Raw genomic sequence first — 61,892 nt, 5'->3', positions numbered from 1 at the left:
GCCACATGCAGCCTCTGCTAATTTTTAACTTTGTATTGAGAAGACATACTGAAGGAAATATATGATTAATTTTAGTGGATATGATGGGCACTGATCCCTCCCCAGTGTTAAGCAGCTCCAGTTACTGCCACACAAGAGAGAGAATGCCGATCCCTAGTAACGTCACTGACGTAGGCCAGACAGGCATCATCAGACCTGGTCACCCTTGGGAAAACACCGGGGTGCAGCAGTGATTTTCCTGTTTGGCTGCAGGGAGATGTTAACTTGCTCAGTTTCCCAGAAGTTAAGACACTCTCTCTAGCTTTTTGTGCTCATGACAATATGCAGGACATGCAACCTCAGGATGCCTCCCTTTCCCTGTGGTGACAATAACGCTAAAAACAGCTTAGTTAGAACTCGACCACTGTTCTTGCTCATGTGCAGCAAAGGCAAGTAACAGAAAATTTGTATTCTGAGTCTAAAGCAGTACTTAAGGTTGCTTCTAAACAGACAGTTCCTAACACTACCAGTAAAGAATACATTGTGCAGTTATCCTGACTTTTCTGATCTTTCTTTCTGTCTTTTTTGTGGGAAGAAAGAAGATGGAAGCAGCAGTGGGAAAACACAAGGGATGACAAGTGGAAGATGATGTCATTGTCTAGACTGTCTCACTCCCCATGCCATCATTAAAATTCTGAGAATTAAGCAGGGTGATTGCACTATAAAAGCCTTGTCTGGAAGCACCCTAAGTATACCTTCAAGTGCCAAAAAACAAGGTTTTACAATCTTTGCTCAATCAGAATCCAATTGAGGTTCATAGGAATATGATGCTTAATTCAATCTTTCAGCGCTAGCCCTTATTCAGATAAGGAATCTTTCTGGGAAGTTGGCTGTATGACAGAAATATTCATTTGAACTGGAAGATGCTCAGATTAAATGAAATTTACCAACAACTTAAATCAATAAGCAGATATTGACTTCTGCCAGCTCTTAGACCGATTAAATTGTCCCATATGAAGAGAAAAAATCTAGAGGAACATCTATTAACAGTCTTTCTATATGAAAGGGTAGATATTTATTGAATGATAAAATTATTCAAAAGCCAAGGCTTGATCTTTAATGTTGCAGCTCATTTCAAACATTCCTTTTAATGAATTCCACATACAACAATTTCCTAGAGGTATGAACACCCCAAATCTCCTCTCTAAATATAGGGAAGTTTGTAACAGGTTCAATTGGAGACATCAAAAACATTTTAAATAGACACCACAAGATGCATGAGTAGTTTAAAGGTCAAATTTATTAGGAGATTAAGAGATGTATTATACATGGACTATAAATACAGCACAGCTGACTTTATTCACAGTCAGACACAGCGACAGCCAATGCCAACCTATTTTGTGGACACCCTTGTTCTTTTGTTCCAAGAAAAGTTTGCGCCATAAGACTTGGATTTAGGTTTTGGAATCCTCTGCTCTTGAACATCATAGCTCCAGCCTAGGAAAAAACATGTCGAGAATTCTAAACAACACACATACAGTCGATAATACAGAGCAAATGCAACACAAACAAATGTAACTTCAAGCTTTTAAGAGCTAACAAAAAAGAAATAACCAACATATTTGATATATAATATGTAATTACTAGCTTATTCTTTTGTAAAAGGCAGTGAACAATAATCCTTTAAGACAGATACGCCTTAAATGTGACCTACACCTGTTCCCAGGTTTGTCAGATCTCTGGCATTGCATGTTCCAACTTTCACCGCTTCTGCTGATGGACCAGCACTGACAGTTGACACATGAAGTCCTGTAATCTTATGCATCTACACCTCTCTATTTGATGTCTGGCCAAGTTCTGAAAATATGCATGGTAGCAGAGAACCACAATGCCACAAGAAAAGCAAGAAGGACAAAGAGGTGAACTTAGGAGAATTTATTAAGTGGCCTTCAAATCGGAATCAGCTGCTTCGTAGATGAGAAGCATTGCCAATTCTTCCACAGCTTTAAATAAAAATCAGATGGAATCAAAAGGCACTAATCTCTTGAAGGGGTTTTCCCCTCTGTAAGCCTTTTTCCAGCTATATCTCTTATTCAGATCCAGCAGCTGGAGTTGCATGATGACGACGACGATGATGATGATGATGAAGTGGTTGAAATGCTAAGCAGAGACGAGAAAGGGGAGCCTCTGACTGACAGATGGGATTAATGAAGATAAAAGATCTTGATTAAGAGACTATTCAACCACTCAGTCAAAGTGCCATGAGGCCAATCTCGATCTGTGATTAAGTTCTGAGGGCTACTATTGAGTAGGAGAGAGTAAGAAGGAGAGATTGTCACACAGGTAAGCCAAGATCTAAAGGGTTACATGACTATTTTCATGTGTCCAAATAGGATTTGGACTTGTGCTTCTGGAACAAGTCATCTGCCATTCTACCCCTCCCCCCCCACACACCCATCCATGGTAAAAAAAATGTTTAAGGTGGAGGGCAACTGCAGAAGCAGTTTATAATGAGGGATGGAAGTTGGTTTTCTGTTCTAATAATGTAAATGATCAATTCTTGTAGTCAACACTTAAGAGTCATCCTTAGAAGTCCAGTATTATTATTTTACACAAGACATAGCACATATGCCATGACCAAGACACAGGCACAGTATACAATTCTGTAAGAATAAAAATAAAATATATGGGAAGATCTACATAGACTTTTCAATGGGATGATCTTAATTTGATTGTTTCTTTTAAGAAGCATTCAAATTGTTACACAGTGAGCAAAACACATGGAAGAGCATTCTCTAGATCAGCCTTCTCCAAGCTTGGATCCATTAGAGATTAGAACTGCAACACCCACCAGTCCCAACCAGTATGGCCAATGGTCAGACATATTGGGAGCTCTTCGAATCATAGATATGTAGAGTTGGAAGGGGGCAAGAAGGCTACTGGTTCCAACCCCTTGCTCAATGCAGGACTCCAAGTTAAGTATCCCTAACAGATGGCTGTTCAGCATCTTAAACATGTCCAGTGTGGGAGAACCCATGATCTCCCCAAGTAACTGGTTCCATTGTCATATTGTCCTTAACAGTCCAGAAGTATTTTCTGATGTTCAGCCAGAATGTGAACATCCTGTAACTCGAGTCCATTATTCCATGTTCTGCACTCTGGGATGACTGAGACGATTTCCCAGCCTTCCTCTGAATGGCAATCTTTTAAGTACTTGAAGAGTGTTCCCCTCAGTTTTGTCTCCTCAAAGTTAAACATGCCTGGCTCTTTCAGTCTCTACTCATAGGGCTTTGTTTTCAGTCTCTTGATCATCTTTGTTGCTTTCCTTTGAAACTTTTGCAGTTTGCCTGCATCTTAATTAAACTGTGGTGCCCAGAACTGGATGTGGTACTCTAGATGAGGCCTAGCCAACACTGAGCAGAGGAAAAAAAACAAATAGTTTTTCTCAGGATTTGGCAGTGACACTTCCACATTTGCCTTTTTTGCAGCCATATCACATTGTTGATTCATACTCAGCTTGTGATCTACAGCAATTTCAAGATCCTTCGCTCCTGTAATATCAATGAACCAAGTATTCCCCATCTTCTAACTATGCATTTGGGCTCCCCACCCCCTTGGAAAAAAATCCTTCTTAAATTTCATTCTGCTCTCCAAGTTCACTGATTCTGTCTTCCAGGGCAGTAGCTATACCAAACAATGTTGTGCCCTCTGCAAGTTTAATAAGCATTCCTTGCACTTTCTCATCTAAATCATTAATAAAAATAGTGAAGAGCACTGGGGCCAGGATTGAATTCTGAGGTATCCCACTTTTTATGTCTACCCAGTCTGAGAAGTCACTAGTGAGAAGAACTCTCCAAGTCTGACTGTATAGCCAGTTGTGGGTCCACCTGATGTTTGTGCCATCTAGTCCACTTTTAGCTAATTTTCTAATCAGGATATCATGGGGAACTTTGTCAAAAGCTTTGCTGAAGTCAATATAATAGAAGTAATGGACTATTATGTCCATTCCCACAGTCCACAAGGAAGGTTTCTCCATCAAAAATGGTATCAGATTAGTGCAAAGCATCTGGAATGACCTTGGCTGGGGAAGGCTGCTCTAGATCTTGGTTGTTTTAAGAGGCCTGTTTGGTAATGCAGCCTTCCAAAATAAGCTTCCCATCATTCTAACAACAGGGACATGTTTGTCAATTAAGGGCACAGTGCTGGCTGAGGAATGTTGGGAGTTGTAAGACTGTTTTCTTCTAACTCTCTTTTTCTTCCAACAAAAAGCAAACTCAAGCAAACTTAAGTGCACTATCCAGCAAGAGAACCAGATGACAATCCCACTGCAAGATGGCCACAATAAAACTCAGAAGCCTAATCATTCATCAGCTTTGCAAATTTCTTCCTCTCAGACTGATTTCCATGTCTGATTTCTGAATCACACTGAGAAGGAGTGGCACTATAACAATTTTATATGTGACAAACCACTCCCCCTTCATAAATCCAGAATCTCTTTGAAACTGGTTTGAATAATAACTATCTACGTTTTTAATGTTCACACCATATCATATAGGTGATTGCTTCCTTTCCCCTCCCAATATATACCAGAATGGCACAAACCAATCCCTTAAATGTCTTCGATCGCATAAGGGTGCTGCCACTGTCAAGCAGGCAGGCATGAGCTTCCAACTGCCCTTAGGAGCCCATGAGACCAAACTAAGTGTGCTCAATTGTTCTGCCTATGCACCCAAAAGTCAAGTTTTATGGGGGGAAGGAAGGATGCTGTGACTTCCAGTACAAGGGAGACCTTATGAAAACATAAGGTATTTAAAAATACCTTCAGCATAATTCATTATTGGGAATAGGTTAAAAAAAACCTGCAGAAAAATACCCTAAGCAGTAAGATGTTAGACTGACCCGGGTTCTACGCACTAGGCTTCATTCCCCTAGGGGTAACTTCAACTTTTGACTCTAGTGTTCACGAATCAAAATGAGTTTAATGGCCCCATGTTCCTGAGTTTTATAAAGTAGATAATAAACTAATAATAACAACATAACTTGGCATCACTGAATCTGCCTGGCAAGCTCTGTATTCAGGAGGCCTAGTCATGAAATTAGTGAGACTTGTAGGCCAAGATGCCCTGGCACAGGCAAATGGGAAAACAAGCCTCACATCCACATTACGCTAGGCTTTAGGCCAACATTTTTGGTTCCTCAACTCAGTGAGTACAATGTTTCCTGTCAAATATTTGCAGAACATGAGATAAAGAAAAAGGCAGAGGTTTTTTTGTGCCAACACTTAGTGGGCTCTGAATGCTTACAAAAACTCTTCCTTGAAAATCATCAGGCTATAAGACTCTAAGGAAGAATTCAAATGTGTTTTAGTTCAGATAGGAAGATTGCTAAACACCCTTAATCCTGTATAAACAGAGTTCAATGATCGAAAAATGCACTTTATGCAACTAGACTACAGCATCAGAGCATCAAAGAATACTAAAGAATATTTATTGCAAACATTCATTATATGCAAGTGCTAACCCAGGTGTTAAGAAGTGATTCCTTGCTGAGGAATGCATTTCCCTGAAGTAATATCCACTGGATTTTAATGAGATTTGCTTCTGAGTGTCCAGTATCATAGTGCCAACTTCCCAATGGACAAAACAAGAATATATGCATGCTCTACTGACTTCAAACCATGATGAGCTATTATTGTGCTTAACTGACCAGATTCCAGACAAGCATTTTTAGACAAGTGCTCTAGACTTCTCCATCCTAGCGCTTCGTAGTTATATTGTACAACTACCTCATTCCCAGACAGCATGCTGGCTCAGAATGATGGAGACTGTGGTACAATACATTTAAGTGATACTAAACTAGTGAAGCCTGGCTTAATCCATGAGTCAATTTGCAAATGTGCAGTTGAATAAAGTTTTTCAAACTATTAATTTATTACAGTAACAAAGAATTAAGACACATGGACTCTGCATGGTCTCTCTCTTTGTTCACTTCTGAAGACAATGTACAATCAAGCTAGTCAAGGCTATGTAGCAAAACAAAGGAGATAGTACCCGGTATTCCCTTTCCAAATCCTAAATGCCTCTTGCAGTAGCCAATTCAGGTCTACAACAGGTAACTCTAATACATACGTTTGCTCCTACTAGTTGTCTATATTAACAAAGTTACATTGGCAACATCTTCTTGCTCTGCCATGGACAGACTCTCCCACTGGGGAAGAAGTAGTAAGGAAGAGGAAAGCTACATGGCTCTGCATCATTCTAAGTTACAGACAGGCATTCCAGGTTAGACTATGCATTATAGAAAAAGCTTGCAATACACAGTACAAGGTACAAATCCCTCAGTGGGGCAGAGGAACAAGGTAGGGAAAAGCCTAAGAATGGGGTAAGTTAGACAGAAAATGAACATTTCCAGTGGAAAAACTGATGGAAAGTTTTCATTATGAGCTGAATCAGGGGATAAGGCAGGCTCCAACTTTACGCTGCGTGCGTGAGAGATGATGTTTGAACCCTCTGATTTCAGCATCATGTGACCACAACAGGGCTAATGAGTGGGTAGCTGCTGGCCTAGGTCACCCTCTCAGCAGCTGCACATCTGCAGAGCTGAAACACCAGACCCATGCCACTGCCTTGTGATAAGGGCACTGGATACCTGCCTCCCCACCCCCAGTCCATCTTTCTCAGCAGATGAAACTGGTGGTCTGTCACAAAAGGCTACATATATTGCTGCTCCACGTACCGTTTTTTTCAGCAAAGGCAATAGCTGCTTCCTTTGAAGAAAAGGTTAGAAGCATATTGGACAGAGGATCCGCCCTGTAAGAAAGGTAGGGATTCATTTACTCATTTTAAAGCTACAGGGCTGATTTCAAGGTAGAGCACAGCATAAATGCAACATACAAAAACAAGACAGCTGCAAACTTTAAAGCAGACCCAAACTTCTGCAGTTAAGTAAGTACAATCTATTTAGGTACCCAGTGAAGTATTTTCTATGGGCACTTAAATGATAGCAGCACTGGCATGAGCTAACACCCATCCTCCTTGGGCAACTGGCTCGCTACTATTGTGTATGGAGAGCTGGACTAGCTGGACTGTTGGTCTGATCCAGCATGGCTTTTCTGACATTCTTAAGAAAGCCCTCTCCCTTGTAGATTATCCTTGTGCTTCTGCTGGAAGAGACACGCGGAAAAGAAATCTTAACAGAATGGGCACGTTGCTATGGGAGTAAGTGCTCTTTCAAGTATTTAGATCTCAAGCCATTTAGAGCCAGGTATTTAGATCTCAGGGATGCGGTGGCACAGTGGGTTAAACCGCTGAACCACTGGGCTGGTTGATCGAAAGGTTGACAGTTCGAAACCGCAGACAGGGTGAGCTCCCTTACTCTGTCCCAGCTCCTGCCAACCTTGCAGTTCAAAAGCAGTTTTTATCTATTCAAGTAGATAAAAAGGTACCACTTCAGTGGGAAGGTAACAGCACCTCGGTGTTTAGTCATGCCGGCCACATCACCACAGAAACTGTGAGGACAAATGCTGGCTCCCTCGACCAGGAAACGGAGTTGAGCACTGCCCCCAAGAGTCAAACATGACTGGACTTTAATGCCATGGGGAAACCTTTTACCTTTATTTAGATCTCAAGTAAATAAAAACCAGCACTTTGAACTGAAGCTGGATGTTAGCAGGCCGTCGGTGAACTCTCTTTAAGTACAATGCATTGCACATATAACACACAGAAGTAATCCAACTGGAAAGTTATTAGAGCATTAATCATCATGGCCAGACACACTGTGACAAGAAATGGCAGCAGCTGGTGAAACAGCTGTTGGTGGTAACAAGGTCCTGATACCAGTGATAGGACTGGATGACCCTGCTTAGAGAGTACAACTCTGTCCATCCTCCCAGTCACAAACACCTTGTCAGGATTCAATTTCATTTTTAGGACATCATCCTTTGTTGCATTTAGGCACAAATTCACAGCCTTATTCAGCTTAGGTAACAGGGAAAAACAGAGCTGAGCATTCAAATCCCCCAACCTCATCCAGCAGCTTCATACAGATGTTAAAAAGTATGGCAGGTAGAATGGAAACTTTCAGGTTCTCAATGCCTCAGTGCCATGAGGTCAAGTACAAGTTCCACAGAATTTTCAAAATACAAATTGTCTGATGCAAGTCAAGTATATTTTAAATAACGTTTTACAACTCAAGCAATTCACACTCTGTTCAAGTGTTTTTCTACCTGAGAGATGATATAAGTTCTCTTCATCCAACAAAAAATTTTACATGTCAAGATGAGCTGGTAATGATTTTTTTCCTATTTGCATTCTGATTTCATATTTTAAAAGAGAAGGCTGAACCACAAAAAGGCCAAGAATTCTTAGCCTTCCACTTTCCCAGTGAGTCAAGCATCCAGCCCACAGCTCAACCCAAAATGCTAAGCATGTGCAGTACTAACTTTTTCTGAATGCCTCTTTCATGAATAACACTACCACAATAACTAAAATAGAACTTTCAGTGCCACCAAGGGAAGCTTTATGAATTCTCAGAATTTATGAGAATACATATCTCCATTATGGTGTCTCTGAAATTATATAAAACTCATCTCAATGTCACAAAAGGGAAACAAGATTCTTTTGCTAAAGATACTGGACATTCCTGAGATGCCCTTTTGATATGCAATAAGAAAAGATTCTTACAGAACACAATATTTGTACCAGCTTTAGAGAAATACTGAACTAACTTTAGCAAGCAAGGAGATAAAACAATATGCAAAGGCTGACTGTGAGCTGGGATTCATTTTATTGTACCTTTAACATAGCCATTTAACAAGTGACCACTATGGACATGGTACCACATACTAATTGAATTACAAATATAATATGAACCTTCGTTTTGGAGGTCATTCAGTATTAAATTAGGTGGACAAGGAAATCGAAGGTATTTTCCACCCTCTTGTATCCTGCCTTGGGCGACAGCCATCTAAATATATTACTAAACATATTTAGGACAGCAGAATGAACACTGACTCTACCAGCTTTGCTCTTTATATATTGTTGGGGGTCAGTGAAACCCACATTTATTATTACTGTTCCTAAAACCTATGTTTACTGAAATGCCAAGATCCCTTCTAAAATGGGCAGTGAAAGACCCACTGAAATCTCATTTCAGAATAAATCTACCATCATAATAATACTTAGCATTTATATAACACTTTGTTTAGGTTTAAAGAACAACATATATATTTAGTAATCCTTTCAAACATGCTATAGGGTTGGTCAACATTATTTCTATATTACAGATAGATGACTGAGGCTAAAAGCTAGTGGTTTACCTGTATACCTTAGCATAAATTAGTTTTTGGGCTCCTTTTTAAACTAATCTAAATCAGCAAGCAATTTAAAGAAGGAACATGAAGCACAGATAATTGTGTGTGATAGGAAAAGTTCATGATGGATCCTTGGATTTTAAAAGAGAAGGTTAAACCACAAAAGAGCCAAGATTCTTTAGCCTTCTGCTTTCCCAGAGACTCAGACATTTTCAAACATTTCCTTAACACTCAAACTGCCCAGCCCATGGCATTCAAGTTCCTCTGATCCAAGCAGTTACACTAATGGCAAACAGAAGGTCTACCAAGCTGCCCTGCAATATTAGAATAGATAAACCAATGGGATCTACATAGGCAGAGGACAGGAAATATATTCTGGAGGGAACTGCTGGATAAAATACGTCAGAGAACGAAGTTCAACAATCCAAGCACTATCAACATACTATTTTATTTTATACTTACGTGGATGCCCAACCCATCAGTGGATTTTCCCAGCGCTCCCTTGTGTCAAATTCCATCTTCCATTTTTTGGTGTTGTTGAGCCCAGCTTGCATTGCATTACGGGCTGGAACAAAAATGTGAACTTTTCTGGTTTTAATATGCTCCTCTGGTACACCAGTTAGGGGTGAAATGTCCTACAAAAATAAGAAATAACAGAAATATGACCTCTTTAAGAATGCACATGTGACTTTACACTTATGGCAAGAGGTCGCTTTGATTGAGGGACATAAAATACACAATCCAGAAGATGTTTAATTTTCATGAACCACATACAGAATCTTCAGAACTAACCTACAGGAAAACCTACCCATGAGTCTTGCTTGAATTGTCACTTAACTGAAGTGGATGAAGGGTTCAGACCTCATTGTTGCACATACAAATTTGAATGGGCTATTGTAGACATTTCTCCTGTGGTCCACAATACTGAACAACTGGTTCTGGATAGTTATATTGACCTCAGACCTATTGCTTTGTAAAAGTAAATGCTGTATGAAGGAATATGATTTCAACCTGACAAGTCAGATGTTTTGAATTAGCATTTGGGTTAATTACTTGAAAGGCTCGGTTTCCAAAGTTTCTGGAGCCTTAAAATCAAAACCATTTCCAAATTGTTACTCAATCTGGTCAAGAACTAAACATCTTTTGCATGCATCTTCAAGAGCTTCCACATATATAATTATCAATGCAGGCTGAGATTGCTTCAAGGGTCTCCAACTTTCATAAGAGACATTTGGGGTGGTGAATGAGAAACACCTTGCAACGAACACTAAAATCTTCACTGTTCTGGTCTTACTTTAAGAGGTTGTCCAAGTTTAAATACAGTCTGCTCTGTTGCTGCTATAAAGCAGCACAGCAAAAAGGAGAGTACCTCCTTCATGGAAGACAAATTTTGCTTTGCAAAGAACTAAGTTGTACAGTCACACAGTATTATCGTTCATGTTTGAACAGTGAAACATAATGGGGGCCTGAAAAACCAACATCGTTGCAATATGCTGCTGGCAATGCTGCTGTCTGTGTGAATTCTGTGCACAGTAAGAGGGGAAAGACAGGGAGAGGACTGAATTAGATTGGTAGAATGAAGATGCAGGAACAGGTTCTTTGGCTGTCAAATTTAAGTGATGGGTTAAATCTAACAAACAAGGAGGAGTTTTATGTCTTCTTTGTGCTATCTTCACCCTACCCAGCCTCGGGATTGGGCAGTTTCTGGAAAGTGCCAACAATTTTCTATCATTTGCAGTTCACTCCTAGTTCACTCCTCTTAATATCTGTTGACCAAGTACATGTGGATCATTTTATTTATTTATTTTTCCATTTATATCCTGCCTTTTTCCTACAAAGGGCTCAAGGCAGCTTACATCATTCTCCTCCTCCATCTTATCCCCACAGCAACAACCCTGTGAGGTAGGTTGGGCTGAGAGTCTGTGACTGGCCCAAAGTCACCCAGTTGGCTCCATGGCTGAGCGGGGACTAGAACCCAGATCGTCTGAGTCCCAGTCCCATGCTCTTAACCACTACACAACACTGGCTCTCTACTTCCTCTCTACTTCATCATCAACTACTTCCTCCAGAAGCTACCACAATAAGCTAGCAGAAGTAACTCAAAACTGCCGCCTAGTTAGATTCTTCCATGTACAGTGCCAGCAAGAGAGGCTTGGACTCTCTTCCATTGCCTCTCTCCAGGAACAAAGGCTGATCTGGTGTGGGTCCAACTACAGGCAGACGGAACTAATCCAACCAGTGATGACATGACTTAAGTTTGAGGAGGAAAACAAGTTTAAATAGCACATTGGGATATTAAGAATAAGCCTCAAGCTACCAACTTATGAGTTGCTTCTGTCACAGAATTTAAAAGCTCTTCATACTCTCACCAGACCATCCTTAAAAAAAATGGGGAAGGCATGTCTTCCACTCCTCCCTCCTCTTTTTTTTCACTTCATAAAATAAACTCCGAGATCAGTCACAACTGCCAAGTGTGAAATGTTTGTCTTGCATTTAGAACTAAGAAAAAAACCCACAGGAAATTACAACAATGCATAAAAGCAAAGCTCAGACTACCTAAAGCAAACTGTCAAAATATTTTAACAATTTAATCATAAATGTTTTCTTTGAGACCAAGTAGTGTTTATGTTGAATTCTAGTCTAGTCAAAATATGAAGACACACCAATTATTAGTCAAAATGTTGCAACACACAAAACTACATTCTCTTGGCATTGATTGCTAAAAAAGAAGTATCTGAAAGGTTGTTTGATTGAGCAACCAATTGTCATGCTTTACACAATGTGTTTCACTTGCAGTAAAAAAATAAGGCGAGGCTCACTCAATTGTCCCAGCTTGTCCGTTTATAGAAGTCAACTGACAATATATCACAAACATACCCTAGGGCTTAGGACACATAAAGCAAGGTGTGGGGGAGCATTTCATATGGCTATCAAACCGATTCTTATTATTTTCCAAAAAGATATATCAGAAAAATACGTTAACAAACATTCAGAAAAAATAAAGAAGGAAAAACAAACAAAAATATTAAGGAAAAATTAAAAAAAAAGATTTAGGTTTATCACAGATACTGAAATCAATAGTGTACCACATATGCTGAGTTAAGACAATCTGATCCAAGTTAGAACACATTAAAAGAAGTTTCCTTTTCCACTCCTACATAAAACAAAAACCAAAAACCAAACCCCAAAAGCTTTGAAACCTCTGCCACTATTTGGTAATCACAACCACTATTTGCTCATCAAGTACGCTTCTGCAGGTGCCATGTACCAATCCGCAATGGATGATAGGAATGAACCTATGACATCATCTAGTACAGCACCCAGACAATTTCCCAGGGGCCAAACCCATGACATGAATGCCATGGTTCTACAAGACGCAACATACAGTCCAGTGGGAAGAGCACACAATGAGAGTGCCCACACAGTAAGAGCACACACGTAACACAAGTCTTGGCTTGTATTTCCTCTGCTTTCATTTTTCACCCAAGCAACTCACCCAGATCAAGTGCAAGCTGTGACAACTAAGGAACTAACTTTTCCTTATATCTCAACCTAATTTCCTACTGAAAGTCATCCTTCAATCTACTTCATCAGGCAAAACAATGTGGTCATTGCCTATATTGTGAGCTTACAGGGCTTGCTTTATTGCAGTACGCATACTATTTATCTTGTATCCACTGGAAGGGAAGGGTTGTTTTCCTAATTTACAGTTACCCCATTTGCATTGGTAGAAGTGGAAGGAAAGTGCTCTGTTGTCATGTGTTCCTCTGTTCTGCACACCTACATCTTTTCTGGGGATGGTGGGGTTATAGTGCTGGAAGGGTGTGATGGCTAGTGTTAAGGTATCCCATTAGAAGTCTTCTGCAGCTCGTCCCACCCCCAGTTCCTATGCTTACCTGTGTGAGGAGTCTTCCCTTTGCAGCTCCTACTGCAGGAGAAGAATTGTGCCTCTTGGTTGGTGTCCCTGTCTGGAATCCTGGAGTCAAATACTTCTAAGAACTTTAAAAGCATTTGTTCTATGGCCATGAATTGTTGTCCCTGGGCTTTGTTGGATGCTTGTTGTTCACATACAGAGCCTGGCTGTGCCAGGTCTCCACACACAGCATGGATCCAGTCCTAACAGTGTGGCAATAGATATCTCAAGATTTGCCCTGCTTTGAGTTATACCACCATCAAAACTAGTCTGTTGGTCTCAAGACAGGTTCTTTTCAGCTGAAATGCTCAAAATCTAGATCAGCTTTCTATGAAGTGTTCAGTTCTGGCTCCTTTGCTACTTGCTTTTAGACGGGTGGCAGTAACTGATAGTTTCAGCTGTTGTTCTATGCTGCTACTGTGTAAAGTCCCTTATGAGTGTTGGAGATTTTGGGGTTGTTCATAGATTCATAGACGAGTAGGGTCGGAAGGGGCCAAGGAGGCCATCAAGTCCAACCCCCTGCTGGTGCAAGATGCCAAGCCACACATTATTACTGTGTATTATTTTGACTGGAAACCACTTTTATTAACATCTGTTCACTGTTCATGAGAAGGGGTTCAACAGTGCACCAATGCACATGTAGAGTCTTCACATGAGGAGCTATCCTGACTGGACCAGGATGTCTTTCTTCCACCATCTCCTGATACATGTGGAGTGCTAGTTTTCAAACAGACTCCTTCTTCCTGACAGTAAAAAAAGCCAATAGTGAAGATACAGGCAATGAGGAAGATTGTCTAACTCTCAAACTAAAGACAAACTCTTTAGTTTGTCTAAACAGAAACCTTGGGATAATTAGCTTTAATGGGCTTTATACCTACATAAGTGGTAAAAGGATCACAGTCTTATTTTGAATATCAGTAAAACTCTGAAGCTTACTGCTTTTTAAAATGTCAATATATGATATTTTCAACACTAATGCTTCAGATTTGCTAGCTTTTCCCTCTATTTCTTTTATTAATTTGGCCTCTCTTACATTTTCTATTCTTTCCTATAAGCATGCATTTCTTTTATCAGTCCAAGATTCTGTTTTATGTACATAAACCATAATGCATTTTGCTGTAAAACTGATCTCTGGTTCTGTCTGAAACTGCCTCTCTTACAGAGTCTGAATAGCTACATTTTTTCACAATGTATACGCCTGTAACATTAACTGTTTACCTTCCCAACTAGCTAATCTCTGTGCAAACATCCTTGCTATTTTTTCTACACCCACTGTCATATTCCACTCTATTTCCTGTCCTCTATTTCCTCTATTTCCATCTCATTCATGTGCATGTTCTGAAACAGAGACATGTTCAATTCCAGACATCTCATGCATTTTTTTCTTAAGTAAATTATTACTAGGTAACCATCTGGACTCAAATAGAATATAACTTTAGGGATAATCTGAGTGGAATGCTCACTTCTGGTGCACATTCCACTTGTGCATTATCTTCCATCATTACTCCAACCTACACCAATGCTGAGTGGAATACTCAGTTTATTACTTCTTGTTTTCAGCTTCTTCCAAACTTTCAAGGCCAAGCCAAGTGTTCACTTTGTTTCATTTCCCTTGTTACTCCTACTCTCTCCCATACCAGCTCTGTCTTCTCTCTATACCTGCACATAGCTTCAAAACTGCTGGTGCTCACACTCAGAAATGTTCCATTGTACATGCATAGCTCTGATTTTTCCCACTTGGGGTTTAACTTCTCCTTTAATTAAACACAGATGCTTTCCTTTTTCCAAGAACAAAGACACCATATTATATAAGTCAGTGGTCCCACCCTGACCAGAAACCCACTGCTGCTCAGTCTCTCTGCTTATTTTTCTATACAACATCACTGTGCATGAAACTAGAAAGCATAAAATATAGAATGCTTCTACCTTGTCTCTCCAAGGTAGATTTTATCTACCAGATTTTATGTTACACCTATTGTAATAGTTTGTGTGAACACATGCTGACCTAAGGCTCCTGAAACCTGTGGTACATATTGTTAGCTACAATTCATAAGATAAAACTATTCACAGCCTACTATCTCTTTGATGGGGAAAGCATAGCACCAAGATTTCCTATTTAGAAAAGCAGCTGGGGTTGGGAAACCAACTTGCAACTGAATTTAGAGTAAGCAACTACTAGCTTGCCTTTCATGAGCTGAAAGTGAACACACTGTCCTCTACACTTGTGTAGTGTATAGTAATGCCCTTGTTTCCTCTTGTGCTGCAGAGCAATAGGAATCATCTTTCCTCCCGGCTAGGTCCTGAGTTTATGGAAGCATGTGATCTAAACAAAGAGAAATGGATGTTTGCCAGAACAACAGCATTAGTCTTTGAAGAAACCAAAGGAGCTCTGGAGAGAAGTCTCCTTTGTGACTCAAGGAAAGGTAGAGTTCAGTCCCTTCTTTTTCCCAAGAACGGATGGGCCATTAGTAGAAAACTAGGTCACAGGAAGGGGATCTTCCTACTGAAAGAAACAGATTAGACATGTAGTATTATTTACTGCTGGAAGTTAAATGCTGAAGAAAATTAGAAGTTTTTGCCGTTTTCTATCATGCTGTTGAATGACCACTACAGATAGTTACAGCTGACAGACTACTGCTGCTACACTAGTTATTTAAAACTAGTGTAGAGTTTTACAATAGGGTTGTGCTGCCCTTGGAAGATCTGTTATGCTTGCAAATTACCTCTCACAAAGGAAAAAAATGCTCATCTAATGTGAAAAAGACAAAACACAAGTATCACATATTTGATTAGCTGCAACCAACCAACAAAATTTAGTAGTAGCATGGGATTTATCCTCTGAAAGCCTTTTTGAAGGCAAGAAGAAAAACAGGGCCTGCTTTAATAATTTACAATAGCTACATGATGCTGCTAGCTTGTACTTTTGATTCATTACAGCCAAAGTTTCCATGCCTTCTGGGAATGCAGCAATTGTTTATTGATATCTCTCCCCCTCCCCCCACATACACACAGTCCTCCTTTCCCAAGTTTAAAGCTGGAAATTGAACAGACAGAACAATGAGTTTCTGGCCTGTGAAGCCCAAGTTGTCCCGACACAGAATTGCTGTTTCTGCTTGTGATAGACATGTAAGGTACTGTAGCATTGCTGAGCCGTTGCCAAAGATATGGAATAAAGGCTTGGCATCTCTCACATACTTGACACCTAAAGAACACAGAAGCTCTAAAATTCCTATTCCCTGTAGGCGCACTTTCAGTCTAGACAAACTGATTTCTCACACTTTGAAAATGCATTACAACACTCTATTGTGATCATTTCATCCACACAGCTTCAGCTACTGACAGAAGAACCTGTCCTTTTAGCAACATTTCAATGGGCTAAAGCTCCCGCTTCAAGACACCATTAAAAACAATATAATATTTGAAAAGAACTAAGTCCAACTCTCTACTCTGTCTCCAATGCTTTGTTCTGAGTTCAAGTTCTTAGTGAAATTACCTGTGAACCAACTTTCTGAAAGAAAGATGTTAGGAGATGATTGTTTTATCTACATTTTGAAATAAAACCTTTTTGTATCCTTTGGAGTAGTGGGCTTAATGATTTCAACCTTTTAGAGTTCAGTCACTTTAAACTGCAGGCAAGTAACACCTGTAGGATTTCATTGATATTATGTTGATGTTTATTTATGTTTGAAGAAGAGATTGCTAACAGATCAATTACTACATTTTATATATAAAACTCTACTGGAACCTTGCTTGACATGACACATAACCTTTTCCATTTTGAGACATGCTTTCAGATGCAGCAATATGAGGGACTTTAAAGGAATAAAATAGGAATTTTAAGAATTAAAGAATATCTCATAAAACAATTGCAGCAGAATTTAGGGAACCAGTGTCTGGAGCTGAACCTTCAACTCCTTCAAAAAAGCAAAGAAGCAGGATGCACATAAAATCCTAGCCTCAGATATTAATGAAGGAGAGTTTCAATCACTCATGTCCTTCTTCATTTCTGAGACCAATTATTTCCTTTAATCCTGCTATGGCAGAAATTGCCACTGTAAGCTTTTAGATAACTAGATGGCCAAAATAACCCAAATGCTTCTACCCCACCTTATTTACAGCTGAGTATCAATACTTTGTGTTTCATGAACTGGGAATACACAGTCATTTTACATCTGCACTATGACATATCACACTATTTGCCCAGAAGAGATTGTACAGAGCCTCTGAGAGCAAATATCTACTGTTTAACATTTTCCTCCTCTCTAAATAAAGGAAGCTGGGAACAAGCAATGGGAAGTTGATGTCAAAATGCAGAAAACCTCCCAGCAAGCTCCCAGCAGCCACCCAAGATTCAGAGCCTTGCTAGTTGCCCTCTTTTCAATGCCAGAATTTCACACATTTCAATGACCATTATGACTTCAAAGAATCAAATTTTCATCATTGTCCATCATCTGCCGGTTGATTTGTATAAAGGAGTTCTTCTGCATGCACTCCAGACAAAAGACTCCTTACTTCCATGCCTATATATCAAGTTTAAAAGTTCCGTTTGTGACACTTGTGTCTGTGGTAAATTAGGGTAACACTGAAGGAGTGCAGCTGCTCTGCAGGAGCCTCCTTTTTGGCACCATTTCACTTAAATAAAAACCGAATAATTAGCCTCAGCCTTTATTAAACCACAAAAATGCCACTAGCCTCAGTAATTACTCTGGGTTGCCCAGCTTACTTAACCTTCATAGTTTATATTTTTTAATATAAAATCAGAGGTCTAAAAATGCTTTCACCACTATAAGTAAATTTGCTGCCAGGTCCCATATATTTTGATGGAGGAAGGTAGGGTAAAATTACTCTATCGTAAAATAAGCTGATATTTTAAATTGGGCCACTGAAGGTGCAATCCAATCCAGATGCCTGTAACCTTCCAAAGTTGGAGGATTACAGGCATCCTATGCAGTGTGGGAGGAGCTTGGAGGCACAGGAGATCACCCAAAGCAATAAGCAATCTTAAACAGACCCTCACTTCGACTTACTTTCAAAGCAGCCATCAATGTAAAATTACTATGTCATTATTGCTGTATCTTTTAAAGGGTGAGAGATCATTTGGACACTACTTTGCTACCTGCACACACACAGTCCTCCTCCAGCTCCAGCTTGTGTCACCTAACTGATCAATGAAGAAGCTATACTGTTTGCTTTGACCTCCTTACCCAGTTCTCCCTTGCCCTGCAATAATTAACAAATACAAAGAAAAACAAGTCTAGTATCTTCTGAAATGTTTGACCGAGGCCCTATAGCAGCATTGAGCTTGGTGAAATCTTTTTAAAACAATTCACTGCTGATGTATTTGTATATAAACCTGAATTGGACTACAACTCTATATTACCTCTGCCCATCCTATCTCACCAAGAGAATGCTGCACCTGGAAACTGTAGAGGGGGTGTATATTTACACAGAACAGAGGGCAAAGTAGAAAGTAAGAACATGACTTGTTCTGCAGGTAAACTTCCAAGGACACCATCATAGACTTGCATTATGTGTTTATGTGCATGTCTGGATGCACCTGGCAACTATTTTGTTTGGTTTGGTTTATAGACAGGACAAGGAATCTATAGAAAACATTATGTAAAAATGGAAAAACTGAGATGAGGATGATGATGGTGGTCCAATCTGCATCTTTATTTTCCTAGAAATAAGCATTGCATAACACAAACTTGGCAGAGGGCAAATATGAGCACTTTCCCATTAAAATGGTCAACTGCCATTTCTGGCAACATGCCTTTGATAGGTGTCTTTGCTAGACTGTGCACTAAGCCTGGCATAACATTGGAAAAGAATAGTTAAAACAAATAAACTATGACTCCACAGCAGCAAAAAGTTATATAAGCTTTATTGACTTGTCTGAATAGCAAATGATCTATCAAGAGATGAATTCCATATTGTTGATACATAATGTTGTTTTCTATTGCTCTTAACATTTATATAGGATCACAGTAGGGGTGTCATGAACACAGCTCCAGTTTTGTGACACTCTTAAACAGCGTATTTTAATGTTTGTTGCTCAGATTGTATGAAATAGGTTGAAGATTGATAGCAAACAAAGTGGTTGCTCTATGTTAGTATCATTTCATGATCCTGTTATCACTGTGGGAATAAAGCTTGTACAAAGAGTAAAGGATGAGCATCTTAACAGGTTCCTGTATATAGGTGAAGAGTCAGAGAATCTACTGGGCTTACTTCTTGGACATGGAATTAATTTTGTAAGATGGACAAGGTTTTAACTTTAAAAACAGTTCCATAATGAGCTTCATGAGATAAACTGCTTTTAAGTTAGTAAGAAAAAAAATAAAGTCAGGTACCTGTTAGCTGCAGTAAGGGTATTCTATGCAAATGTTAAAAAATCAAAAGACTGGGAACTGGGCTCATCATGGATAACTGCCACAATGTTATCACTGTTGTGTTGTGGATTGTTGTGTTGCCTGATATCACACCAGAGAGTGGTTACTTTTTAGCATCATCCTGACAATCCATCACATGTTCTAGAGGTTGTTCTATCCATGATGGGTGGTTGTAATATCTGAACATTGTTGCCAGCAGTGCCCAAATGGCACTTTGGCTCTGAATAAAATATTAAAAACCGTGGAAAACAAAGAGAAGTAGTGATTGGAGAGGGAGACAAGACTGATTCTGCAACAAAGGACATTGGAATAACAGCTGGAGGGAAGAAGCAGGAGAGCAAGTGAGCACAATAGTTTGTCAGGAGCACCATGGGTTTTTTTGGCAGATAACCTCCACTGCAGAGCGTATTCATTGAGTAATGACTGGAGAAGTCAGGTGACATAGATCTTGAATGTTCCCAGATAATGGGTCAGCTCACATTATCAAACAAGTTCCTGTGGCTGAAGCATGCCATCATGGTTTGTTTGGATTATGCAAACCAAGTCAATGAGTTAGAAAAACCAGTGAAAGCTAAAAGGGGTCCAACATAGTAAACCAGTTCACATGATGAAGCAACACATGGTATATTAACCGTTGAGAACAAGCTGGATCCTTATTGCTTGACCATTTTTGACACACAAAGCAACCTAGAGATCCTCCATCGTGGGGATCATTTATTTAATCAGAAGTAGTTGGGCGCCTGCATGCTTGCTCACTCTTACTTGTTCCCAAGAAACCTATGATTAACAAACTGCAGCTTGTTTTATCATGCAAAAGCATTTCCTCACCATGCAACTGCATCCTAACACAGCCAGTATATTAAAATAAGGTTGTAATAAATACAACTATCCACTTGGCAATAGGTGAAAAGTTTTGGTAAGGACTGTGAATCTAGAACCATCTTAAATATTGCAGTTCAAATTGTTAAAAGGTCACATGGCAGCTTGCAAATATTCAGAATTTTTTTCCACAGGTATTATTTAGGGAGTAAAGTTCAACATCTTAGATGCTTAGATGACCCCCTCCCCCATCAAGATATTCTCTGTGTCTACCCCTCTGCATCCCTGGTAATGAGAGATGCTGCACTTTCATGCTGTAATACACATTGTTATTGTGAGGAAGAAAGACAAGCATCGAGTAATGAACATGATTTCCATACACAGCAGGTAGTGAAGCCAGAAAAGAACTGACACAGTTATCCTGTTAAAATACTACACAATACAGAATGGTTACACAGAGTTAGTATTCTGCACTGCTGTGCTTTAGGGATGACATGGCTATTAACAATTTAAACTTTCACTGTATTTGTTTAATTAGTGCCTAGTACTTGGAAATTTCCTTTAAAGGATACTTCTATAAGTCTTTTTTTACACTCACATTATATGACAGAAATACTCAGATTGATGCTTTGTTTACCTATTGCTCTTTTCTACAGCTGTAAAACTATTCAAATATATTTACTAAAATTTTATCAGAAATCTTCATTTGTTCAGTTTCTTGGGTTCAATGTAAAAATATAATCAGTAAGATAAGATCGAGTAAAGGACTTTAACAAAGCTTAAAGAACCCTTTCCATATTTTGATATGATGTTAAAATTTAAATGCATCTTTAAGGGGAGCAAATTCTTATCATCTGCATGTGCAGATCTCACTTCCCTTTTTTCTGGCAGCCTCATGACCAGCAGCAGGGAGGGAATAGCTATTCTGTGCAATAAACACAGTTCCCAACCCAAAAACTGAGTTATAGAAAATTCATGTTTACTTCCTGATCCCTGACAGGATGCATCCACAGAATCCTACATTAGTCCATTCATTAATCACAATGCCTACAGGTAGTAAACTTTAAATATTACAAGATCCATTTCATGCAAGATTCTGCCTGGTTTTGGAAGAGAAAATGTTTTGTGTGAAACCCTCTTAATTATCTCAGAAACAGCAGCAACTTTTGATACCATTGATCATGGTAAGTTTGGAAAGTTGGTTGAGCTCTGGATTAGAGGCAATGCTTTGAAGCAGTTCAACTCCAACTTGGGTAGCTGATTTCTCTTGGCCCCTTGGAAATTGTGCATTAGGGTCCACTGGGGCTCCCTCATACTATTAAACATTAACTTGAAATCAGAAGACACAGTTTTCTAAAAACAAAACAAAACAAAACAAAACACCTTGACTGTGGTTCAATCAATATGCAGATTACACTCAGCTCCTTTTCTTCAAATCCAGGCATGACAGTGATTGTTAACAAACACAGCAAGTCAGAAGGTGTCCCTCAGGCCATCTAGACTGACCCCCCCCCCCCCCAGCTCCACTTCTGTAATACTCAGCATATGTTTGTACAATTAACTGTTGTAAGTCAGAATATGGGCACTAGTCATATGAGTGTTATCCAACAGTGATGCAGTGGATGAGGACCAATAAACTGAGACTCAATCTAGGCAAGGCCAAGGTACACTTTGTAGGTGATACATTTGTCCAGCTGGGTGCTATCCAACCTGTTCTGAAATGTATTGTTTTTTCCCTAACTATAATATCAGATGCACAGAATTCAGAATTAATTCTCAGTGGCTCAGAAGGCCTTTTATCAGCTTCAGCCTATAAATCTTATCCAGACACTTAGAGCCTAACCACAGTTGCTCATGTTATGATAACCTTCCATTGGCCATGGAAGTATTGCATTGTACATTGAATTTCCTTGAAAACAGCCTAAAAGCAGTCCAAAATAAGACTGTAGGGTTGTTATCTGGACATTTTAAACATATTTTACCAGACTGGCATACTGTCTGTTTCTGGGTCAAGTTCAAAGTGCTGGTTTTAACCTTTAAAGCCCTGAACAGTTTGAGGTTGGGTTACTTGTAGGATTGACATTGGTCATATACTCTTACTGGTGATGTCATTAATGGAGGCTCTTCTCCAAGTGTAACCTTCAAGTGCAATCTGGTGGATGGCTTCAGCAAAGAAAGTTTCCTCTTTATGAAAGCATCCCAATTGCAGAATGCCTTCCTCAGATGTGCTCAGTTGATGCCTACTTTGCCTTCTTTTTGCTACCAGGAGAGATCTCTTTAAAAAAATTCTCTCTGGCTTTTTAGAAGCCTGTTTTATTATAGCTTTTGAGGTTTAGGCTTTTAAAATATTTGAGACAACTTTGTGTTTTGAACTGGAATGATTTATTTTATTACTAAGTTTTAACTATTTTTTGCCTACTACCTACCTAGAGAACTTTTGTTATAGGGCATCATACAAATACCATTAACAAAAAATAGCACAATTAATTAATTAATTACATTAAGATACAACTCACAAAACTTTAAAAACTGAACACACATATTGTGCATCTTTTAAAAGATTTCACTGAACTGCTACTCTAATAAGGTCTGAAAAGCTACCATTCTTTGATGTAAAGTGAAATGCTACTTCATGAATAAAGAAGGCCTCCTGTCTGTCCTTCAAAGAGACATATCCTTTGACCCAGTGCTCCAGACTAAAGCCTTGAAATTTTTGCACAAGAACATTCTATGAGCAAAGTCCAGACAAAACAGACACTTGAGATGTTAGAAAAATTGTAAAACCCCTATCTCAGATGTTCCTATAATTCAATGAAATAGTATTCCCATGTACCAAAATGAAAAGTAACTGGAAAAATCAACACCTTTGAAAACTAAATGCAACCATATTTATTTGCTAGGTTAATAATTCAAAATGTGCTATTACTGGCCCACAGAATTTCTTTAAAAGCAGGCAGTAGATGATGCTTTGCTATGATACAAACTGGCATCTCAAAGCATTACCTTTTTGAGTAAAATTTCTCTCTTTCAGAAGACCATAAAACCCTTTCCAACAGAGATAATTTATTGATTTTGTTGCTTGATCTGCCACAGCTACAGATACAGTCTGTCGGTTGGCGGAGTACTTGTTGCCTGCAGACATTTTGCAGAAAGCTCTGTATCACTAGCCAGCTAGCTGAGCTTGCTAACACTGCCACATGCTTAATCAAACAGTAATTACTTAGAAAAGCAAGTGGCAGCAAGCACTGGAGGCTGAATTGAGATACGTTATTCTAATTAAAGAGTGAATTAATTGGCAGGCAATGAATTGCAATGAATTAGCAATCATTTAAAAAGTGAATATGCTTATATAAATATAAATATGCATGTATTTATGCCTTTAATATACTTTTTTGTTAATACTGTTGTGAGGCATATACTCCAGTATGCAGATATTTGGAAATTATAACAAACTGTTCTATTATAAAAATGTACCCTGCCTCAAGAGGTTACATTTGGTAACAGTTTGCCTGTAGCAACCCCAAGAAATGTTTTAAGGTTTGTTTTTACGCATTTTTGCAGACAAAAATCATATCACATTATTGAGCTTTGATCCATAAGCTGTAACTAAGTAATGAAGTTCCTAAATAACAGATGATATCAATATCCACAGTTACGTTTTCCAGAATAGAAGGAATGGCACCTCCACTTTTCCATGTTTGTAGACATCTGTCCATTTACAAATGGCTTCTATTTTCTGCTTCCTAATTTCACATGTACTGCTTGAAGAGTTGAATCTGCCACCATTAATTGTGGCTTTGATTATCACTTCTAACCTGGTAGACTTCAATGTGATAATCAAGAGCACAATTAATGATGGCGTAACATGGCAAAAGCCCAAAGTTAAAGCATTCTGGGTATGAAAGACAGGGATAAAGTCAGCTATATTGTACTAAAAACATTAAATGCGAACACAGAGTGAACAAACTGTTAATTACTTGCATATTTAGTTTCAAACTTGGCCCCCATCTTGGAATTTCTTCCCACAACACTGTCATCCTATATATTTTAAAGCACTGTTCCCAACCTTTTTTATGCCCTGTACCCAAAATGTTTGATTTATGTCTGCACCTCCTTCAAAAGTAATGTTACATTTGAAGATGAAGAAGTCAAATATCCCATTTTGAACCAGATACACTACTGAAGGTGAACAAACTGATCTAAAAGAAATACGATTTTAATGAAGTACACAAAATTCAAATATAAATTGAGCAGTTAGAAAAAAACGTAAACAGTAAAATTAATCCCAATTGTGGACATAGAATTCAATGACTTCTTTGCTCCTGCTCTTCATTCAAGATTTTGTCAAAATGTGAAACCTTTTTGGTGACTGCAACCTGCAAGTCTGCCTGTGGATTCAAGCAATTCCTAGATTTTGTCTTGATTGAGAATAGAATCCAAATGCAAACAAAATAATAGTATTTTTATTATTGGGATAATTTTTGGTGAAAAATGCAACACAGCCTTCCTCTTTGTTGTACACCCTGAAATGCCATCTCACACTCTCTGGGAGTGTGGGCACCCCAGTGTGGATGCCCCTGTTTTAAAGGATCCTATAGCTAAGAGATCCTGTAGCACTGCGAACACTAGATGCGACAATTCAAATAGGGTACTCTAGTTGGGCTACTGCTACACTCTTGCATTGTTATGCTTAAAGTAATTTTTTCTGAAAAATACAGATAACGTACTCTGTATTCTATATCCAAACTGAACCCCTGTGTCTATTTTATAGCACTTAAGCCAAATATTAACTTTTGAAGTCCTCTGGAATTAGAAATGATCATACATATAAACATCTTTTAATTGCTATTTTTCTCAAGCACTGGGTCTTCTCTCGCTTTTCAGAGATAATTCTTTGTAAAAAAAAAAAAATTACATTCTGTACAAAAGACTGAAACTCCCTCACAAGCAGAGGGAGACATATTTAGAGAACACTCACAGTTACACCAGCAATTTTTAGAATTCTTCTCCAAATCTACTAGGCCCAGTAATCTTAAGCAGAGAAAAAACTGACACGATCTGAAATAGGGTACAACACAAATGCTCCTTCAGTATTTTAGATCAAGTAGGATATTATTATTATTATTATTATCATCATCATCATTATCATCATCATTATTATTATTATTATGTGAATTATTGTTTTGAGTCTAGGCTTTAGAGAGAACTGAATATAGCAGAAAAGCCTGCCCTTCTCTGCTTCATCCTCCTTTTCATATATGTCTCCATTAAGTACTGGAGTGCTTGGTGTACATTTTAGTCTTATTTTGTAAGCATAGTTTTGCAGCTTTGATAATGAATTATTTAAATCCATTTGAAGTAAGCAATGACCTCCATGTACTGAGAAGTATGGCATTGGGGCCACATGCCAAGATATTTTGACATGGCTTGGATATGCTTCTGGGATTCCTTAATCACTCTTAGAAAAGGAGGAGGAGAAATCAAATGTCCTAAATTCCCACTGCTATTGTAGCAACCAAAATATTTTTAGGTTAAGTTAACATCATAGTAACAGAGCTGATTCTTCCCATATGAGCAAATACAGGAGGAAAGTCACTATAGTTTATATACTCCCACTTAAATAAAAAAGCAATAAGCAATTTCTGAGGAGTGAGTTGCAAGAATATAATGACTAGGATATTTTTGGCTGACAGAGATGGTATGTCAGTGGTAGCACAGGGAAAAACCAGTGTCTGAAACCATGTAACAACACTGCCATTCCGCACAGACAAATAAGGAAGTAGGGCAGCTTCTGTGTTAACACTGCCATTAAGACAACAGATTTAAGGATTGGCTGACTGGTAGATGGCAAGGCAAAACTGTATTGGAGGATATGCTGAATTTCAGTGTCAATGTTCTACAGTTTTACTCTCTTACTCAGATACCTAGGGCGAATAAAGTCAAGTAAATTCAAAAAATCACAGACCAATTTGGTAAATTTGACAGGAGTGAAAGACCCTATCAGTAAGGGTGTCAAGAATTTAGGATATTTGCCAAGCATCTTTTTTTCTTAAAAAAAAAATCAAATATATAACATAGCTAAATCAAAATAAAAACAAAAATCTAAAGAACATCAGAAAAGAGAATATACACACAACCCAGACTAAACATTGTCATTTGCCAAACATCTTATTATTTTATTTATTTATTTAGCAAACTTACATGCCGCCCCATTTGCCTAAGCCTCAGGGCGGCTTACAAAGCAACATCTTTGCAACACTGTACTTTATATACATTTGTTTTCAACAAGTTTGGATAAGTGTAAAAAGCAGTGCACTTCCTGTACTGTTAAGGGCAAAGAAGAAAACTTTCCTCCTGTCAATGACATAACCTTCAGTTTGAACAGAAAGCTTTGGTCATATGGCTGTTATAATACTTCCGCTGCCTGTGTCCAAGGTACAGCTGTCCTTCAACTATGCTTTGAACTGGAACTAGCTGTAAGAATATATTTGGGTGGAGGCAGGCGAGTAAAACAAGTCTTCAGTAGCTAAATAGGGAAAATCAGAAGTATGCTTAGAGCATAGAATAAGATAAAGGGCCTGAGCCTGTTGGGGCAGCAACCATATACTTTATACTGTATAAAGCTGATGAAGCTTTATACAGTATTCCCTAACATAGTGCCTTCTAGACTGTAGGCTTTGGACTACAACACCCATCAATCCCAGAGAACATGGCACATGGTCATGGATAACAGAAGCTTTAGTTCAAAAAATCTGGACTGTACCAGTCTACTCTATACAGCAGGGGATAAAACCAAGGAACCAATTAACCTGAACCAATGCTTGTGCTATGCTGGCACACCCTTTTCACAATTGGTGCTTTAGATGTAGTGGACAGCTAACTTGAGTGGATGCTTTAGTTGTGACAAAACACTTGGCTTGCATTGCTGCAAGTAGCTCAGAAGTCTAATAACTAGCAGCTCAGAAGTCTAATAATATTTTATTAGCTTAATATTTAGGCTCTCACACAAACCAAAAGTTCTGAATAGACTGGAAACTGAATCTTTCCTAAGAAAATGCAAATATAATAGCTTGGTACTTTTAGGTTCTGTCTTTTCCTTATTTGCACTTTAGCTCCTTCACATATGTACATACCCATCACTGTGCCTCTCTGCTTAATATGATGACACAGAAGAAATTAGGCTTGTAAATCACCCTTTATCCAAATTGTAATTTAAAGACATATTGGGCAAGTAGGACATGGCAACCCACCCTGCAAATAAGCTATATTGTCCCCAGTGGATGATTAGGCTGTTCTCCACATGTCTTCCAGCCAGAATCGCAGTGTCTGTTATGGAAAAACCTCCTTTTCTCTGCTCCAATTGGAACCTCTTTTTCATTTGCACCCCCCCGCCCCCGCAGAGACCTGTGTTGCAGCTAGTGACAATTGCTCCATCACTGCCAAAGCAGCACTTTATGGAGTGAATTATGGAGTGAACATAATTCCTACTCTTTTTTTGGCAGCACATGCATGCTTCAGATTGTAATTTTTGGGAAAAATTCCTTCCCAGGTACACACCTATGTCTGCCCAAAATATGGAGTCTTCCCTGGTCAACGCATTGTTAAATCCCTGCCATCAAATTGCAGCAAGGCAGCATCCCTGGACATTGACCAGGTGAAGCTACATATAGATTCTTGCTTGAAACCTATCAGTTGCAAAGCAAAGTGACAAAGGCGTTATTTCCAGAAAAGCTGAAGGCAAGTATACATCCCCTACAATAGTATGAGTTTATACATACTGTCCCAACATTTTCAGTGCCCTCTACCTTTTCCACATTTCCCCAAATTTTTAGGAAGAGGTCTACATACTACCCTTTTCATGAGCACTTGCTTTTGTGAGCTATCAAAGGAAAGGCTTCTTCTATTTCAACCTATCTAGCAAAGTTGACCATGGTGGGAGGGTACTGGAAGAAGGATACATGCAGTCATGCAAAGCAAGTCATCACATTCGCAAAGACTCTAAGAGATACTAATGGCCTCAGTTTTCTTTTTTATTTACTTCATATTCATAAAACAGTAACATGTCCATCTTAGGTGAGACCTTTGGTTCTGCCTAAACTTCCATAGTAAAAATTGTAAGAATAAGCTAATATTTTTTATTCCAATTCTTCAGATTTTTGACCAGTTTTGATAAACCCATATATATTAATAGGTGGATTTCTAACATTTTCTTAGTTGGTCTATTATTTTCATTTTACTTAAGAATAGTTCCATACCATTCTTCAGTAAAATTCCCAGTGTCATTTATATAGCTATTTCTGTCATCAGTGTGCGTTACATAGACACACACAAAATTTAACACATTATTTAACAATAAAAGTGAAAGAAATTACAACAGAGAGGGGGAAAAGAAAAAAGGAGCAACCCATAATTAAACATATAATTCATAATAATTACTTATCTCCAGTCAATTCAAGCTACCAGTGCCACTTATACAAACCTCATAACCAGTGATGTGGTTCTCACGCCAGAGAGAACTTAAGAGCATTCAGAAAAAACTCAGTAGAAACTTTCTCTTGCATCTATAAATTCAGTGTTCACATTATCTGTTTCAGCATTATACTGATCTCTATTACCTAATTTATTCCTAATCAGCTTCTTGTATTTAGATAATGTAAGTATGTTAATTATGTTAATATTCATTAAGCGAGCAATGCTATGGTCTCTAAGCGAGTATCCCACTTTGTAAACTGCCCAGAGAGCCATTTTGACCAATGGGTGGTATAGAAATGAAATAAATATAAATTATACATTGTTCAGATTCTCTCTTCCAAGAATGGAGCACTCTGATCTTGGAAGGGGGAGTCAAAGATCCAGCCTTCTTCCCCTGCTGCTTTACAGCTGGTGTAGAGAAAAACCATGCCAACTTCCTTCGAGGAGGAAGAAAGGAGGCATTCTAGTGAGTGGACAGGGGAGACTAGAAAGGCTGAGATATCAGAGAGTTACCAGAGTCTTCTCCAGCCTCCTTCCTTCACTCTCCAAAGCCCCTTTGCTACGTGGCTGAAAAGCCCATCCAGAGAAATATTCAGGACAAGAGGAAGTTAAGATCATCTCCAGCACTCTTCCCACACTACACTGGGTGACTAGACATCAGTTCAGGTACTTCTCATCACTCCAGATGCAATCAATAGATTTGTGCCCTAATTTATTAAGAGACTTTTAAAAGCATAGGACCACTGGTCCATCTAGTTCAGTATTATTTACAACTGACTAGTACTGGCACCCCAGGGTTGCAGAAGGTCTTCTCTTTTCTAGCTCTATGCAGAGATGTCAGGGATTGAAACACTGAGCTTCAGTACTTCAATCTGATCTCCCTTTGAAGCTGTTTCACTCCAGTGTTTTTATTCCCTCCAACAAGTGCAACAAGGATCTCTAAAAAGTGGAAACAGAGAGCACCTTGGAGAACATTTGAAGCTACTATTCCTAAAGAAGACGTCCCTGGATCCAGAGATGGCCACCAATTATAGACCAGTGGCCAACACCCCGTTTCTGGGCAAGGTGTTAGAACGGGTGGTGGCGGGACAACTCCAAGCTCTCTTGGATGAGACTGATTATCTGGACCCATTTCAGTCCGGCTTCAGACCCGGGTATGGTACTGAATCTGCCTTGGTCCCCCTGTACGATGACCTGTGAGGGAGGGTCGAGTGCCTGCCCCTTTAAAGGAGGCGGTAATATGACCGGTCCTGAAGAAAGTGTCACTGGATCCAGAGATGGCCACTAACTATAGACCTGTGGCCAACATCCCGTTTCTGGGCAAGGTGTTGGAGCGAGTGGTGGCGGGACAACTCCAAGCACTCTTGGATGAAACTGATTATCTGGATCCTTTTCAGTCCGGCTTCAGGCCCGGGTACGGTACTGAATCTGCCTTGGTCGCCCTGTACAATGACCTGTGCAGGGAGAGAGACGGGGGAGTGCGTCCCTGTTGGTCCTCCTGGACCTCTCAGTGGCTTTTGATACCATTGACCATGGTATCCTTCTGGATAGGCTAGCAGGATTGGGGGGAGGAGGAGGCACTGCTTTGCAGTCGTCCCGCTCCTATCTCAATGACCGATTCCAGAAGGTGGTGCTGGGGGACTATGGCTCTGCGCCATGGCAGCTATGCCATGGAGTTCCGCAGGGATCCATTTTGTCCCCCTTGCTATTTAACATTATTATTATTATTATTATTATTATTATTATTATTAGAACATTTCTATGCCGCCCCTTGCCGAAGCCTCGGGGCGGCTTACAACACAATAAAATACAATACAATACAAAAATAACAATATAAAATTAAAATTAATAATATAAAATAAATAAATAAATAAAATATATAAACGATATAAAAGAAAAGTTAGAAAAGAAAAGAAAAGAAAAGAAGTCGCCCTGGCCAGATGAATAAGTAAATATTGTTAACAATTAAAATGACGTTTAAATAAAAAGGTCTTCACCTGGCGCCGAAAAACAAATAACGACGGCGCCAGGCGGACCTCTCTGGGGAGCACATTCCATAGATTGGGCGCCACCGCAGAGAAAGCCCTCCTCCGAGTACTTACCCTCCTAATTTCTTTCACGGAGGGTTCCCGGAGAAGGGCCTCTCCCGCAAATCTCAAGGGGCAGTCGGGCATATATGGATGTAAGCGCTCCTTCAGGTAACCAGGTCCCAAGCCGTTTAGGGCTTTATAGGTCATAACCAACACCTTGGATTGGGCCCGGACTTCAATGGGAAGCCAGTGAAGCTGTCGGAGGACTGGAGTCATGTGAACATAACGCCCCGTCCCCATCAGCAACCTGGCAGCTCTATTTTGAACCAATTGAAGTATCCGGACTGTCTTCAAGGGAAGCCCCACTTAAAGCGCGTTACAGAAGTCAAGGAGGGAAGTCACCAGCGCGTGTGTCACCGTTGCCAGGCAGTCGTACTCCAGGTAGGGGCGCAGCTGATTAATCAGCCGAAGCTGAAGGAAAGCGCTCCTCGCCACCGCTGTCACCTGAGCTTCCAATGAAAGCTCCGGGTCGAGGAGTACTCCTAAGCTGCGGACCTTGTCCCTACATGAAACATCTACATGAAACCGCTGGGAGAGGTCATTAGGAGGTGTGGGCTACAGAAACATCAGTACGCTGATGATGCCCAGCTCTACCTCTCGTTTTCAACTAATCCAGGTGAGGCAGTGGCTGTACAGAACCGGTGCCTGGCCGAGGTAATGGGCTGGATGAGGGCCAATAAACTGAAGCTCAATCCAGACAAGACAGAGGTCCTGTTGCTGGGTGGTTCGGGCTCCAGGGTAGGTGACCTGGACCTTGTCCTGAATGGGGTTGCACTCCCTCTAAAGGACAGGGTCCGCAGCTTGGGAGTGCTCCTTGACCCAGAGCTGTCTTTGGAAGCTCAAGTGACTGCGGTGGCGAGGAGTGCTGTCCTTCAGCTTTGGCTGATCCATCAGCTGCGACCCTACCTGGAGGACGACTGCCTAGAGACAGTAACACATGCATTGGTTACTTCCCGACTGGACTTCTATAATGTGCTTTACGTGGAGCTGCCCTTAAAGACAGTCCGGATACTTCAGATGGTGCGAAATAGAGCAGTCAGGTTGCTGACAGGGACTGGGCATTGTTCTCACATAATCCCAGTCCTCCGTCAGCTTCACTGGCCCCCATCGAAGTCCGGGCTCAATTCAAAGTGCTGGTTATCACCTACAAGGCCCTTAACAGCTTGGGACCTGGATACCTAAAGGAACGCCTGCTTCCATATTTGCCCTCCCGCCCCTTGAGATCGGCGGCAGAGGCCCTCCTCTGGGAACCCTCTGTGAAAGAAATCGGGAGGGTGAGTACCCGGAGGAGGGCTTTCTCTGCGGTGGCGCCCCACTTATGGAATGCGCTCCCCAGAGAGGTCCGCCTGGTGCCGTCATTATTGTTTTTCGGCACCAGGCCAAAACCTTTTTATTCAAACAATATTTTAACAATTGTCAATATTATTTATTGGTTTTAATTTTTTATAGCCAGGGTGAATCCAGTTTTTATATTTTATATGTATATTGATTGTTTATTACATTGGAAGCCGTCCTGAGGCTTATGCGACTGGGACAGCATATAAAAACTCCAAACAAACAAACAAACAAATAAATATTCTATTAATTTTCTTTCTGTACCATGCAATAGCTAAAGCTCACAGGTGGAGGGAAGGCTTGCCAAAGACACAAAATAAAATGAAAATACAATACAACATACAGCTTACAATAAAAACTTCATAAATTCAATATTTAAAAGTCAAATTTTAAAAGGTACAATAAATCAGGTACAATGTCTGATTTATTCAGACTATTTGCTCATCTACTGTGGATGTGAGTAGCCTTCCTGGATCTTGAGAAAGCCTTACACAGCACTGACCTGGTCCTTCGAACTGGAGATTCCATGGACTGAACCTGAGATGTTCTGTGTGCACAGAATCACTAAGCTATGGTCTCTCCCAGTCAAAACAGTTTATATGTTTTCATTCACTGTAATCTTAGAAAGCAAGTTCGCCCACAAGTAGATTCCCTAGCGTAGCGTGTATGGGAGTGAATTTTACCTGTGGACATCTCCCTTGTTGCCCATCCCCCCCCCCCCCTCTCTCTCTCTCTCCCCCCCCTCTCTCTCTCTCTCTCTCTCTCTCTCTCTCTCTCTCTCTCTCGCTTTTAAATTAAATGTTAAAAAAAGATAAGCTGACATGTTCTGGCGTCCAGCACCATCTTTATTTCCAAGAATGCCTCTGAGCTCCTCAAGCCTTCTTAGAATATAGAAATGGCAAGTGGCTGCAGTGTGGTTCTTTATCTGAAGCATGTCCAAACACCATGGAAAAGGAAAAAGGCACACAGAAGGTGGCAGGGAGATGGGAGTGGGGTGATTACAGAGAATAGCAGCAGCTGAGAAGTAAGTTATAGAGAGGGTTCCCAGGGCTCTGTCCTGGGGCCAATCCTGTTTAATCTTTTCATTAACGACATGGAAGAAGGGGTGAACAGTCTACTGATTAAATTCGCAGACGACACTAAAACTGGAGCAGTGGCCACAACTGAGGAGCAGGTACTCCAGATCCAAAAGGATCTGGACAGACTATGGAAGTGGGCAGGAGACAACAGGATGGCGTTCAATGTGGATAAGTGCAAGGTCTTGCACTTGGGGCACAGGAATAGCTATCATAAGTACAGGTTAGGTGATAAGTGGCTGGAGAGCAGCACTTGTGAAAGGGACCTTGGGGTACTGGTTGACTACAGGCTAAACATGAGTCAGCAGTGTGATGGGGTGGTCAAGAGGGCGAACACCACCCTTGGTTGCATAGCCAGAAGTGTGGCTTCTAGATCAAGAGAGGTATTACTACCACTCTATATGACTCTAGTGCGCCCGCAACTGGAGTATTGTGTTCAGTTTTGGGCTCCTCATTACAGAAAGGATATAGCCAGGTTGGAGTCAGTGCAGCGTAGGGCCACAAGGCTGGTGGCTGGTTTGCAGGGGATGCTGTATGAGGCGAGACTGAGGGAACTGGGTCTCTTCAGCCTGGAGAAGAGGAGACTCAGAGGGGGTATGTTGGCGACATACAGGTGTGTGAGGGGATGTCACATGGAGATGGGTAGAGACCTGTTCTCTCCTGCAGAGGAAGGCTCCAACGGAGCAATGCTCAAGGAGCCAAGGTTTCGTTTGGATTCCAGGAAGCACTTCCTGACAGTCAGGACCCCCGAGGGTGTGGAATGGGCTTCCACGAGAGGTTGTTGAGGCCCCATCGGTGCGGGTGTTCAAGAATAGGCTGGATGTCCACATGGTGGGCATGTCGTGAGCGGAGCCGGTTGGTGCCGGAGGTCAGACTAGATGGCCCGGGAGGCCCCTTCTGACTCACTCTGTTTTCTATGTTTCTATGTTTCTTGCATATTTAGTCTCCTCAGTCAGATTTATCCAATTCAGACAAGGTGGTGGAGAGACAGAAGGGGGCAGATGACTTTATAGTTTCAAGATTACCAATGAAGGTATTCAGGTAGAATGTGAGAACTGGAAAAGGATAAAAACATTTAAGAATGGGAGACAGGTAAGCAACTGAGGTGGAGTTCCTTTGCCTTGTCAGGAGATGATGGGCAAGGCAAACAGACCAGTTATGACCATCTAGCCCTCAAGCACCAGGAACCACCCTGAGGGTAGATCAGAATCTTTCTCAAAAAGAAGAATTTTCAGTTTGGATTCAACTCTTCACATGGACATATGCTTCTCTCACATCTTGAGATAACATTACTTTGGTTTATCCTATTTTGGATGGCAAAAGAAGAAGGGGACAGCAGAGAATGAGGTGGCTAGATGGAGTCACTGAAGCAGTTGGCGTGAGCTTGAGTGGACTCCGGGGGATGGTGGAGGACAGGAAGGCCTGGAGGAACGTTGTCCATGGGTTGCGATGGGTCGGACACGACTTCGTGACTAACAACAACAACAACAACAGCCTTAGTCTAAAGACCATGCTTCTATAGCCTTGTCTAAATCTGCTGGAAAAGAAAAAGAGTAAGAGAGAGACCTGCTTTCAACAAGCGTGGTTGTGCATGCATGTGAGAAAGTGAAAAAGATAGAGATTTGCCTGGGTTTTCTGGGTGCCTATTTCAGAGTATCGCCAATGTGCATTCTGTGAGATGACTTTTTTGTTGTGCTCTATTGGAGCCAAGCAATGATTTGTACACAGGGCTCAAATTTTACCATTGCCTTGTTCTCCTGGCTAGGTTATTTGCCTTCTGCAGAATGGATACTGGAGCAGAAAACAGTTCAAAAGAGTAGTTTTGTGGTTTAGAATAGCGAATCTTCATCTGTCTTGAAGTTTTCTTTTCTGATTCATACCTTTGCAGGCATTCTTATGGATCTAGATAATCCTAGTTGATGGACAATTAGTACTGGCCTAGCATGCTGAATGACTGGTGCTATGGCCATCTTGACAGAGGCCTCCAACAAGCCACCAGCTACAGCACAGCACTGTATTTCTGAAAAAACAAAAACCTTTTATTTACTTTTCAAATTTACTCATGCACAAATCAAAGCTTGAGTGTTTCTGTCAGTTTAATGATGTATCAGGTAATCTTCAAAAGTAAATCTTAAAACAATGATCATGTTAGCTCCAGAGCAGATATTGAGGAGTCCACAGCACTGCCTACAAGACATTCTAACACTGTGTTGTACTGAATCTGACCTGATTATTTAGGTCTCCAAGCATAGCTAACACAACATAAAGACAAACAGTTTAGCTGGCAGAATTCACGCATTATCAGACTGAGGTCAAGAAGAGCAAACAGGAATCAGAGAGATGCCCTCAGATAGCCTGCAGAAGCAAAGAGGCTGTGAAAAGTAAGAGGCTGTAATTGCTGATTCCCATATATAATAAGTGGTATAAAAGTGGTACTGATAACACAGCCACTGACCAGGATAGATTGAAGTACTGCCATCTGCTTCAGTCCATATATAACAGACTAAGGCAACCTGAGCAGAGCTCTACTACCCCTCCTGTACCATTCTTAGGGGCAGAATGATGCCCTATTTCAGAAGTATGAATAAGAATTACGTTGTCAATATAAAAGTAAGGTATTTTTATGTATCTATTAAAAACACTGTACAAATCTCATTCTACTTGTACCTACACAGTACAGATTTAGAAAAAAAAATTAAATTCCTTCTGGCATGGAAAACCTATTTGGAATGGAAACAGGTGGCTTTTAAATTGATCAGGAAAACTTGGGGAATTTTCTTGTTTTGCCTAAGAATCCCACTATCAGTAATACAGAAGGATACATCTGACCCAATCATTGCAGTTGTTATTAGATTTTAGGCCTGTTATACCAACCTGCCCAGTAAGAATCAGCAACTAATGCTTTATTATTAACAATACTATTGCAATATATAATATACTGTTTTAAGGTCTTAGAATAATAGAATTCTATATGTCCAAATCAAATGATCTATTTATATACAGGATTTCTAATTTTGAAATCCATATAAATAATATACAAGGACACTACTCACTAATTACCTATTCTGAATTTAAGTGAGCTAGACTAAAAGGCATACATAACCATAGTTGCTCGTGCAAAAATGCTACAGAGATTACTGAAGGAAAGCCATATGTGACACAAAGCATTGATTTCTGTAATAGTACTACAACCAATTTTGTTTCACGTATAGAAGTTAAATCATTTTGAGCTTTACTAAGGGAGACTCCTGCTGACACCTCACTTCAGCAACAGGGCAATTTCCCAACATTGACAAAGCCTACAGGGGCTACCTTTTAACTTGAAATTTAACACATCAGTCAAGATCACATGGCAAGCCCTAGATATCAGGCCTTCAGGACCAACTCCAGATTTCTGGAATTCAACCCACTGATGACTCCGCAGAAACTGCTGCTATTATTCCTCCAAAACTCAAGTTGCTGTGGAGGGACCCACATTCAAGTCTGATTGCTCCAGTTTAGTTTGCCTATGCAGAAAAAAAATGTGACATCTATTCAGGAGGCTCTTATTTGTACATTAAAGCAGCCACCTTTTAAATATACTTTTAAAATATATTGATGATCACACACATAAGGTAATCACCTGCTAGCCCCTTGAATTCATACATTTAAGATGAATGAAAACAACCTAATCCAAGGTGTTCTTATCATGCAGAATAAATACTTTGATTCTGGAGATGGTTAATTCTCATTGAGAAAAGTTGTGGTTCCTGCTTCGCTTAAGGAAGCAATAGCCAGGGCGACTTCTGTTATATTGTTATTTATTTTATATTGTTATTTTATATTTTATATTGTTACTATTGTAATTTTTATTATGTTGTAAGCCGCCCCGAGGCTTCGGCGAATGGGGCGGCATATAAATGTTTTAATAAATAAATAAATAGCTTCCATTTGCTAATGGAACAAAATCAGCCACTTTAAAATTTGTTGGTAAGGTTAAGAAAGGTGGTGGCTTCTGACCTCAAGTAGTTTTGAAGAAACTGATAACTTAGATATAGTCTGGATTCTGACTTGGGTTCAGGACAGAAACTGTCTTAGTTGCCTTATTAGATTACTTTCACTGATGACTGGATGGTTACCTCTTGGTTAGTAACTCTCACAGGGACTAGTAACTATCACATCTGATATCAATCATGGTTCTCTTTCCATGTTCCCAGGCTTAAGAGATACAATGTAATTATGGCTTTAGTCCTCTCTTGGTAGCTTTTGGTTCATGGGTGCCACTGGGTCCATTTTATTTTATTTTTTATTTTGAAATGCTTTTCAACATTTATATGAAGCCACTGGAAGAAGTCAACTGGTGGTTTGTGCTTCCATTTCAACAACATGTTGATCTACCTCTACTTCCCACCTAAGAATCCATGTAGGGAAAGAACTCCTGAAAAAGTCTTGCGATTTAAAACTGGAATGGATAAGGGAGAACAAACTGAAATCTAAAACCATGAAAGGTAAGAGTGCAAAACCACACTGTGGTATGAAACCAGTCCTTGATGGGATTACAACAACTTGGGTGCACTCATGGACTAATCATTGTCTAGTGAATTGCAGATAATGACTAATTTTTACAAGTTTCAGCTTTCGTGCCAACTGCAATTCTAACTGGAGCAGCTGAACCTGGCCTAGGTTATTCATTACTCGTCATTTCCAAGATGGAATACTACAGTGCCTTTGAGGCCAGTCCAGAATCTGCAATTGGCATGGAATACAACTACTTGGATGCTGCTAGGGAGAAAATACAACTCTGGTTACATCGCTTGCGTTGGCTCTCATTTATTTAGGCCAATGTGGATTATCACCCTTCCCATACACTAAGATCTACTTCAAGGGTCATTTTCAAGTGCCCACTCTTAAGAACTGTTAGGCTGGAATGTGCAAGTGTTACTGTATTCTCTGTGGATCTTGCTAACCATTTATTACTTGTGACTTCCCTAGTCCCATCAATACAGGCATTTAGGTAAGCTTTGAAGACCTTCCTCTTCAATGCAGACTTTTATTGCAATCACAATTGGCATCTGTATTACACAATAGCTTTTCAATTGCTTCTAATATATCTTTATATGTCCTCTTGTTCTTATTTCTGTATTGGCTGCAAAGGGCAAAGCCCTGAAAAGTATCTGAAAATAATTGAGAAGTCTGTAGCATCTGTATTTAGGATTAACAGTGGTTGCATTTTACATGAATCTGACTTCTGCTGGTTGCCCTATATATACAATTTTGGCTATACTAACAAAAATGCAGAAAAGTGAACTGAATTTAAGTGTGTACCCACCTAAGAACTTAAGCACTCCAACTGAGTTTACAGCAAGAACTGCTCTCCATGTTTGTAGGTAGCATACATGAAGAAATCAATCTTAAAAATTAACTTTTTAAACATTTTACTGGCATAACTAAAAACAAGGAATTTTTAACTGATTCTCTAACTCTGTCTCTCTTTCTAGCACAGGGCCATAATCCTGAATATACAGAATTTATTTGTGTGTGCGCGTTTAAAACATTTATATCCTCTCTTATATCCAGGTAAGATCTCTAGATGGCTTACATTAAAAAAATGAAACAAAGCAGCAAAATCCACAGCAGCACTTGAATAAAACATAACCTACAATATATATAAAATATGGAGTATTTTTGGGCAAAATACTGGGAAAATAAAAAGGGTCTTGGCCTGGCACTGAAATGAATAAAGGATTGGTGCCAGGCATACCTCTCTGGGAAGCCGATTCCATAGCTGGGGCACTACCACTGAAAAGGCCCTTCTCTGAGTACCCACTCATCTAGCCTCCTTTAAGAAGGGCTCCCAGAAAAGGACCACAGCAGATGATCTTAAGGGTTGGGCAGGTATATGTGCAAGAAGACATTCCTTCAGATTTGTAACAAAAAATCTCATGGTAACTCACACAGTGAGACTAGTTAAAATCAATGCATACAATGTAAACAGAAAGGAAAATAAAATTGCCTCCAAAATGCAATTCTGCACATACATGGGGTTGGATATACCCCTTAAAAAGCTTCCATGTTTCATTAAGGTATCACTGCAAGTTTCTGCAAATACTTTTTCAGCCACTGCATTTTGTTTTTAAAAGAGATGTTCATATAAAACTCAATGCTACATGAACTATGAACTGTGAATCTTAGGACTAATAACCATTTTTCTCCAAAATTCAAATGTGATATAATTGTCAGTGAAGATTATGGCATTGCCACCAGGAGTCTTGATGCTTTACCAAAAAAAAAGTCCGACTATTGTATAATGTAAGCATAAATATCAGGTTGCATCACACTACTAGTAATGGACCACACGATGCAATATGTTAGAATGTAAAGACTGCCAAAATTATAATGTGGTAATGATTAGCAAAAGAATGCCACACAGTCATTTCTAATTGCAATCCTTCATGCATATTTAAAACAGGGTATGTGGACAATTAATTTACATGGTTTCTTTATATTGTATTTCATTAAAATGAGATAACCCAACAGTTAATTTTAGCAAGTGTAAGCAAGTCATGTAGAACTTCCTTGAACAGGAAAGTATCTGGATTTCAAAATAGCACATTTATTGCATATTAAAAATGCTTCCCACTGCTTTCTATCCACAATGTAGTCAACATCAAGATAATAATTTCACATCTGAAACGCTTGCATGTCTAAGGATATTTTTTCCTGAAGTCCTTCATGATTCATCAAATTCATTTTCCTTGAGGAAGGCCTTTTACTTGGTAGCTATGCTTACATTGTTTCTCTGTAGAGGACTGATACCTGTGGCACAAAAATAACCCTCAAGACAGCATATGCAGCAGAAAACCCTTACCAATTTTTCATCAACTGTGATAAGTTGTGTGTCTTGGGCTTGGTCCTGTGCCAGCCGCCATGTGGAAGTGTTCAGTGACCTGCAGTGCAAGACTTGAAGTTAAAAAATGATTCATGCAATGAGAAAATAGAGGCAGACAAATCTTACATAAACAAGTTACTTTAACAATATCCGTCTTGTTAAAAAAAATGGAAGAGAGATGAGGGCACAAAAATCCTCTCCCCCACCCCCCAATTAGTTCTGTCTGCTGAGTTCTTGGCAGACTCCCACTTAGCAGTTCACAACAGGCTGCACTTTATGTCAGTCTACAGGCTCTCTGTCACACAGAGACTGCCAGTGGCAAGGACTGTACTACTCTATGAAAGTACAGTAGCTGGTTTGTCACGAATAGACAGAAAAAATACAAAGCTTCTGGAACTCTGAACCTAAATGATGGCATAAGAACTTTTTTAAAAAAGTTTTCACTTCCTTTTTTAACAATTCAGACTGTGGTGCTGGAGTTTAGCAGCAGGCTCGTGAATGAAAGAAATCTCCTAAGACTAGCAAAAAAGATATATTCTGAATTAATGTCTAGACCATGTTCAAAATTCCTCTGATCCACATGTTTCTCTGAAAATGAACAATGAAATAGTTTCTAAAGATTTATCTCTCAAAATTAATTCAGAATATATTTGGTCCAGCAGTAAACTAGCCCCCAAATTGGCTGGTTCCAAAAACTGTACTTCCACACATTCAAGGGCCATTTTACATCTTGCATTAGAACACTACAAGAAAATATAGTTAAATCTGAAGCTGTTCTACTACTACAAGGATTTGTGTAACCTCTTGCACAGGCAGCAGCACGAGAACGGTTATAAAATCAACCTATTATATCACTGTGTACCGTCTTGTTCAAGCCTTTGTAAAACAGCAGTGATGGCTATTTACTTCTCACATTTCCTTGGATCCAATCCACTGTCTTCAATGGCAGGTAAAAATTTTCATTTAAATAAAAGGAAGCAAATTAACATTGAGAAGAATTATTAAAAGGAGAAGAAATTATTTCAAAAATATTGCATGTGTAAACACACACACAACACCCACCACAAGGCATACATCTTTATTATTTTAGGCATCTATATTACCAAACAATAAAAGTTGGCCATCTATTATCAAGTTATTTTAAACCATTTACCTTAAAAGCAAAATAAAGCAGTAAATGTGGCTGTCTTTTTACTTTTATCCTGTTCTAACTTTTGGACTGGCAACTTCAGTACTAATATTACATTGCATTTATATCCCTCCTTTTTTCTCAGGTAAGGAACCCAAGGTGGCATACAAACTATCTTCATAACAACAACTTGGCGAAGTAGGTTAGACAAAGGGTCCTTGCCTGGCTAAAAGTTACCCTGTGAACTTCGTGGGTAACCCAGATATTCTGAGCCCCCAGTCTAACACTCTAACTAGTACACAAGGAATTTAAAAGCCAGACCCTTTGAATTGTACTTCAAACACTTGCATAATTCACAAACTATATGGATTTTGAAATGCAAATAAACTTCTTAGTTGAGGTGCTGTATCCCACTTGGTGATATAGAGCTCAACACCACATCAGCATCACAGTTTCTGAAAGCTGGTTATGTAGCATGAATATAACTTGAAATTGAAACTTCATACAGTATGAAAGACTGTATGTCCATCTTCTCCCCTCCAAAGCCAAATCCCACAACTTTCCAACAGCAAGCTAAAACCAGAAAACTCCTGGTTGAAAGATGAATCCTTCAACTGTGGTGATTAACTTATTTAGTGTTACATAGTGGCCCAAAGATGGCAATTCTTAATTACTAGAATTCACCCTATCTAAATGTACATAATTCTTATTTTAGCAAGTCTGACAAACTTCCTAAGAACAGAACATCCCATTTATGTTTGAAAGATTGACAGAAAAATAATTTTAATGCTATTGAAAAAGTTCCAGTCACTAGAACTGAAAGGTTTCCCATACTTTGCCATTATGAACTCAAGTTATCTAAGAAAACATTTTTGAATGGCTCCAGTGTAACACAAATAAAATGAGATTATCAGGCAGGTGGCACTTTCTTTTGTTACAAGGTTGGGTTAAAAGAATGGAACAGTGAAACAACAGTGTCTCACAAGCAATGCTATAATACCTCCATTAACTGTCCAGAAGGCAAAATCTGGCAAAAATAAAGCACTGCTATGTTGATGCCCTATGTTATTAATTATAATAATATTATTTATTTACTCAACTTATATTCCACTATACTAGTCTGAAGACCTTGCAAGCTGATTACAATATTACATAAAATAACAGTATTTCATAAAATAAGAAAAACAACCTACAATAAAACAGAGAAATATGCAGCTGAGGTCAGATATCAATAAGTTAAAATATATTAAAGGTACAAACAGTAAAAATAATATCCAAGTATAACATCAATTATTAACATGTCCGAAGAAGAGGACTGTATTCGCCCGGCACCAAAAAGATTGTAAAGATGTAAAAAAGATCATGCAAAATATTGTAAAATACAAGTAGAGAAAAAGAAATATTCTACAATTTACACACATACTTGCGTTCAAAGTCTGACCCTGAAAAGATTATGAATTGAGATTGGGGAATTGCCTGCCTGGAAAGGATTCTTCCTTGTCCTTGGAAAGCAAAGCGAAAACAAAATTTTGGGGACACTATTTCATTGCCCACTGAAAATGCAATCAAAATCCAGGTTGTAAAAGAGTGCACATCTTTCTCAGCAGTTGCTCGCATTCTTAGGGAGGACAGGCTAACTGTATGGTGCCTTAAGTATAAAAAATCACTGACAACTTCTTTATCCTTTCCACTGAAGCAATTAACAAATGCTAAACGTTGAAGGCAGCAAAACTGGGAGCAGTATGGTAGCAGGACAAGACTACAGTTATGTGCTGTTATCATATCTTGTTCTAGCTCACTATGAGTCCATAATCAAAATATTATGAAAAATCTCATGTGAGAATTGACAATGAAGAATAGACCTACAAAGCACGCATTTTTAATCTCATTGAATTTTGGCCAAATGCCATGTATAAGGAAATCCACAACAAACTTTTATCTTTTCTAACAATCCTGTTAATTATTAGCCACATTTAATTTGTAATGCATGTGAGTGACTTAGTAGTTATGCTGTCTAGTTATTCCTGTATGGTATAGTCTCCTTCTAGTTCAGTTTACACACCTTGGACATAGGGAAGAGGTTAATTTGGTTGGAGCTGGACATTTTTAGACTGAAGTAGGACATATAACCCCTTGGATCTAACTGGACCTTTCAGTGGATTTTGATACCTTATATCTGTGATTCCCCTAATCCTATAATGAGATACACTAGCATGTAACAAAGACGGAAGTGTGCTTTAAAAAGATGAGACATCATATTGGATGTCTGAAGAGAGGAAGTTCTGTGAGACATTTATTCTTTTTTCCATAGCAATTTATAATGTCATCTTGAGGGAGGTTAATGGACAGAGATTTTCTGAAAGCCACACTGTAACTGACAACTTCGCTAAATCCCAGATACATGGTCATTTTTCTGAAAGTCCAATGCAACAACTTAGCCCTACCTGACAAGGCATCCTCCTCACGAAGCCAGGAGGAAAGAGGCAAAGACAATGCCTGCGCATTGTCCTGAGAACAGGTGGAGAATTATGCATTTTTGTTTTTTGAATGTTGAAAGGGTCTCCAGTTCTAATCCAAAAATATTCAGTGCTAAAATTGCACAAATATCACTAACTAAAGCTACCTTTAAAAAATGTTCAATGTCTGTCAAAACATGAAAGAGGAGGAAATAATTTCCCACCAGAAATTGGTTCTATAAGGATGGCATCAGGAAGTTTCTTTCTTCATTGCCACTCTTCCTTGAAGTTCATATTTAAAAGGGGCAGAGAAAAGGGCCTCGAAGGCCATTCTTAAAGGCTGGAGAGATTCATCTGAGAGCAAGTGATTTCTGAATTGGTCCTAAGCCCCTTACAGATTCAAAAAGCCAAAGTCAGAACTTTAAATCAAGCCTGGAAACAATATTAGGTTGGAAATATATGCTCTAATCTTTAGAATACCAGGAAATAGTATGGCACCACCACTGAAATTATGTAACCATTTTTAAAGGCTGTCCCAGAAAGAAAATATTGCAGCAATCCAATTCATAAGTGTTCAGCCACAATCTTCTCCAGAAAGGACCATATGTAGTGAACTAAGTACATCTGGTAAAATGCAGTAGTTGCCACTTGTAAATCCAAGGAAAATGAAAGGACTAGGAACACTTCTCAGGTTCATATGGAAAGGGTTCTATTCATTTTTGACCAATGTTCTCAAAGAGCAGGGATGACTAATTTGGAAGCCAACCTTTCACATGACTCTGAGTTCCGCTATATTATCGCTTAACATTTACACATTTTACCATGAGGCTACATCAACTCTACTCTAAATCAAAGAGCTACTCCAAAAAGTCATAGATTAACAAATAGACTGTAAATCCAGACAGGACAGGAATTAGTATAGTAGATGATCCCTAAACCACAGGACTGAGTATTTCATATGTGATTGATAATGTTCACCTCCATCCACAGCTGATCAGTACTGAAATTCAGAAAGGAAGAACATCAGTCAATCTCTTCTTGTGTGTCCTTCTCCATTAATAAATGCAGATACCAGCTCAATCCTAAATATTTTAAATTCCGTAGATTCTAAGGATACACAAATCCTTAGATTTACATCTAAGTAAGCTATAATCAGAAAGCATTATTCTGTGTCTTACGTAAATGTATGCAATTTATTTGATTAAAGATCAACAAGTTTCTGTGACATTATTCTTATATACATATTTCCTGCCTATCTGGCAGTTTTTAAATCATCCCCAAGTTAATTTATTGCTAACTATCAAAGAATGCTTTAGTTTTCCAGAATTAAATAATTTCAAGAGAAGAAAATATGCAGGCAAACTACGACATGCCTGGCATGTGTTATGGAGGTATTTGCAGGAGCAGGAAGTTTCCATTTGTGAATTACATTCTCAGACACTGATGGCATATTGTTTCCCTTTTATATGCCACCAAAAAAAAGTGTGTGTGTGTGTGTGTGTGGGGGGAGGGAATGATTACAGCAGCTCACACACAAAACTAGGGACCATGTGACCACATCTGCATTAGTACCTTGGTGCACACTAACATGGGGCAAAAGCTAGCTAGAAAACCCCTTTTTCAACATAGACACTTCTCTGCCTAGAGGCCTTTTCCCCCTATTTGTGCTTACGGCATGTAACCACCCAAGTAATTTATTTATTTATTTATTTATTTATTTTTCTATTTATATCCTGCCTTTTTCCTACAAAGGGCTCAAGGCAGCTTACATCTCCTCCTCCATCTTCTGCCCACAACAACAACCCTGTGAGGTAGGTTGGGCTGAGAGTCTGTGACTGGCCCAAAGTCACCCAGTTGGCTCCATGGCTGAGCGGGGACTCGAACCCAGATCATCTGAGTCCCAGTCCTGTGCTCTTAACCACTACACCACACTGGCTCTATATTATGTTACATTAAAATGCCTAAAATAGTGAATTTGTCTCCTCTAAACAAGATGCTTTCTGCATTGCTTTAAAGAAAATCAGTATTAAAAACATTGAGATGTCCAAAACGACAATTAATATTCATAGGGACATTCATTTAACTAGAGAAAATAGGTACCTGACATTTATATATCCAAAACATGGACAGGTGAATTCACTATATTTGTCTCACAAAACAACATTGGCATGGAAACTCAAGAGATGCTGCTCATCTGGTGCCTAAATAAATACCAAAATAAAACTAGTTTTAACATTACTAGCCAAAGGTCAGGCAGCTACTTGGTTTCATATATCAAAGCCAATTACTACAAGAAGTTCACCTGTCTTTAGAAATTGAACTCATGACCCTTTAGGTACTAAATACACTATTAAAGAAAACAAACAACTCCTAAGCAATTTAGCTTGAATGTTGCCAATAAAAAAAAAAAGATTTAAGCTTTCCTATGCTGATCACAATGAATGGTACAGGTGCTTGTCAAAGTATGATTCTTCATGTTTTTTGGCATCAGATGCCTTAAATAGCACAGTGATCTCTCTCTCTCCTCCCAATCCAAAATTAGTTATGAAAAAGGCATAATACAGCAACAGTTTTACCCCCCACCCCCAAAGTCATCTGCTGGAAACAGGCCAAGGAATTGCTGTCTAAACCAGACAACATAGGTAATAACATTAGTTCTAACCAGTGCTACATCAGCAGAATCTTTTGCTTTAAGAAGGCAAACAAATCTAGCAGAACAATAATTATGCTCATGCAGCATCTTCTTAATTCCTGACTAGGGTTGGAATTCTGAATTTGTGGGCTGAGTAGTGGGAACAGGGAGAAGACTGGGGGTGGAAAGATTACAAATTAGCAAAAACCACAGGTGACCTAAGTTTTGCCTCGCCTGTGTTTTCTGAAATGTCAAATGTCTCCCCACACAAATATATTCAGACCATACCAAGAGCCACAATAACCAACAAGTGTGCTTTTATTATCACAAAGTAGTACAAAAGTCAAAGGGTTTAATTCCAGAGCTGAAAGGAATGAAAAAGCTAATGTTACAAAACCCGCCTCTGTGTTTGGAAAATGCTATCGTCTTCTACTGTTCCAAGAGGATTCTGAATTTTCTAAATTTCAGATATTACTTTTTTAAAGTAGCCTCCAAACTGTAAAACAGGTACATTTTTCCATTTTAATATGACTGTTCTGGTACACACATATTACTGCCTTGAGAATTACACGAGCTAAACTTATAGAAAATAGAGGTAAGTTTCAAATCATAAAACTCTTAACTGAAGAACCTGAATTCAGTAATATACTGCAATATGCAACAGGATTATAGGAAGCTGTTTTATATAGAACCTGATCTTTGGTCCATCAAGCACAATATTGTGTGCAATGGCAGTCGCTTCTTAGCGTTTCAAACAAAGGACTTTCCCAGCTTTACCAGAAGATGCTAGTTTGAATCTGGGACCTTTTGCATGCAAGGCATGTACACTTTTGATGCCCAAATCAGTGGTCACTATTCAACAGTAGACATTCCGGATTAAACTGATTACCCAGATCACTTGCAACTTGGCCTGATTTTGGAACAGAAAATGTGTCAGCTATCCTGTGAGAAGGCACATGATGGGAGAGGGAAAGTGGGAACACGCAGGTTTTCTTGGACTTGTTAGCTTTTGATGTCATCAACCATGGTATCCTGAACAGGCTTTCTAATGTTGGGATACAGGTCCACAGCATTATGTACTCATAGTTTTGCTACAACTTGGATAGCTGATGCCACATTATCATGAGGATTGTTCTGTTTCACAGCAGTTGTGTTACAGGGTTCCTCAGGACTCTGTATTATCCTCCATGCTTTCCAACATCTATGTAAAACTGTTAGGAAATTTCATTCAAGGATGTTTGCTGAAGTGTGGCTAGTATGAGGACAATGCCCATCTCTATTTTTCCTTTTAATCAGAGCCATTCATGGAGGAGGATGCTATCAATGGCTGATCACTACATGCAACTTTAGTATCAGATGTATACCAATTGCTAGGGAACATGGGTGGAAGGATATATTCATGACCTTGTGGATTTTCTGTGGCAAGCTGGCTCGCCAGTGTGTGAACAGAATGTTGGACTCAATGGACCCTTGGTTTGAACCAGCATAGTTCTTATAAGAGGCCTATCTGGTCAATATACTATGCTCATTTAGCAAGAGGTAAATAACTTATTTTCCCAACATTTTAAAGATTTGAATTTTAGTTCTTTGTACTCCTGGTATTATTTTAATGTTATTATGCACTGCATGGTTCTTAGCCCCTTGCTTCTATGTTATCATCAACATCATTTTATTGTGATTTTTGTATGTTATATTTTAAAAATTCCCTATAACCACCTAGAGACCTTCAGGTACACTAAACTTCCAAATAATTAAATAATAAATAACTATAGTGCTAAAGACCTTCCCTTACTCTTAGTCTATTGGCAATTTGTTCCTAGGTGATATGTTATAGTTCTGTTTTTTCAACTGCTTAGGCCCCAAATCAAGGCAACACAAATGGCTTCAAAATGGCTTCAGAACAGTTTTATCTTTCCTCAAAAATTAACAGTTACAAGATTTTTAAATCCCTAATTTATGGTTGATCCTAACTATAAACAAAACCTTGTTAACCATTAACAAGCTTCCTTGCTTTCTATAAGAGTTCAGCAAATATAGAGCTATATTGTTTTTGTGTATAAATTGTCACTAATAAGGTGACCCCAGCTATGAACATTAATAAATCACTTAATTTCATACCATTCTTAACACTTCTGTTACTGCGTGGTTAAATGTATAATAAACAACACTGTTAATGAGTACTTGTTAAGCAAACCACTGATATGTATACGTGTAAAGTGTGAGGAAATCAAATATGCCAAAAAGGAAGATACTTATCTAAATTAAAATATTACACATATTTAAAGGTAAGTTTCACACATCATAAATATGTGGGATTCAATCTGCCTTTCTCCCAGTAGTAAACAAGCCAAATATACTTAGTTAAGGACTGCAGCCTCACCCATCTCTTGCCCACATAGAAGCATACAGTTGGAAGGGGCCTAGCAAGCTATCAGGTCCAAGTGCCTTATCAACGCAACTCTCCCATCCAGATTCCAATCAGACCTGACACTGCTTAGCTTCCAAGATTAGGCAGGATCAGACACTTCAAGTTAGATGGAATCTACTAAAATGTTCTCACATTTTATATCCTAATACATTTTAAATGCTATTCTAGTTTGTTACATGATTCCTGGCTCCTATATTTGCATTTCAAATCACTGCATTCCAAACAGTCATCATGATACATACTTACCATGAAATCCTGCACATGAAGTTTTACTTCAATTTTCCAACTTGACTTCCAGGGAAGAATCAAACAAATTGGCATCATGCACAATGGATTTTCCAGAATAGCCATCATGTAAACTGACATTTCTGAAATCGCACAAGATATCTATTGCTAGTGCAATGTAATTTGTGTAGTGGAATGATATTGCTGGATATTTCCCCCCATTACCATCTATAGAAATAGTAAATTAAATATAAGCTAGTGGAGGAAACTATCTTATGGTGCATGGACAACAATGTCTGAGTGGCCATCAGATGGTTTAGATTTCCAGCTCCAAGGCTGGAGACAGAGCACTGACCTCAGAGCTGGAAATCAAAGCTCTGCCCCCTCATCCCCTCACAGCCAGTATGGAAAGAACTGCACTCGCTGCTCTCTGAGGTAACCAACCCTGGAAGGAAGAAGACTGAAGAGACCGGATAACCTATTCCAGTCTCTTTCCTTATCCTCTCAAATTCCATCAGTAGGCAGCTGAAAAGTGGTGGCTAGCAAAAATGTAGAGTGGGAAGGTTTATGTCGCCTTTGCTTCTCCTCATGCTCTGCACTGGACGAGTACGGAGGCCTCCTCCATAAGACTGTATCCTTAATGGAAGAAAGTACTTCTATAAATATCTAGAAGCACCTGAAGACAGAGCAACTGTTCTTCCGGATAAAGTCTATCTAAGGTATCACCTAGCTGTTCGTCAGCATCGACAATAGGGGAGTGAATTTAGCTGTGCTATATGATGAAGATAAATGAATGTCCACAGAAAGACAAATTACCTAGTTTTGCAGATTCATCTTAAGTTTTACAGTATCAACTGTGCAAGGAGTTGATTCAGTTCAATGGATCTCTGGATGTAATAATTCTCTATTAAAAGCTCAATTCAGAGTTCATGAAAATACAACCTAATATAGTCAAACAAAACTATCTGAACTTTCAGGATGGAGAATTATTCTTTATGGAGTCACTTTTGGTCTACCTAAATCTAAAACATGATATATCAAAACCAGCATTTGAGAGTTGTAGCACTGAATGTGGATGAAACAGAATGGACTACAACTTGATTCTTTAGTAGCGAAGTAAGTGTGAAATTACATTTGTAATTTGAAGTAAATAGCATATCTCGAGTAGAATTAAGTTAGGTAATTGGAGCCAGGGCAAAGAGTTAACTGTGTTCCCCATATCCAAGTCTCTCCTCTGTGGCTACAATTTAAAGAGAAAAAATTTTATAGAGTTCGAGGCATGGAGATCCACATGCATGTGGAAGAAAGCTCTATTTTGAAAGATTCCATAGATAGAGGGGAGAAAAATCATGGTAAAAAAACATGAATCTCAGATAGCTGAACCTGAATCAAAGAATCATAGAGTAGAGCTGGAAGGGACATAGGACCATAAGTTCCAACCTCTGTTCAGTGCAGGAGTCCAAGTTAAACCATCCCTCTCCAATGGTTGTCCATTTCCAAAACAAGCACAAAACTGGCTGTAGGCTTGCAAGTGAAAAATACAGTTACTAGAAGTTTATTTTGTCATAAAGAAATAAAATGAACTGTATAATAAGGGTAATTGAAACTAGTTATTACATTCCTAAAATGACAGTATATGAACTGCATTTTATGAATCACACAAGTTGGTAAACTAGTTTACAGAACAAAAATAAATTATTTTCTGTTTTATCTAAACTAAAGAATTTAAAGCCTGAAAAGCTGACTGTTAATTTGTGAAAAAACTGCATTGCCAACAATTATACTGACTGAAGAACAAAGTTCAAAGACTGTTTGAAATTGCCAGTTCTCTTTGGTTGCAAAGAATGACCTAAGAGAACTGAGGTTTCTCACACTGCCAATCAAATATGTGCTTTGTAATGAATAACATTCTTGAAATTCCTGAAAAAACATAATGGCTGGTTAAGTAATAGATCTTTCAAAGTAGATTGATTGTCTTTTAGAGAATATGTAGTTGTCAGAAGCACAACAGAGAATCATGAACCTAGGATTAAAATTAAACAAATCTTGCAATTGATTATCTGAATTCAACAACAAATTGGATATATAATAGCCAAGAATCAAAGATTCACTATAATCATAGCACTTATATTATCATTTTACAAAACTCTCCACTAGTCACTCTCATTAAAAGGAGCTTATCACTTATTATGTGTGCTAATTTTCCACTACTCAGATTGCTAAACTGGGAGCATTCAGCTAATCAAAATCAAAGACTAAACAAACAACCTAATCTATTGCCTAAATTGGTAATAGCTTTAGGAGCACCCTAAAGCATCATTGGTAATAGTTTTAGGAGCACCCTAAAGCATTGTGTGAACTGGGTGGGAAATCATGGGATGTTCTGCTATATGGGAAACACTCGATAAATGCAATCAAGTACCTTGCATAACTTTATAAAGTATCCTTGGATCATATTAATGTATCCACTTGGGGCAATAAATAGTTTGGGCTTTTACTCCAACTGGATCCTTGGGGTAAAAGGGCCACATCAATCCATCAGCATTCATGTGAATACGTTTAAAAAGAATAATGGTGTGAGGTAGCTATATTGACAGCTCTTAATGTAACTAAAGTAGACAAAAACTGAAGCTAGAACAATCACATTGGCATTTTTAAATAATTCTGTCAGCACCAATTAGGTTGCACCCGTTTTTTTAGTGCTACAGCAAGAGTAGCCATTTAGGCTTATTGAGGCCTCAAGCTAACAAAAATATAGCTGCCTGAATGACCTTTGAAGTGCCATTGAACTTTCTCTTTTTCTATCAGAAATATTTCTTATATAATTTACTCCTTCTAGTTTGTTTAATAGTGGCATATGGATCTGAATCTTACACAGAGTTTTGTAATACTGATTTCTGTACCAAGTATAATGGGCAGGTATAGCTAAGAAAAGTTTGGGATGGTTAGTGTACCTCAAAGTCTGCAAAGAGTCTTATGGCACCCTGAAAACTAACACAATTATTTTAGAGTAAACATGTGTGGACAATAACCATCTCATAGTTAAATCTAAAAACATGAACATAGTTTATAACAAACATGAATACTACCTTATCTCCTAAAAGTCCATCAAGGCAGTGTACAGCATTTCAAAACAATAAATTTTTAAAACAGTCAAACAGGAAAAACATTAAAAGTATCTATTTTGAAAGGCTAACTTGAAAAAATGCATCTTTATACCCTTTCTAGAGAGCCAAAAAAGTGGGAGCTGATTGTAGTTCATGAAGAAACAATTCTTTACTTTGGAGCAACACAGGAGAAAAGCAAGAGCCAGAATAAATGTCTTAGTCTTTAAGATGCTGTAAGACTCTTTGTTGTTTTTAAATCAATGGGTTTAATCGGGCCTAGCTACAAAGACAGAAGAAAAGTTAGACCAAATATGAAATGGACTGACTTCATAAAGGAAGCAGCAAACTTGAGTTTACAAGAGTTGAGCAGGGCTGTTATGGATAGGATATTATGGAGGACTTTCATTCACAGGGTCACCACAAGTTGGAAATGACTTGATGGCACATAACAGCAACAGTTATCAACAGAAACAAATGGGCAGTGACCTATCATAAACCACATACACCCTACATGTGTGTTTGTTTATTTCTATTTATAAGTTGCCTACTACCCAATGGTAGCAAGGTGGTTTTCAATAAAAAGTATAAATATATACAAAATAGACAAACAATAAAATACACCATAATCAAAATTTTAAAACCTTATAATAATAACATAGAGACACTGAATGGGAGGGCAGGATCAATTATTTAAAAAGTTATTGAAAATATTTTTCCTGGCACTGAAACAATAATAGAAATGGCACCAGGCAGACATCCCTAGGGAGACTCTTCCAAAGGCAGGCAGCAGCCACCAAAAAGGCCCTTCTTCCATTTGCCATCCCTCTCACCTCTTTGAGGGATGGCACTTGCAGAAGAGCCTCCTGACCTGATCTTAAGGGACAGGCAGGCTCATATGGGAGGAGGTGTATCAGGTAGCTGGCCCCTAAGCCATTCATTGCACTGCATACTTTCAGTTTATATTTATATAATATATAGTGCAAAAAAAAAAAAATCAGGTGGGTCAAGCATGTGAGTTGTGGGGAAATTGTTATCAGGATACAAAATAGCTGGCATTTTCTTCTGTATTTGGAGTTTGTATGACAATCTCTATAGTTCATCCCTTCCTTTCATTTAGTTGCTAATGCTGGCTTTTTAAATTTTGCTTTGTACCACATGGCACAGCTCATTCTGAAGTAAGTGAGGGCATTACATTCTTTGGATCTAAGTAGTTACACATGTGAGTTCTGAGCATAAGCAACTATGAAGTCTCAATATTATAAAATACATTGTATTTCAAATTAATCTCCACTAAACCAGCAATCATGATTTACCTAATGGAATTACTTATATGTAATAAAAAGGCTACTCAAATTGAGGAAAATAGAATATGTTATACAGCCATACAGTTAAAATACTGTAACTGTATTCAGCTTTATACTCCCAGAGTTTGTTATCAAATGGTATTTGACATTCAGAAGTTATAGTCCCTTACTGTTATCCATGCTATAAAAAATAGTACATGTACCTTAAAAGAAAATGGGTGCTTTACAAAGATTAAACATAGATTGAAGCTATATTAATTCCACTCCAATGTTTCTGAATGTCTTACTTCTTATGTACCCTCCATCCCTACAAATAGAAGAGACTACTGTAAGTTTCCTGTTATTTCTACGGAAGTGACTTATAGGCTTCACTTACACTAGCAACAACAAAGTATCTCAATATATTTACAATATACACTATTTTCTAACATATAGAATCTAAGGAGAGAAATGTGATCTGCAAGTATGGAAAGTTTTGAGAAGTGGACATACAATTAAATTTAAACAACAATCTGTATATAACTGGCTTCAACAAAGAAATAACTACTATCCAAAGGAAATAATAGGTTTAGAAACAGTAGCATTCCTTCTACAGAAGTTTTACCCAGCTTAATTTAGCAGGGAAAAAAGTGTGATTAGGCTACTTTGTTCTAATCTTGCAAATTTTCCGGCTCTGCCTAGAATGTCACCTATTACTACCTCTTGTGCCTCAGGGCCCTCTGACCCCACAACTGACAAGCCTTTACTATTTGCATATGTTTCTGCCACCTAAAGGGAAATGTTTCATGAAGCTGACAGATTTGTTCACGAAGATTTCTAGCACAACAAATAGTTTCATTTTTAAGGTGCCACAGGATCGATGTTATTGGAATGAAGACGCAGTAGCTCCTACACTCGATGCATGTTTATAGCTTTATAGTTCGATGTATCCCAAGCTGGGTACACAACTGAATCAAAATATCGGAGACAGGAAGAGGAGGAAAAGGGGAGGAGAAGAGCAAGAGTGCTCTCTCTCCTCAGTGGATATTTCCCCTTCCCATGGTCCCAGAGGAAGGGGAGTTTTGCCCCCCCCCCCCACCACCATTGGGACAAGGAAGCCCTCAGCTGCCTCCCCCACACATGCAGGCGCAGGCATCACCGGGAACGGACCGAGAGAAACCCTAAACCCAGGGCACTCCTCTGTATATCGGCCTAGCTTCCCGCCCGCCCACACCCTGCTGCTCGTTCTAGTCCCAAGCCCATCCCTGGACCAATGGCTAACGGGCCGCCAGGTGCTCAATCGTCCACCTGTCCGCTTCACTTGCATACCTGGTTCCAAAGCCGGCGGTGGCAACAGCCGCTCTCGCTCCTCCCCCGCGTGCAAGGGGTCTCGCCAAAGCCGTTGTCATTGAAATCTCCCGAAGCAGCAACACCGCCGCCATGACGGTGCGAACAGCTGCTACCGGGAGTGGGCGCCGCTAGGGACAAACCACCTCCGTTAGTGTCAGAAACGCGAAGCCAGGACACTTGTCCGCGGCAGCATGTTCTGAGGGAGGCGGGGAAGGCTACGGGCAGTACAAAATGGAGGGCAGAGAAAGACTAAGATAGGGAAGCCAGGATACGAATCCAGCTTGTCTTATTTCTTTTTGCAGCTCCCTGTGTGAGGCAAAGCCCTAAAAAGCACCTTTTAAAGCTGCAATCCTTTGTATGTTTTAGACAAGAAAAAGTCCTACAACTCCCAGCATGCCCCAATAGACTGGGAATGCTGGGAGTTGTAGGACTTCTGGCTTACGTCTAAATATACATAGGCTTACACCCTAAATAATTCTGCAGTGTGATCTTACTCAGAAGTACATCCCAATGAATTAAATGGAGTTCACTCTGACCTAAGTGTGCTTGCTGGTATATAGGATTGCAGGCAGGGTGGCAATTTGTAATCACCAAAAAAGTAAATGAATTGCCAAAGAAGAGAACAGATTTATGTAAATTTTCCATCTATTAATTTATATGCAAACTGCAGATTTAGAAAAAATACAGTTTAAATAAAAATGACAATGTACCTCACCATAAACCAGTTTGCCTGCTTGGTCTGCTGCTATTGTGCCCAGTAATTTCAGTCTCATTGAGTCCAGTTTTGAGTGCTTTTTCCCCCCAAAAGGAACCTTTGTCAACATTTTTGTGATATTGAACAGATCTATAGATATAACTTTCATTGGTAAAAACATAGAATCACTGACACATAGCTAGGCCAGAAAAACACCCTCTTTTCTAGAAATCAGCATGTGTGTATCCTTGAAATGTAGCTAAACTTAACCAGGCGCCATTTCAAAGAGGGCCAGTTGACTCTTGATAGATAACAGCAGCACAAACAAAGGGCAATTCACACCAACCCACCCCATCCTCCTCCCCTCCTTCCCAGCATCTTCTTTCTGCTTTGGTATGCAGGCAGGATAGATCATGCCATTGTAACTTTTTACTTCTGTAACCTATTAGAAAGTATTAAGTGTGTTATGCATAACCCTTTCATGATCAATGTATAAAAGGGCCAACAGAGGACTGCACAGGTGCACCATCTGGAACAATTTGTTGGCAGCCAGTTATTCTAGAGAATACATATTTTAAAAGCTAACTTTCCTTGTTGTGTATCCTGGGAATATGTACATCAGGACATGGACCATTTGGTCAACAAGATGACTTCCATGTCTATCAGCGAAAAATCTGTGGCATTCTAATATCAAGATCTGTTCGTCATAATATATTAGTCTATCTCTAAGCCTAATTTGTTGTTTTTATCAAAAAGTGCACAATCGTTATGATATATCCAGTCATAACACTAATCTAACAGGGCTGAAGGCATGCAGCACAATCCTAAGCATATTTATCAGAAATATGTCTCTGTGTTGGATTTATTCTGTGGTGAGTTTATGATTGCAGCCTTAGTATGCATTAAATATCATAAATTGTGTAATTATTGCTGGATATACTGTGTTAAACCAAAACTATATTAGTGATAGAATCATAGAATAGTAGAGCTGGAAGGAGATAGAAGGTCACCAGCTCCAGCCTCTGCTACTGTAGGACAGTAAATTAAACCATCCCATTCAGTTGACTGTCCAGAGATTTTTTTAAATGTCTCTAGCAAGGGAGAGACCACAACTTCCCCAGGTAACAGGTTCCATTGTGAGGAATTTTTCCTGGTGTCGAGTCTAAAAATGTTCTTTTAACTTAAGCCTGTTATTCCATGTCCTGCACTCTGGAATGAAAGAGAAGACATCTTGTCCTTCCTCTTTGTGGCAGCCTTTCAGGTACTTATAGAGTGCTATCATGTCACCCCTCAGTCTTCTCTTCTTGAGGCTGAACACACCTAGTTCTCTCAGTCTTTCGTCATAGGGCTTTGCCTCCAATCCCTGAATCAAGATTCCTATCTTTTAAAATCAGTGAAGATAGACACATAACACATTCTATTTGTGATTTTATACAATTCGCAAATGATAGCTCAATAGCTAATGACAGGAGTGTGTGTGTGTGTGCAAGCACACACATGGGGTGCTATTTGCTTTTTCTTAGGGCTGCTGGACTGCATATGAAATTTATAGTTAGAGCTGCCTGGTTTTAATTTTTCCCCTTTTGTATGAGTCTTCAATAAAACATCACAGCCCATAGAAGAAAAGAAAAAATTAAAAACAGGCAACTTCTGCTACATTGTCCATTTCACATGCAACCAAACAGATGACACAGACCTCCTTTTTCTCATAAATCTGAACAATCGTTTTTAATGGGCACCATTTTCAAGATGGCTGTTGATTTGTGGATTGTAATCTACCGTTTAAATAATACACTGCAGGCAAGTCAGACTCCTGCTATCCAAATGAGTTTGTTTCCTACAGTTTGTATAGTGTCCAACCTGTGAGACTGTAATACAGAGAGGGTTCATTAATGGGGGCAGGGCAGTAGTTTGGGTGTTTGTTTACTTCAGTGGATGACAACATTGCAATTACAGTGTGGATTCCCTCAGTGATGTGAGGTCAGGAATACCATAAATACCTTCCGTGCACCACTGTGGCTATTATGATTGCTCATAACTCCTATGATATTTAGTCACAGGAGCATTCCTGACAAGAACAAATAACAGCAGTTGTATATCAAGGTTAAAATCTCTCATAAACTGGCTCTGTTTATTAGGGCTATACTGAAATAGCATCCAGTGCTGTCTTTTTAGACTATTTTAGAAAATTGTTTGCTTTTTTCCCATGGGGGCTGGTTTTTCCGCTATTTTTGGAAACTTTCAAAAGTGCTTTCTGGAGTTCATGTTACAAGCCTCTTCATGCTAGCTGCCATGGGTGAATTTTACATCCAACCCCAGAATATGCTGGTGTCATATCCTGTTTATGGGAGAGAAAATTAATGAATCAGTGAGTGAGCAACAGCAAAGGAAGCAGCTGAGAGAAAATGCTGTGGAATGTAGAAAGCCATCTTATAGCAAATCACACCATTGGTTCATATAGTTCAGTATTGTCTCCCTTGACTGGCAGTCGCTCATCCTGTTCAGACAACAGTCCTTGGAAATGCTACAATTTGAGCTTGAGACCATTTGTAAAGCAAGTGCTCTTCTAAAAAGTTGTAGCTCTTTTTTTCCATATACAGTCACATGAGGGCACACATAAACAACACAGCATCATGGGAAGCTGTAGATGCTGAACATTTACATTTATTTTACATTTAAGGCCATGTTTTGATGGAGGTTCAACATGTTCCAGTTAATGGTCATCTGTTAGTTCCTGATTGCTTGCATGGTTGCAATGAAAATAATAAATGTCTTGTATTTCCAGTTATATATATGTCCCAATAACCCTTTTCTCACAGACAGAACTAAATGTTATCAGATAAATAAGGCAGTTCCTGGAAACATGAGTTCCCCCCATCTTTTCTGTAATATGTAATTTAAGTCAAGGACAGGCAATCTTTCAGGGCCTTGGGACAACCATGAGACAATTTAAGAAGCTGTCCTGTACCTCACAACAAAACGGGAATGCTACACATGAAAGTGTTGGTCGAAAGCCACATCATGGTGCTGATCCTGCCAGCAGCAGCTAAATAGTTCAGCTTGGGTAGAGAAATTCTCAGCACCATGAAATCAAAATGCTCAGTAAGTTGAACTAAAATTTACCTATGGATAGAAGAATTCGATATGGGACTACAATTTCAGCTGCAACTCCATGTTTGTTTCTTATAATGCTTGTATGGCTGAGAATTGTTTTATTTTTGCAGCTGCTGCTCTTGTGTACGGACATTCAATATGAATTTCCCGGCACCTTGAAAAGTTGGCTAATGCACAGGACAGGGCCTCCTCTATTTTCATGAGCAGTCTTCCCAGAACTATTTGCCTTGCACCACCTCTATAAGCCTCCTGCTGGTTTGTAAAAGGCTTTCTTTCTTTCTTTTTTCCCTGAAGAATATCCAAATTAAGTAATGCTATTTCTTCCAAAGTTTATTTACTGTTAATTCTACCACCAGCTCAGTTTGCTATGTTCTGTCATTATTACCTTATGAACTCATTTTATTGATTTCCCCTCAACCTGTTTATTTGTGTGCATGTTTATGCACATCACCTTGAACAACCATTGGGAAAACAACTAAAATACTTTTATAAATTAATCCTTCTGAACCTGCAAACCAAGCGTTCATTTTTTGCCTGCAAATCAGCTAGATCAGAGAATGGCAAGCTGCAAGGGTTTAAAAATCAAACCTGTTTCAGGCTTGTTTTGGTGGTTGATGTTGTTAAGAGATGGCTCATTGTTTGAAGTAAGCAGGGATTTTCTTTTCTTTTATTATATTGTCCATGCAAAAGGCCTCTCCTTTCCCCTTTCTCTATTATATCGTCTTCTGTGGGGGTATATTTGGTTGTGTTTTCCATGAGGAGAAGGAAGTAAAACAGATTTTTATCTTTGAATTTTTATAGCCATATGCTCTATTTCAGATTTTTTTAAACTATCTTGGGCGTGCCTGACTCAGGCTTGAGCCCTCTGAACAATAAAAGGGGAGCTGTTCATAATGGCTGAAGTGCCTCGAGCAGCGTAAATCAGACACATCTTGGTAGATAATAATGTTAAATGCTAATCATTCTTTGCTGAGAAGAAAATCTCTCTTTGTTGTTCTTTTTGAAGTCTGGTGGTGAGGAGAAACAGGGACTTTTGAGACTGGTTTAGCAAAGCCCCGACATATTGTAAATTTGACGGGCGCCTTGTCTTCAAGATCTCCCTGCTCAATGTTAAATAGGCTCTCTTTAGTTGATCCATCTTTAGAATGTGTCTGATATTTTCAACAGACTGTCTCGCCCCGCCCCCCGCCTTCTCTCAAGTGCTGTCAACAGGTCTTGAACACAGCTGTTAAGCAAAAGATCTTTCTCAGCTCTGCTACCTGAAATGCTGGGGTCTCTGAACTATGGACTACTTCCTATTTTCACTAAAGGTGAAGGTCGTTGAAACATTTTTAGAACAGCAGGGTTGATTTGGGAGCTTGCTCAGGCCAAATGTATCTTTCCTTTCTAGGGCTAAGCTCTGAAAGAAACTAACTTTGCACAAGTTTTCAATGAAAATAGTGCTGATTGACTGGTGCCTATGATGTTTGCCAGAATCCCCCTTCAATCTGCACTCTAAAAAGGAAAAGTTTGATTAAAATAATGACATGAACAGACTGATAAGTGCAATGGATAAATGTTGCAATTTTATGCACAATTGTCCTGGGTTTCTTTAAAGTTGGAGGGTAACCTAGAAATGTTTCAAATAAATAAATAATGCTGGGTCTTTCTCTTTTTTTAAGGCAGGTAGCCCACCTGAAGTGAGGGAGAAAGACCACAGCTAATAGCAGACTCAATGTTGATTTGTTTGTATGTATGTCTTTTGTTCTGTTTAGAAAGTTTGGATCCAGTGAGACTCTTGCTGTGATTAAGGGATCCTCTCTCAGCTTTATTCTTTGCTCTAACATTGTCACTGTGAATGTGATGTGGCTGAACAAGCTGTTACCATTTGATTTTGGCATGGTTGGTTTACTGCTGAAATCATGTGGGGTAATTGTTTTAAAACTTTTCTGGGCAGCCACTGTGGGCCCTTTAACACTTAGAGATTCTTCAATGAAAAGATTTTTGAAAACTGGCCCACCACTTCACAGAAAGCATGGGATTTGAACAATCCACACTCTCAGTTCATTTGAATGAACAGGAGAGGCAAAAAGGCAAGATATAAATGGAATGCTTTGTGAATATCTTGCACTGACAGGAAGACAAACAAGTGGGTCCTAGATCGACAAAGGCAGAAGTTTCCATGGAAGCAGAAATGATGGAGCTGAACCTGTTGTACTTTGGGTGCATCATGAGAAGGCAAGACTCACTGGAGAAGACAATCATGCTAGGGAAAGTTGCAGGCAAAAAAGATGAGGAAGACCAATATGAGAGAAATCAATTTTGTAAAGGAAGCCACAGTCTTGAGTTTTTAAGAAGTGAGCAGGACTGACATGTTGCAGGGCATTTGTTCATAGGGTTGCGATTTGATGGCACATAATGACAAGAAGAGGATCCAATACGTGTGGTCACCCATATTCATGATCTGGCTTGTGGAAGCTTCTTCAGGAATCTGGGAATTGTCCAAAGCAGAGTATGGTTTTATTAAAAGCAACATTGATATCAGCAAGTACATAGAGTAAAGTCTACCGGAATCTTGTATGGGAGCTTGACCAGGAAGATATATGTAGAGAGAATTTTATTGCATTATGTAGATTGTACTTTTTCTGTTTATTTATTGTTTGCTGGATTTTGTTGTAAGTTGTCCTGATATGCTGTTAAGGACGGGGTAGAAATGCTATAAATAAATAAATAAATAAATTAATTAATAAATAAATAGTGGTGAGGGGTTTGGAAGAACTTGCTTGGGTTTCTTCTATATGTGATTTTTCATAATTTTCTGTACATAACTGGGGTGATTGAGATGGAAATGGGAGGTATTGCACTGCATTGGTTTTGTTCCTCCTTGGGTGGTTGACTCCAGAAGGTGGAGCTTCTGGAATATTTCTTGGGCATGAGGATTCTCTAGTAGGGGATTTTATAAAGGTTTTGCCACCCATGCTACAAAACATCTGCATTAAACTGTTGAATATGATCATCTGGTGAGTTGGAGTGTCCTATTATAAGTATGCTGATGACATGAAGCCCTATTTTAGCTTTTCATCTTCACCAGGTGAAGCTGTGGATGTGTGAGATTAGTGCCTGGCTGTAATGAAGACTGGATGTGGGCTAACAAACTGAAATGCAATCCAAACAAGGTTAAGATGCTGTTAGTGGGTGGTTCTTCTTACTGGATGGTGGGTATTCAACCTGTCCTGCATTT

The 61,892-nt window shown here is 39.1% G+C and overlaps 1 protein-coding gene across 1 annotated transcript; it reads right to left on the bottom strand.

Annotated features, from left to right (window-relative positions):
* Positions 1-1,261: 1,261 nt before the first annotated feature.
* On the bottom strand, positions 1,262-54,997 carry NDUFS4 (NADH:ubiquinone oxidoreductase subunit S4). Its single transcript, XM_044446144.1, has 5 exons — positions 54,844-54,997; positions 40,234-40,312; positions 9,752-9,924; positions 6,715-6,788; positions 1,262-1,476 (listed from the first exon to the last, which is right to left on the bottom strand). The coding sequence occupies exons 1-5, from the start codon at positions 54,954-54,956 to the stop codon at positions 1,373-1,375; spliced, it is 543 nt and encodes a 180-aa protein (XP_044302079.1). The 5' UTR covers positions 54,957-54,997; the 3' UTR covers positions 1,262-1,372.
* Positions 54,998-61,892: the final 6,895 nt, after the last annotated feature.

This window comes from Varanus komodoensis, unplaced genomic scaffold (genome assembly GCF_004798865.1).
Source record: "Varanus komodoensis strain SLA01 unplaced genomic scaffold, ASM479886v1 scaffold5, whole genome shotgun sequence".
NCBI classification, from domain to species: domain Eukaryota; kingdom Metazoa; phylum Chordata; class Lepidosauria; order Squamata; family Varanidae; genus Varanus; species Varanus komodoensis.
The sequence above is the reverse complement of the archived record's forward strand: the minus strand, read 5'-3'. Positions and strand labels throughout refer to the sequence as shown.

Bases quoted from the DNA above. Each gene is read 5' to 3' on its own strand.
- NDUFS4 (XM_044446144.1), bottom strand. From the start codon at position 54,956: ATGGCGGCGGTGTTGCTGCTTCGGGAGATTTCAATGACAACGGCTTTG. The intron at 40,313-54,843 runs GTATGCAAGTGA...CTTGCACTGCAG, and splicing joins ACCGCCGGCTTTGGAACCAG to GTCACTGAACACTTCCACAT. The intron at 1,477-6,714 runs GTACGTGGAGCA...GTTTTTTCCTAG, and splicing joins TGCCTTTGCTGAAAAAAACG to GCTGGAGCTATGATGTTCAA.